This window comes from Neofelis nebulosa, chromosome 15 (genome assembly GCF_028018385.1).
Source record: "Neofelis nebulosa isolate mNeoNeb1 chromosome 15, mNeoNeb1.pri, whole genome shotgun sequence".
Taxonomy (NCBI): Eukaryota; Metazoa; Chordata; class Mammalia; order Carnivora; family Felidae; genus Neofelis; species Neofelis nebulosa.
The window spans coordinates 69,257,351-69,328,448 of record NC_080796.1 but is presented as its reverse complement, the minus strand read 5'-3'; the positions used below and the strand labels follow the sequence as shown (position 1 = coordinate 69,328,448).

The 71,098-nt window shown below is 43.6% G+C and overlaps 2 protein-coding genes and 1 long non-coding RNA gene across 8 annotated transcripts in view; 2 read left to right on the top strand and 1 right to left on the bottom strand.

Moving 5' to 3' along the window:
• Positions 1-15,476, bottom strand: part of SH2D1B (SH2 domain containing 1B) — a 27,932-nt gene extending 12,456 nt beyond the window's left edge. The window contains exon 1 of the mRNA XM_058702440.1: positions 15,191-15,476. Coding sequence (XP_058558423.1) covers positions 15,191-15,354 — 164 coding nt within the window. The 5' untranslated portion in view covers positions 15,355-15,476. The remainder of the gene's footprint in view (positions 1-15,190) is intronic.
• An 88-nt stretch (positions 15,477-15,564) lies between these two features.
• LOC131496638 (uncharacterized) lies at positions 15,565-30,733 on the top strand. 4 transcript variants are annotated; one of them, XR_009254586.1, is made up of 6 exons: positions 15,565-15,588; positions 15,717-15,869; positions 23,231-23,308; positions 23,525-23,618; positions 25,120-27,259; positions 29,780-30,733. It is a non-coding gene; the product is annotated as an uncharacterized LOC131496638 (long non-coding RNA). The 4 variants fall into 4 exon arrangements; XR_009254584.1 differs by lacking the exon at positions 15,565-15,588 and having other exon boundaries at positions 15,595-15,869; positions 29,780-29,893; positions 30,199-30,733; XR_009254585.1 differs by lacking the exon at positions 15,565-15,588 and having other exon boundaries at positions 15,595-15,869; positions 27,115-27,259.
• Positions 30,734-37,597: 6,864 nt separating this feature from the next.
• UHMK1 (U2AF homology motif kinase 1) lies at positions 37,598-54,767 on the top strand. Of its 3 annotated transcripts, none has more exons than XM_058701024.1 (8): positions 37,604-38,075; positions 39,493-39,785; positions 40,549-40,740; positions 42,770-42,864; positions 47,038-47,114; positions 47,265-47,363; positions 49,656-49,744; positions 53,739-54,767. In XM_058701024.1, exons 1-8 carry the CDS (start codon positions 37,808-37,810, stop codon positions 53,883-53,885), a joined length of 1,260 nt encoding a protein of 419 aa, XP_058557007.1. In that variant the 5' UTR covers positions 37,604-37,807; the 3' UTR covers positions 53,886-54,767. The 3 variants fall into 3 exon arrangements, with proteins under 3 accessions (XP_058557008.1, XP_058557007.1, XP_058557009.1); XM_058701026.1 differs by lacking the exon at positions 37,604-38,075 and adding an exon at positions 38,301-38,498; XM_058701025.1 differs by lacking the exon at positions 49,656-49,744 and having other exon boundaries at positions 37,598-38,075.
• Positions 54,768-71,098: the final 16,331 nt, after the last annotated feature.

Genomic DNA, 71,098 nt, shown 5'->3' with positions numbered 1-71,098 from the left:
TTCTAGACACTTTCCTCCATTCACTGACCCCATCAATCCCTTGACCATAGAGCCTCCAATCTATTGGCCCTACCACTTTTCACTGCTGTCACCCTTGGCATGCTGACTGGTCTCACTTTGAATTAATGACCACGGACCTCCAGTGGGCTCTTAGTGCCCCCACCCCAAGCAAGCATTTCCTTCCCTATTCCCTCCATAGTGATTCTACGTTGTCTCCTTTCTTCTTAAACCCTGAACACCTCACGCTTAACTGATGACTTCACAGAGATTCAAGCAATCAGAAGGAAACCGCCAGTCTCTGAATTGCCACAGCTATTAGCCTGTGTGGTTACCTACTCTGCCTTAATTACCATGCCTGAACCTTGCATGTTACTCTGGAACTAATCCCTCTTACTTCCACTGGATGCCATCCATTTTCATCTATTCAAGGACATAGTTCTAGAAATTTCTTCCTCCCTCTCCCTGATGTCATTAATTATTATTCTTTCCACAGCTAGGGTGGCCCTTTTAAAAACTGTGAGTCAGATGTGTTGTTTTAATTATAGAGATTTATTAACTTTTTCCACTTGTTCAAAAGATTTTCCTATACAGATAAATAGCAAAAATATTTGTCATCTATTTGCACCAAGATGATTTTGATTTCAATCGTCAAGTAGCAATTGTCATTGACTCTTATATCTTCTAATATTTAACAAATGCCTTGAATTTTTGTGCAAAAAAAAAAAATGTGAGTCAGGCTATGTCCCTCCTCTGCACAAAAATATGGTCAATTTATTTTAAAATTTTTTTACTTTTAAGTAATCTCTATACCCAACATGGGGCTCAAACTCACAACCCCGAGATCAAGAGTCTCATGCTCTTCCAACCAAGCCAGCCAGGTGCCCCAAATCTGGTCAATGTTGAATAAGAAAAATAAGATTGCTGCGTGTGAAGGGACGGCAGGGCGTGTTTCTGTCTTAACACATCTCCTGTCTTCTTATAGAGCTATAATTAAGACAGCGAGGAACTGATTCGAGGGTAGAAAAGATATTAATGGAATAAAATAGAGAGCCCAGAAACAGATCCACATATGTCTGAAAACTTGGTCTATGATAGGGTTGGCACAACAGAGCAGTGAGGAGGGGACAGGCTAGTTGTTAAATGGTGACGGTGATGTTCTCACGTGTAAACAAGTAAAAGTGGACCCTACTTCACACTTTTTTTTTTTAATGTTTATTTATTTTGGGGAAAGAGAGAGAGAGTCACAGAGCACTAGTGGGGGAGGGGCAGAGAGAGAGGGAGACACAGAATCCGAAGCGGGCTCCAGGCTCCGAGCTGTCAGCACAGAGCCCGACGCGGGGCTCAAACCCACAAACCGTGAGATCATGACCTGAGCTGAGGTTGGGAGCTTGACCTACTAAGCCACCCAGGTACCCCACCTACTTCACATTCTAATTGAAGACCTAACTGTGAAAAAACAAAACAGTGAGCTTAGGAGAAATAAATATGAAGGAACAACTTAGTGACTTGTGAAGGAAGGAGTTTCTTTCCATCACAAAAAGTATAAGCCTTAAGAAAGATTAATGAACTCACTATATTCAAATTAAAATTTCTTGGGGCCCCTGGGTGGTTCAGTTTGTTAAGTGTCCAACTCTTGATTTTAGCTCCAGTCATAATCTCACAATTCATGGGATCGAGCCCCACCTTGGGCTCTGCGCTGACAGCATGGAGCCTGCTTGGGTCTCTCTCTCTCTCTCTCTCTCTCTCTCTCTCTCTCCCCCCCCCCCTCTGCCCCTCCCCCACTCACACACGGTCACATGCAAACACACGCTTTCCCTCAAAAAATTTAGTTAAATCAAAATTCCTAATTATCAAAATATATTAGCAAAGCGAAAAAGTCTGCAAACTGGGAAAAGATATTGCAGCACTAGTATGTAATAAGAACACTGATTTACTGTAAGAAAAAGGCAAACAAAATGGCCAATAAACATGGGAAAAGATGCTTCACTTCACTCTCAATCAGGGAAATACAAATACGAACCACAATTAGATATCATTTCACACCAAACTGGTAAAGACATATGAGTTTACTAATGGAAAATATTGGCTGTGATATGAAGCTATAGAAAGTTTTACATACAACCAATGGGATGTAATTAGATACTAATGTCTTGGAGAACAATTTGGCAAAATCTAGTAAAGCTGAAATGCATACACTCTATAAGCCCCAATGTGTACCTTTCGAGATTGGTAATACTGACACAAAACTGACAATGCCAATATCTTATTATTTACTAAAAAGCAAAGATCATAGAAACTAAATATGTAATACATTTAAACACATTTACAATCTAAGAAAATCATAAATATATGATAAAATATTAGGTCAAAGTGTAAAACTAATGACAAGACATAAAATAAATACCAATTTTCTAATGCAAACCATCATTAGATGAGATTAATTAGCATATAGTGTTCCAAAAATAACAAATCAAACACTCCGTAAACCTCATTAAATTTAAATTAATGATGAAAAGTGTAAAGGAAAATAGCTATTTTTAGTGTAATTTTGAGGCACAAATGGGGAAAGGGAGAGGTGAGGATGAAGGGAGGGGGAGAGAAGAAGACAGGGAGGGGAGTGAATCACTGGGGTCATCACTGGCTTCTGAGGATTTTTTTAATGCAAACACTTCCATCTGTCGGAAGAGCCTTATCTGTTGACACTAGTTGGGGTAAGTTTACGCTTACTCTGACCACTTTCCTTTGAGTTTTTTCACCTTCAAACAATCTCCTCTCTTGCTCTGCAACTTCAAACAAATCTGTTTTGGACATTTTGGATCCTTGTAGGAGCTGACACCTTTTTCCTGAAAGCAGAGTTTGTTCTTCAAGCCCTTCCAAATGTCAGGGGTTAGCTCTCTAAGGTTCCGCACGCTTACTGACTACTCTGAAACAGACTTTATCCCAACACAAAAACAAACCAACAGTCAAAAAGGGGCTCAATTTTCCTTCCAGGGTAGTGGACGCACAGGGTTGTGTTTGTTTCAGGTGTGCAATATGGTGATTCAACACTTCGATCCATTACTCAGTGCTCGTCACGACCAACCGTGTCCTCTGCATCCCTTTCACCTCTCTGCCCCATCCGCTCCCCCATCTCCCCTCCGGTAACCATGTTTCTTCTCTATAGTTAAGAGTCTGTTTTTTGATTTGGGTTTTTTTTTTTCCTTTGTTGGTTTGTTTCCTAAATTCCGCATATGAGTGAAGTCATAGGATATTTGTCTTTCTCTGGCTGACTTATCTCACCTGGCATTATACACTCTACCTCCATCCGTGTTGTGGCAAGATTTCATTCTTTTCTTTTGGCTGAATAAAGTCCCACTGTGTGTGTGTGTGTGTGTGTATGTATATACACAGTATTTTCATATTTTTGGGGGGTAAATACCCAATAATGAAATTATTGGATCACAGAATGGTTCTATTTTACATTTTTTGAGGAACGTCCAGACTGTCTTCCACAGTGGCTGCACCAGTTCACATGCTCACCAATGGTGCACAAGAGTTCCTTTTTCTCCACATCCTCCCCAACCCTTGTTATCTGTGTTTTTGATTTTAGCCATTCTGGCAGGCATGACATCCTCGGCCCTTTTGAAGTACACTATTTTGCAGTAAAGGCTATGTTTTTATTCTCTAGTGATTCTCTTTCAGGAAGGATTTACTTTTTTCAGTCATCAGAAAAAAGTTGTGCTTCGAAGAAACGGACCCAGGGGCGCCTGGGTGGCTTGGTCGGACTTTGATCTCAGCTCAGGTCACGATCTCATGGCTGGTGAGATCTAGCCCCGAGTCGGGCTCTGCGCTGACAGCGTGGAGCCTGCTTGGGATTCTCTCTCCCCCACCTCTCTCTGCCCCTCCCCTGCTCACACATGCGCACTCTCTCTCTGTCTCAAAATGAATAAATAAACTTAAAAAAAAAAAAAAAAGACCTAAAATGAATATAGTATAAAAATTGGTCTCCCGATTTCTCCCCCTGTGCTGGGATGGGAAAGGGGTAGAGGTGCCTACCTGCTGATGTCCACGGGGACCAAAGAGGGGCAATGGCTGTTGGGGTGCACTTGGCAGATTCCTGCCTTACCCCTTCTCAAGTCTCTTAAAGCTACAGTAACTGATATCATAATATCCTCACTAAGCTCATAGCAGCCAAGCAGCCACATGTCATCTTTGCCATCCAAAGCTTTGCTCAAAGACCTGGTGGTGCAAGGCAGCTGAGTTGATGATTCAGGGCACCGAGTGCTTTAGGTGGAGCGCCTTGGGTGGGGTGCTCCATCAGGGGGAAAGGAGGGGAAACTTTGAGAAAAGTTGTCCATTACTGGTCAAATATACCTCTGATCATACTGAATTTCAATTACTCATTTCCTCCCCTGCACCTCACACTTGGCTGTGAGCTCCGAAAGGCCAGACTCCTGTCTGCTTTGCTCACTCCTGCACTTTGCCTGCCCCGTAGTTACGCTCAGTGAATATTTGTTGAGTTGCATTGAATTATATTTTTTTTAATTTTTATGTTTGTTTTTGAGAGAGAGAGAGAGAGAGAAAGCATGAGCGGGGCAGGGGCAGAGAGAGAGGGAGACACAGTATCCGAAGCAGGCTCCAGGCTCTGAGCTGTCAGCACAAACCCACGAACTGCAAGATTGTGACCTGAGCCAAAGTCAGATGCTTAACCGACTGAGCCATCCAGGTGCCCCTGCACTGAATTATCTTAACAAGAAATGTGCCAAGGCTATATGAAGAAATCTTACTAAGAGACACGAGTGGCAATGTTTTTGAATGGAAAGATTAAGTATTGTAAAAAATAACAATTCTTATCAAATTATATATTACTTTTTGAGTGCTTATTTTTGAGAGAGAGAGACAAAGCATGAGCGGGGGAGGGGCAGAGAGAGAGGGAAACACAGAATCTGAAGCAGGCTCCAGGCTCTGAGCCGTCAGCATAGAGCTGAACGCGGGGGTTGAACCGTAAGATCGTGACCTCAGCTGAAGTCAGATGCTCAACCAACTGAGACACCCAGGCGCCCCTCAAATTATATTTTAATTGGCACCCCTAGCTCCAACCTGCCCTGAACTCCACTCACTTATCCAACTACTTAACATCTCCTAAATGTCCACTAGGTGTTTCAAATCCAGTATGCTCAAAACCAGTTTTATACCTGTGCGATTCTATCCCACTACCGAGTCAATATCCTAACTGATGTCCATGAACTATGAGAGTTTCTACTCTGTCTGGTGAGAGCACACGCATTTGCAGACTAATGAGAGTCCCAGAGATTTTTCTATTGGCTTCTTTTGAGTGATTTTTTTTTTTTTTACCTGGCTGTGGGTACCTTCCTCATGTGGATGAGCTATTCACCACTAAGCTGAAGATTTGAGATTTCTGCAGATCTCTGGATGATCGGCAGATCTGCAGATCTTTCTCCATGTGTCTCTCTCCTCTTCTGCATTCTCCCCCATGAGTTCTAGGCACAACAGGCTTCCTGGACTCTACCTCTAGCTCATCAATTGAGGGAGACCATAAGGCCCTACCTGGGTAGACAAGGACATTAATATAGTGATTGAGATTATCTCAGATGCTCAGGAATCTAGAAGAAAGATAGAGCTTGTTATGCAGAAACATGGAACATAGAGACACCCAAATTAAAATACTAGAGGTAAAAACTGCATTATCTAAGATGTAGAATATGCTGAATGGGATTAGCAGCAAATTTCACGTTGCAGAAAAAATTAATTCGTGAACTTGGAGGTAAAGTGACATGACAGAAACTACCAAAAGTGAAATGAAGAAACCATTGAAATACAAATGGGGGAAAAAACAGTACAGAAAATAAACAACAGAGAAAGTTATTCTCTCAAAGGGTAAATAATATTAATGAAGTTTCACGGGCAGCTGGGTGGTTCAGTCAGTTAAGCATCTGACTCTTGATTTCGGCTCAGGTCATGACCTCGGGGTCATGTGATTGAGCCTCACATCGGGCTCCATGCTGAGCGTGGAGCCTACTTGGGATTATCTCTCTCTCTCTCCCTCTCTCTCTGCCTCTTCCCCCTTACCTCCCCAAAATAAATAAACGTTCAAAAAATATATTAAAGTTTCATTTGACATCAGTGAAATGCATAACTTACTTGGTAACACAAAGTAACAGACCTCACTCAAAAAAATAGACTGAATAACCCTGTACCTATTAAAGAATTTGAATTGGTACTTAAAAACTTTCCCACAAAGAAAATTCTAGGCCCAGATGACTTTACTGATACATTCTACTGAACATTTAAGAAAGGAATAATACCAATTGTAAATAAACTCTTCAGAAAATTAAAGAGACTACTCCTAATTTATATTGTGAGGCTAGCATTTCTCTGATATGAAAACCATTTATAGACATGTTTTTAAAGTTAAGGTACAGATTATATTCCCCACGACATAGATTCAGTAATTCTTACCAAAATGTTGGCATATCAAATTAACCAATGTATACAAAAGACTCCACATAGTAATCAAATGGGATTTATGTCAGGATTAATTTCAAGGTTGTTTTAATATTTGAGAATTAATGAATATTGGTTGATTAGCTCCCGGAAGAAACCAAAAGGGATACACTCCTTGGCATCGGTATTGGCAATGATTTTTGTGACACTGAACGCAAAGACAACAAAAGTAAAATAAACAAGTGGGACTACTTTGAACTACAAAGCTCTGCACAGCAAAGGAAACCAACAACAAAGTGAAAAGGCAAACTACTGAATAGGAGAAAATATTTGCAAATTATATGTATGCTAAGGGGCTAATACCCAAAATATATAAAGAACTCATACAATAGCAACAAACAAATAATCTGATTTTAGAAATGGGGAGAACTACATAGGCATTTTTCCAAAGAAGATATACAAATGGCCAACAGGTACGTGAAAAGTGCTCAACATCACTTATCATCAGGGAAATACAAATCAAAACCACGATGAGATACCATCTCACGCCTGTCAGATGGTTATCATCAAAAAGCCAAGAGATAATAAGTGTTGTCACGGATGTGGAGAAAAGGTAAGCTTTGTGTGTTGTTGGTGGAAATGTAAGCTGGTGCAGCTACTATTTAGGAAGCAGTAAGAAGATTCCATGAAAACGTAAAAATGAAACTACCATATGGTCTAGCAATCCCACTTCTGGGTATCCAAACTGAATGAAATCAGTATGTTGAAGAGATATCTGTACTTCCATTTTTAATGAAGCATTATTCACAGTACCAAGATATGGAAACAACCTAAGTGTCCATCAACAGATAAATGGGTAAAGATGTGGTGTATGTGTGTGTGTGTGTGTATATATATATATATATATACATATATACATATATATATATACACACACATACAATGGAATATTTTTCAACCATGAGAAGGAAGGAAATACTGCCATCAGAAACAACATGGATGGGCCTTAAGGGCATTATGCTAAGTGAAATAAGCCAGACAGAGAAAGACAAATATTGTACAGTATCATGTATTTGTAGAATCTTAAAAAAAAAAGAGAGAAATTAACAGACTAAATATGACTCTCAATCAATGCAGAAAAAGCATTTGACAAACTTTGATATACATTTCTAATAAAAACTCTCAACCTTACTAGGAAGAGAAGGACTAAAATCACACTTAATGGTAAAAGACTGAATACTTTTACCCAAAGATCAGGAGATGACAAGGATTTTGGCACTTGTCACTTCTACTCTGCATTGCTGTGGAAGTCCTAGCTAGTGCATAAGGCAAGGAAAGAAACGGAATGGAAAGATTGAAATGGAAGAAGTACACCCATCTTTAATTGCAGATGGCATAGGGAAAATCACATGAGTGCTACAAAGAAGCCACCAGGCTAGTGAGTGAGTTCGACAAGGCGGCAGGATACAAGATCAATATACAGAAGTCAACTATATTTTTATTGACTTGTATTGAACAAGTGGAATGTGAAATTAAAGTAACATCATGTCAAACAACACAAAAAGATGAAATCTTAGGGATGAAATTGACAAGAGATATACAAGACCTATTACAAAAACATTTCTGAGAGAAATTTTTAAAAACTTAAATAAATGGAGATATTAAACTATGTTCATGGGTCAGAAGTATACATGTAAGTTTCCATGTCAGTTCTCCCCTAATTGATGTATAGGTTCATGCAATCTCAACCTAAATCCCATCAGGCTTTTTTTGGTGGTAGCTGAAAAGCTGAGTCTAAAATATGGACAGAGATGCAAGGAACCTAGGACAGCCAAAATAACCTTGAAAAAGTTGGGGACTCACACTACCTGATTTCAAAACTTATTATAAAAAGAAAGTCATCAACACAATATAGAATTTGCATAAAGATAGAAAAAAGATCAATAGATCAACAGATCCAAACTTACGTGGTCAATAGATTTTTTTTTTTTTTTTTTTTTTTTTTACCAAAGACATCAAAGCAATTCATGAGAAGAAAAGATAATCTCTTCAACAAAGGATCTGGAACAGTGAAGTAGCCATGCCTAATGAACTCCAACCCTAACCTTACCCCAGATACAAAAATTAAATCAGTATGGGCTACAGTAAATGCAAAAGCTGACACTATTAAAACCTAGATAAAAACAAAGGAGAAAACCTTTGGGAAATTAGTTAGGCAAGGATTTATTACATACACACCAAAATCGTGATCCTCAAAAGAAAAAACTAATAAAATTTGGCCTCATTAAAATTAAGAATCTCTGTTCTTTGAAATACACTGGTTAAAGAGGATAAAAAGACAAGCCACAAAATGGGAGAAAATATTCACAAACCACTTGTCTCATAAAGAACTTGCGCCAAAATAGGTAAAGAATTATCAAGACTAAGAACATAAATAATAGGAAAATAAAAATTTCATGGGCAAAATATTTGAATGGATACGTCATCAAAAAGATATATGGATGGCAAAAAAGTGTATGGAAAAATACTCAGTATCGTTATTCATTAGCTACACGTACCACAACGAAGTACCACCGCACTTATTAATATGGCTTAAAGTTAGAAAACAGACCAAGCAAAGTGCTTGCGAGAGTTGCAATCGGAACTCACAGAATGCCCGTGGGAATGTAAAATAGTGCATTCACTTTGGAAGACAGTATGGTAGTCTCTTGGAAATATAAACGCACACTGAACATATGACTCAGCAGTTATTTTCCTGGGACAAATGAAACCATATGTCCACAAGACTTGGTCGCAAATATTCATAGCAACTTCAGGTGTAATAGTTCCGAATGAGCTAAACCAATAGGGTAATGGAATACTACTCAGCAATGAAAAGAACGCACTTTGTAACTATACCGATGAATCTCAAAATAATTATTCTGGATGAAAGAAGTCAGACAAGGGGACGCCTGGATGGCTCAGTCCGTTAAGCATCTGACTCTTGATTTTGGCTCAGGTCGTGATCTCACGGCTCATGAGTTCGAGCCCCACGTCCGGCTCTGCGCTGACTGCGTGAAGCCTTCTTGTGGTCCTCTCTCTCCCTCTCTCTCTCTGCTTCCCCCCTGTTTGTGCTCTCTCTCTCTCTCAGAATAAGTAAATAAACTTTAAAAAATTTTTAAAAAAAAAGAAAAGTCAGACAAAAAGGGCTACTACTTTATGATTTGATTTCTATTAAATTCTGGAAAATGTTAATAGTCTCAAATTATATTGGGTCCGCCAGACCAAAATGGAAATAACCTAAATGTCTGATTATGTATAAATTATGATATATCCAATCAACAAAACAGCCAGCAATCACGAAAAGATGGTGTGTGTTGCCTTTCTTTGATGGGGAAAGATGCCAACGATGCACTGAAAAAAAACCAGCGTGCAAACCCTCGTGTATGACGAACGATTTGTGTACATACACGTATTTCCTTATACACGCATATGCATAGAGAGCAGTCTGGAGACATGTGTACTGAAATATCAGAAATGGTAATTTCCATGTGGTGAAACTGAGAACATTTCTGCTTTCTTTTTTATACCTTTCTCCACATTTGGTTTTTCTAAAATAACCAAAAAAGTTTGAATTCTTTTTTTTCCTTTGTGAGCTCTAGAGTCTTTCCAAAGATCTCAGAACCTGGGAGCTAGAAATGACACCCTCTCTGCACCCCCCGCCTCCACCCGGGGCTCTGCCCCTCCTTTCTATTTCTGCTTTCTCCTCAGTGAGGACATGTGGTAAGTCAGGGCCCGGATTCTTCTCATCGGCAGCCGTCCCACGGCTACAGAAAGTCCCTCCTTTCCCCTCAGACCCACAGAGGAAGCCTCGGCTCTCCCCGTCGCCACTCCACTTTGACTCTACTGATTATAAAGGCAGACCCACGCCCAACTTCTCACACTCACAGGGTCACACTACAGAGGCAGTGTTTTTGCATGCTGGTGTTTCCTGAAAGCTCTATCAGGGTACACGATCAAGTAACATTTCCTGTCTAGAGTTACCACATCGCTTTCTGGTCAGTACTAGGTGCTGCTTGGCCAACTCTTCGTGTGACTTCCTTTAGTTCGAAACTTTCCTAAGATATTTTTGTTTAGGTCTGTGAAAGCATGGAAGGTGGCCTATTGCCATATTGCCATTCTAACAGCAAAGAAGGGGCAGCCTCAATGTTGGGAAGCAGAATGGTAAGACTCCACGTATCAGGGTCTGCTGGCAAGACCTCCGGTCCTCGGCTTGGGCACTTTATAACACAATTCCAAGGCGAGTATCTCGAACATATGTCAGGGGCACTGGGGACATGGGTAAGAAGGAACATACTGATGCGTTGGCAAGTTGGGCTTGGACAAGTTATCTAACAAGACACTCCAGTATCTGGGGCACCCGGCTGGCTCAGTAGGTGGAGCATGTGGCTCTTGGTCTCAGAGTCATGAGTTCGAGCCCCACCTTGCGGGTAGAGATTATATATTTAATAAACAAGTTGAAAAAGGAGAGAAGAAGGAAAAGGAGAGGAAGGAGAAGGGGAAAAAGAAGAAGCACTTCCAGTTTCCTCTCCCACAAATTAGGGGTAACGTCACCTACTAGAAATGGCTTTGCAAAGGGCAAGTGAGATAACAAATACAACATGCCTGTCACGATGTTTGGCTCCTAGAAACCACCTTCATGGGGCACCTGAGTAACTCAGTTGGTTGGGCATCAGACTCTTGATTTCAGCTCAGGTCATGATCTCACGGTCATGGGATCTCTCTGTTCCTCCCCTGTTCACGTATGCACATGTTCTCTCTTTCTCTTTCTCAAAAAAAAAAAAAAAAAAAAAGGACCTTCACGGTGGCTCCAAATGCACGGTTACAGGCAAATAGGCTAATTCTTGAGACCATTTTGGCTTTGCTCACGTCGGGCAACCTAAAGTAGCCTCTCTATCCCTCACTGTACTATGACTCTGTTTTGTTTTCATCATTATTGTCTCCTCTCACCGGAATGTACTTTCACAAGGGCAGGACTGATGCCCGTATCATTCATCGCTATTTTCCCGATGCCTAGAACTGTGTCTGGAATACACATTATAAGAGGCACTCAGTATATGCTTGTTGAATGAATGCGTGAAGGTTCTATTCATTCATCCTCCAAATACCTGCTCCACTAAAGCTCTCCACACCTTGATGAGTGAGTCGCTCTTTGCTCTCAGTTCCCACACACCCCAGTGTGAGTCCAGTCATCGGCACACACTTTGTCCGTTTACTTCTTTATTTTCCCCACAAGGCTCTGAGCTGTGTTGAGGGCACCAATCTAGTGCCCAGCATAGCTCCTGGCATCTAAGAGACTCTCAACACCCGTTGGACAACTAGAATTGAACGGGCAGTGCTGATCTGCGTGGTGACAAAATTTCACAGGGATCATGATAAAGGCCATTGAGATGGGGGCCATTTGACCTGAGCCTTAAGCCTGATGCACCTGAGATAGGTCTGCCTTTCAGGGACATGGGCATGGGCAAAAATAAGTACTCTTCTCTCGTCATTTGATTTAGTGTTCTTTTTCCATTTCTTAGTGACTTTCACTTTAGATGAATATGCAGGCTAGCTGGATATTCCACAAAGTAGTCAAAAAGGAATGTTGACTTTTAAAGAGAATCCCAGGATAGACTACTTACCCTGAGGTCTGGGTCAGGGTCTTCCTGTCTGTATGACGTCCCTGGCACCTGCTTTTCCCATTCCTGCTGTTTGCCCTTCCACAGCTAGTTCCTCGCCATCTCCCATCCAGAGACACAACACCCTCAACCGCCATCACCTGTTGGCTTCGGAGCATCTTCCATATCACACTAGAGCTCCAAAAATTCTAGTTTGGGGGAGTTCGAGGAGTTCCAGTCTGGTCATTTCCCTGCATGGAAACCATCTGCGCTTCCCCATTACCTACACAGTCATTCGTTTCAGACCCCATGACATCATCCCAAACCTACTCTACCAAAAGCCGTTTCCAAGCTACTTTTCTCGAACCCTGTCAAACATCCTACCTCTAGGTATGCCTTCCGTTCCGCTTCCCTGTAATCCAATCTTATCCACTCTTTCCAGTCCCAGCTCAAATGCCACCTCCTCTAAAAAGACCCTCTTGTTCATCTTTCCTGCCCTTGAATTTGCATAAAACTGCCTCTTCTTAAATGTATCCTTTGCCCTTTTATAATTTATTTACATGTTTTGGATCTCCTTGAAAAAAATTTGCAAATTCCCTGTTAGAATCTCCCTAGGCTCTAGTACCATGTTTGAATAGATAGTAGGGATTCACTACCTTTTTATACGTTTTCAAAAAAAAAAAAAAAAAAGGGGGGGGTGGGGAGGGGCAGAGAGTGAGAGAATCGCAAACAAGTTCTGCATCGTCAGTGCCCAGCCCGACTTCGGCGGGGCTCAATCCCATGAACCGTGAGATCACGACTTGAGCCGAAATCAAGAGTCTGACGCTTAACCGACTGAGCCACCCAGGTGCTCCTACATGCGTGATTTCAGCTGCAATTTTCCTGTGCTTCACCTGGCCTTTGGTGAAGAAAGTACCTATTTGGCTTTGTATGGTTAGGAGTGTGTAAGTGCACACATGTGTGCATGTGTGTGTATTTAGTTGAGGGATGGATACTGAATTTTACCTAATATTTTTAACCAAATCTGAATGAGTTATGCCGTTCGTAAACTTTGGCTAATTAATATTTCATTAAACTAATAATTTACCCGACCTGGAACCGTCCTTGACGTCTTGGAATGGACCAGACTTGAGCACCGTGTACTTTCTCCTCTAACGTGTTCCTGGCTTCTGTTTTGTTAGTAGTTTACTGAAAAGTGGCATTAATTAAAATTGAAGTTGGTCTGTAGATTTCCTTTGTGCCTGTGTCCTTTTTGAAAAAAAAAAGTTTTGCCTTCATACATAGAAATCAGGAAAAAACAATGCAGAGAAACAACTCAAGCTAAAAATGGGTAAAGAATGTGATTGGTCAGGGCCCCCCGGGTGGCTCAGTCTTCTGAGCGTCCGACTTCGGCTCAGGTCATGATCTCACTGTTCATGAGTTCAAGCCCCGCATAGGGCTTGCTGCTGTCAGGGCAGACCCCGGTTTGGATCCTCTGTCCCCCTCTCTCTCTTTGCCCCTCCCCCATTTGCACTCTCTCTCATAAATAAATAAACATTAAAAAGGAATGTGAGTAGGCAATTCTCAAAAGAAGAATTACCAATGGCTAAGAAATATATGAATACACTCTTGTCATCACTGGTAATTTGAAAACTCAAACTGCTAACCCCTAAGGCTATCTTTCTTTTACCTACATCCCTGGCATCATATAAAAAAGGAAATCTGGGGCGCCTGGGTGGCGCAGTCGGTTAAGCGTCCGACTTCAGCCAGGTCACGATCTCGCGGTCCGTGAGTTCGAGCCCCGCGTCAGGCTCTGGGCTGGTGGCTCGGAGCCTGGAGCCTGTTTCCGATTCTGTGTCTCCCTCTCTCTCTGCCCCTCCCCCGTTCATGCTCTGTCTCTCTCTGTCCCAAAAATAAATAAAAAATGTTGAAAAAAATAAATAAATAAATAAAATAAAATAAAATAAAAAAGGAAATCTATCTCTGCCAATTCTGTTAGTAATGACAGTCCCTTTTGTCTTCATTCTTTTTCTTTTTTAAGATTTTCTTAACGTTTATTTATTTTTGAGAGACAGAGACAGAGCATGAGCAGGGAAGGGGTAGAGAGAGAGGGAGACATAGAATCCGAAGCAGGCTCCAGGCCCCGAGCTGTCAGCACAGAGCCCGACGCAGGGCTTGAACCCACGAACCGTGAGATCATGACCTGAGCCGAAGTCAGACGGTTCACCCAGGCGCCCCCCTGTTGTCCTCATTCTAAGAAGCACTGAAGCACATCCATAGAGACACTTGGGTTTTAATTCCTATAACAGGCAAAAGAAAAATTTCAGTGATCTCTCCAAACAGAACATTTGAAGATAGTTAGGTTCCCACAGATACCTGTTCAGGATTGCCTTCTAAATGGAACTGAACAAGCTTGTTTAGCGGGGGAGCTCTGATACTCTGGCCTGAACTCTTTGGAGATGCCAGATAAATTTCAACACAAGCAAGGCGTTTGAGAAATCCGGTCTCTGTTTCTTCGTCTGGAAGGTGGTGACTGTTTCTGCTGGCCTTGACTGACTCTAAGGATGAAAGGAAAGGATGCATGTGGAGGCCCTTTACCCATCTAACAAACTTTGAAATCGTATTTTAAGTATCACCAGTGGAGCCGGCAGAATATACGTGAAAACTTACGTCTCTCGGATTAAAGTTTCCTGAAGGGCATCTAGCCTTTTCCCAGCGCAAACAAACCGACCTCTACACTGAGCCCTCCTCTTTAGATATGCTGGCACTGATGAGAAAATCCTTTTTCTTTCTTCCTCTTTCTTCCTTTCTCACGTGCACCCCCTTGCCTCTGCAATGCCCCTTTGCCCCCCATACTTCCTGCAGCCCTTCCCTTTGCCCCCACCCCCTCCCCTGCTGCTGCACAGGGGCCCCTGGGGTCGCGTACACGCCGTGGACAGATGGATAGGACACACTCCTTGCGCCCTCTTCAAGCAGAGCCTAGCCTTTTCTCATTCTGCTCATCTGGGCTGCAAGGTCGGAGTGAAATACAATGTCTTTCCCACTGGGCTTCTACTACGCTTGGTGTGAGGTTCCAGATGTGTGTGTGTGTGTGTGTGTGTGTGTGTGTGCAAGATGAGACTACTCACGAGACACAGAGGCACAGCACTCCCGGCACGGACTCGCTGTCCCTTATCAGGAAGTTGCCATCCACCCCATCCTTGAGCAGCAAAGTCTCGCAGTCTTTCTTGGACAGAGGGCCGTGGTAACAAGGCAGATCCATGGGGAGCCCTTTGGTATCCCCGAAATCCATCCCCAAGTCCGGGGACGGCTCTGAGGAGGGAATTAGAGGAGTGGCCTTGAGGGGCCTTTGGAAGCACCTCTCCAGCTGGCTGGTGGCAGTGAGGTGACACTGCCTTGCAGGACCCAGACTGTTTTGAAAGATTCAGGAAATGAAAGGGGTGGGGCTGATGAAGTGACCATGACATTTCAGCCTGTGAGTGGCCCTAGTGTGACTCACAGAAGTGAGAGCAAGTTTGAGCACACGGTAAACTCGGTGATGTTCGTGGGTGGGCTGCAAGGCCGAAGCTGAGCTCCCCAGGACGGGGCTGCGGCCTTGAATATCACCCTAAATCACCTGTTTTCTCCTTCTCCGGCTGCTGGCGTTCCTTCCAGGGAGCACACCGCTACCTTTGGCTGTGACCCTTGCCCATTTCTGGCTGGAGCTGCCCATCACTGTGCTACGCTAAGCTCATAACAGGTGCTCAGAAAGTGTTCAGATGCTGAATGAAGCCAGGTTGGTCCAGATGTAATGGAGCCATTGAAAAGGTAGGACTTCCACAGGTCAAATGGCATGAAAATCAGAAGACATTAGTGGGAATAGAAGGCAACTGAATGCAATGTGGGGAGACAGCCCAGCCCCTGGTTAAGGCTCGCGGCCATTGATGAACAAAGGCCACTGTTAACATCTTCCAGCATTATGCTTTTTGGAAGGAGCTGGTGCAGGTGGGAGAGATATCTGGGTGTGCGAAATCGTTCAGGAATAGTTCTCCAGGTACAAGAAAGGAGTATAGCAGGCTTGGTTTGAATATCTTTGGGTCCTTTGAAGTTCCTGTCCTGGAGGACAGAAGTGATGTGTCCCCATGAAGAAAGACCAAGAAAAGTCTATCCATCCGGAGACACTGAGCCCTCTTTAGTCTGCTGGTATTGATGAGAAAACCCTTTTATTTTCTCTTTCTTGCTTTCTCTGCCTTCCTTCCTTCCTTTTTTCTCTTCTTTCCTTCCTTTTCTTTCTTTCTTTCTTTCTTTCTTTCTTTCTCTGCCTTTCTTCCTTTTTTTCTTCTTTCCTTCCTTTTCTTTCCTTCCTTTTCATTCTTTCCTTCCTTTTTTTCTTCTTTCCTTCCTTTTCATTCTTTCCTTTCTTTTTTTCTTTCTTTCCTTCCTTTTCTTTCTTTCTTTCTTTGCCTTCCTTCCTTTTTTCTTTCCTTCCTTTTCTTTCTTTCCTTCCTTTTCTTTCTTTCCTTCCTTTTCTCTCTTTTTTTCTTTCTCTGCCTTCCTTCCTTTTTTCTTTCCTTCCTTTTCTTTCTTTCCTTCTCTTTCTTTCTCTCTCTTTCTGAGCCTTTTCTGCCTTGATCAGCTGATATTCTTGGGAAGGGGGACTTTGGTCATCTGAGAGTCAGATTTAGCTTTAAGAGTAATTTCTATGGCCTTACCCCCGCCCAGCTTTAAGATATAATTGACATATAACATTGTGTAAATTTAGGGTGTATAATGCATTGATTTGCTATCTTTCTACATTGCAGAATGATTCCCACTGTACCATAAGCAAACACCTTCATCTTGCCACCTAATTACCGTTTGTTTTTTGTGGTGAGAACATTTAAGATCCACTCTCTTAGCAACTTTCAAGTATGTAATACAGTAGAACTATCACCACTATGTACATTAAACTCCCCAGAACTTACTCAACTTATAACTGGAAGTTTGTACCCTCTGAACAACATCTCCCTGTTTCCTCTAAGGCCTTTATGAACAACCAACCTGTCGACATATTATTAATTAATTAATTAATTAATTTCAGACAGAATAAGCCATGTGAGCCAATCTGTAATCCAACATTTTAAATTGGATCACATTTACTTATCTGCCACGATTACTGTGGTACAATGTCAGTTGGTATAAACTATATGTGAATTTCTTTCTGTATATAGGACTCGCCACACATCTCGAGTGTGTATCTATGAAAATAAGGGGCACCTGGGTGGCTCAGTTGGTTAAGCATCCACCTCTTGATTTCAGCTCAGGTCATGATCTTACAGTTCGTGGGTTTGAGTCCTGTGTCCGGCTCTGCACTGAGAGTGTGGAACCTGCTTGGGATTCTCTCTCTCTCCCTCTCTCTCTCCCTCTTTCTCTGCCCCTCCCCAACTTGCTCTGTCTCTGTCTCCCTCAAAATAAATAAATAAACTTTAAAAAAAAAAAAAGAACTATGTGCTCATGAGTCATCCTTACTTCTCTTAATCCCTTCTTAAGCAGACGATTATTTCATCTTGCTGCTATGCTTAAGCAGTCCACCTACTCGTGGAAAACTGTCATACATTAAGCTTCCTTGTAGCAGATTTTTGTTCTTCCTTGGAAATCACACTGCTCTGCTGTTGGTGTGACATTCATCAAGAAACTTGTTATCAGAGAGTTATGCTTTCAAATCCCCATTTTTTTTCTTATGTGGCGTAGGGCCATATGCTATTGAATTTCCTGAGAATTATGACAGGTGAGGAGAGAATTTTTCCTTGGGGAAAGAGGAAACTGGTTACCAAGCTTGATGGGAAGATATTTTTTGACGAAAAGGAAAGGAAATAAGTTAGTGTGTGCTTAAAATCATCATCATCACTGGGGCTTTCTTGCCTTTTTTGTTTGTTTGTTTGTTTGTTTGTTTTCAAAACCCAGTTGCCCTCATGCTCACTCATCATAAGGGAAATACAAATTAAATCCTTACTGAGGTGACACCTCTTGTCTATCATATCGATGAAAACCAAAACTTTGAAAACATGCTGGGGTGAGATATGATAATATCTCCTACATTGCTGATTGGAATAAAACATGGTTACAATGGGGAGCCTGGGTGGCTCAGACAGGTAAGTGTCCAACTTCGGCTCAGGTCATGATCTCATGGTTCACGGGTTCAAGCCCTGCATCGGGCTCTGTGCTGATGGCTCAGAGCCTGGAGCCTGCTTTAGATTCTGTGTCTCCCTCTCTCTCTCCGCCCCTCCCGTGTCTCCTCCTGCTCTCTCCCCTCCTCTCTCAAGAATAAATAAACACACACACAAAATTTTAAGAATGGTTACAACTCCAGCGGAAGAGAATCTGGCAATACCTAGGGAAGTTACATATGCACTTGCCCCCTGGTTGGATCTTCTCACATCCATTTTGTAGTACCTAATGAAATAAATAATTCAGGCAAAGGTAGTCAATGGGTGAGCATTTTAGGCAAAAGTTTGATAATGACATTTACAAGGGAGAAATCAAGCTGTCACCACCTGAACCCCCTGGTCAGTCTTAGCATAACTGAGAGCGGGACACTAGACATTGAATGGCCATGAACTTGAGGCATCAGGAAGCATGCAGCACCACTAGTGACATGTACTTTCAAAAAATGTTGACCTTGCAGTAAATCAAGCCCTTAGAACGAAATTCTATTTATGAGCCCATAATGAAGACGCAGACAGATAAAATCCAGTATGTGGGACATTCGGCAGGAACAACTAACATTGTTTCTTCATAGGTTAATGTCATAAAAATGGAGTCAGGGAGTGGGGTGGGGACAGCTCTAGGTTAAAGGAGGTTGCTGAGGCATACAACCAAGGTAGCATGACGATCTTGTTTAGATCCTGGTTTGAAAAAAAAAAAAAAAACAACACAAAGAAGTTTCCTGCCATTGGGGCAATTTAAATATTGACGGGATGGTAGATGATACCAAGGAAATTGTTGATTTTGTTAGGTGTGGTGATGGCATTGTGCTTATGTGAGTAAACATCCTTAGCTGGGTGATGGTAAGGTTCATTATATTAATGGCTCTGATTCTGCATGTGTTGAAATTTTTTATGATAAAAAGTTTTCCATTCTCATGTTATTCTGATCCACGTCACCTTTGAGAATAGCTGCGCATTACACAACAAAGTCCTTAATTTCTTTTTTTGAATTAACTTAGCGAGATGAGGGGAGAGGAGGGGCAGAGAGAGGGAGGGAGAGAATCCCAAGCAGGCTCCACACTGCCAGCATGGAGCCCAATGCAGGGTTCGAACTCAAGAACCAGGAGATCATGACCTGAGCCACTGAGCCACCCAGGTGCCCCAACATCTTTAATTTCTTACATGGACTCCCCTTCCTTTCATCAATGACAATCAAAGCCTATTGTCAAGTTTTGTGGAACATGACTCCAACCCTCTAGCCACAGGTGATTGGACCAACGGTAGGCTTCTGATCCAAGATGCACTAGTCCAAGACCCTAACCAAGGAATTTGGAGGAAATTAAGAAATGAGAGGGAGGTACAGGAGATGGAGAGTGGGGATAAGAATGGAAACGAGTTCTCTAGGAATAGCTATAAATGGGTACTTTTTTTTTTTTTTTTTTTTTTTTTTTTGCTGTGGACCCAGCAGACAGGAGAAGAGAGAGAATTGGTCCACAAAATGAAGAAAGAAGTAGACTCATGGAGAGAAGCCGAATCAAGAGACAGTCCTACCAAGACAACTTACTGAATGGGACAATATGTTTGCAAACCATATATCTAATAAGGAGTTAATATCCAAATATATAAAGAATTCATACAACTCAATAGCAAAAAACCCAACCAATCCTATTTCAAAATGGGAAAAGGACCTAAATAGGCAATTTTTTTCTTTTTAAAAAAATTTTTTTTAATTTAATTTTTAATTTTTTCAAATTTACATCCAAATTAGTTATCATAGAGTGCAACAATGATTTCAGGAGTAGATTCCTTAGTGTCCCTTACCCATTTAGCCCATCCCCCCCTCCCATAACCCGTCCAGTAACCCTCAGTTTGTGCTCCTGAGTTTTTATGAGTTTCTTCTGTTTGGTCCCCCTCCCTGTTTTTATATTATTTCTGTTTCCTTTCCCTTCTGTTCGTCTGTTTGTATCTTAAATTCCTCATATGAGTGAAGTCATATGATATTTGTCTTTCTCTGACTGACTAATTTCACTTAGCATAATACCCTCCAGTTCCATACATGTAGTTGCAAATGGCAAGATTTTGTTCTTTTTGATCGCCGAGTAATACTCCATTGTATATATATACCACATCTTCTTTATACATTTCCTCCATCGATGGACATTTGGGCTCTTTCCATACTTTGGCTATTGTTGACAGTGCTGCTATAAACATGGGGGTGCATGCGCCCCTTTGAAACAGCACACCTGTATCCCGTTGATAAATGCCTAGTAGTGCAGTTGCTGGGTCATAGGGTAGTTCTGTTTTCAGTTTTTTGAGGAAACTCCATACTGTTTTCCAGAGCAACTGCACCAGCTTACATTCACAAACATTTTTTTTTTCAAAAAATATATACAAATGGCCAACAGGTGCATGAAAAGGTGCTCATCATCACTAAGCATTGGAGAAATGTTAATCAAAACCACAGGGTATCACCTCACACCTGTTAGAAGTGCCAGCATCAAAGAGACAAGAGATAACAGGTCTGGTGAGCCTGTGGAGGAAAAGGAATCCTTGTGCACTATTGGGATATAAATTGCTACAACCACTATGGAAAGCAGTGTGGAGGTTCTCCAGAAAATTAAAAATAGAACTACCATATGATCCAGCAATTCTACTTCAGGATATATATCTGAAGGAGATGAAATCAGTATGTTGAAAAGACATCTGCGTCCCCATGTTCATTGCAGCATTATTTACAGTAGCCAAGACGTGAAAAGAACATCAGCGTCCATCAACAGATGAATGGAGGCAGGTGATGTGGTATATATACACAGTGGAATATTAGTTAGCCATAAAAAAGAAGTAACTCCGGGGCGCCTGGGTGGCTCAGTCGGTTAAGGGTCCGACTTCGGCTCAGGTCATGATCTCGCGGTCCGTGAGTTCGAGCCCCGCGTCGGGCTCTGTGCTGACAGCTCAGAGCCTGGAGCCTGTTTCAGATTCTGTGTCTCCCTCTCTCTGACCCTCCCCCGTTCATGCTCTGTCTCTCTCTGTCTCAAAAATAAATAAACGTTAAAAAAAAATTAAAAAAAAAAAAGAAGTAACTCTTCTAATTTGCAACAACATGGATGGAGCTTGAGGGCGCTATGCTAAGTGAAATGAGTCAGGCAGAGAAAGTCCAATATTGTATGATCTCACTCATATATGGAACCTCAGGGGGAAAAAAACCTCACAGAAAAAGATATCAGATTGGTGGTTACCAAAAGTAAGGGGTGGGCAAATCACATGAAGGGGGTACAAAATTCCAGTTACAAGATAAGTAGGTACTGGGGGTGTGATGTACAACATGGTGACCATCGCTAACATTGCTGTGCAGTACATAGGAGAGTTGTTAGGAGAGTAAATCCTAAAGGTTCTCATCACAAGGAAAAGACATTTTTTTCTTTTCCTCTGTGTGTGTGTGTGTGTGTGTGTGTGTCTATGGGATGATGGATATTAACTAGGCTTGTGGCAGCAATCCTTTTACAACATATGTAAGTCAAGTCCTTATGCTGTCCACCTTAAACTTACACCATGCTGCATGTCAATTATATCTCAACAAAACAGTCATATCTCAAAAAAAAAAAAAAAAAAGAAAGAAAGAAAAAAGAAGAAGAGAAAGACAGTCCTACTTAGGTTCTCTGTGGATTTTTGTTTTCCAGATCCAGTGATTTCTTAGGTCTTGCTACACTCTTGTTTTAGGGCTTTTTGTCATTTTTCTAAAAAGTTTTTACTTAAATTCCAGTTAGTTAACATACCTTTGGCAACCCTCCTGGGACTGTAGGAGCCAGACTGGCTGCTGAGAAGGGCAAAGTAGGGGCGCCTGGGTGGCTCTGTTGGTTGGGCGACCGACTTCGGCTCAGGTCATGATCTCACGGTTCGTGAGTTCGAGCCCCGTGGCGGGCTCTGTGCTGACAGCTCGGAGCCTGAAGCCCGCTTCAGATTCTGTGTCTCCCTCTCTCTCTACCCCTCCCCTGCTCACATCCTGTGTCTGTCTCTCAATAATAAATAAACGTTAAAAAAAAATTTTTTTTTTAAAAAAAAGAAGGGCAAAGTAGACAGAGAGACAATCTGGGTCCTTGACAATGACGTTGAGCCTTTTTACCATCTGACCCAAGAACCTACCTCTCCTCTGGACTTCCAGTCAGGCTGGAGAATAAATTTCCTTCCTGTTTAAGCATTTGAATTGGGACTCATTGTTGCAGCAAAAGGGATCCTAGTAGATACACAGACGTATGGCATTGGGGTTTTTAATTAGTTTAAATACTATCTCCATTGATTTTGGAATTATAATTACTTATTCATCTGTCATTGTAATTCATTAGCCATTGGAATGTAATTGCACCATCTACGAATAGCGTGTAAATGTTCCCACAACCATGTTGAACTCCCACTACTTTTTGATTTCCTCCAACCTTGAACTATCAGCTTCCCTGACGACCCTCTCCACAGATTAGCCCTCATTCTTCCTGATACCATTCTTTAAATAAGTTTTTAAAAGCCATGTTATAACTATTGATTATTGAAAAGAACAGCTAGGTGTTAAATTAGCATGAGTGTACCTACGACTCACTGAGCTATTTAAGAGGTAAACTTCTGAGCTATTTAAGAGGTGAATACAGACGGTACAGTTGACCTCGAACAGCATGGGTTTGAACTGCGCTCTTCCACTCATATATGTGCATATTTTTTCGTTAAAACAGCACGTACTAGGGGTGCCTGGGTGGCTCAGTCGGTTGAGCATCTGACTTCGGCTCAGGTCATGATCTCACGGTCTGTGGGTTCGAGCCCTGCGTCGGGTTCTGAGCTAACAGCTCAGAGCCTGGAGCCTGTTTCAGATTCTGTGTCTCCCCCTCTCTCTGCCCCTCCCCCACTTGTGTTCTCTCTCTTTAAAAAATAATAAGTGAATAAACATTTAAAAAAAAGTAAGTACCATAAATGTATTTTCTCTTTCCTATGATTTACTTAATAACATGTTCTTTTCTCTAGCTTACTTTATTGCAAGAATATCATGTGTAACACGTAGAAGCATACAAAACAAATGTTAATCGGCTGTCTATGTTACAGGTAAGGCTTCAGGTTGATGGTAGGCTATTAGTAATTAAGTTTGGGGGAACCAAAAGTTATATTCGGATTCTGACTGCACGGGGTGGAGGGCGGCGTCAGTACCCCCAACCCTCACATTGTTCAAGGGTTAACTGTATATTCATTTCACTGCTTTAACTATCTTATATGTTTAACTATCTTATATGCTTCACTTTATTTTACAATTGTGATATTTAGGAGCCAACAAAGTGAAAAAGAAATCCCCGAAGAGTGCAAACAAAAATCTCAAAAGGGCCTAAGAGACTCCAATCAAACATAAAAGGTAAACTTGGTGAGTATAAATTTCGGGCGAAGATATGATCAGGAAGTTTGCTCATTGTGCAAGTAAACGTTAGGCAGCTTTATTTTTTTCCATGCAACTTGGTTTAAGTGAACAGGCTTGAGTCTTCTTGGAACACCGTGAAAGAAGCAGGTTGAAACCCTCTTCCTGCAACAAGGCTTGGTTGCTGGGCTAATTTGCAATAAAGAGGATCATCCTCTTCAATGTAAAGGCCAGTGAGTAGGGTGAGAAAAGGTTAGGAAATCTACCTCATTCTCCACAGGAGAAACCTGGGTTTACTTCCTGAGGGAACCGGATGCCTTAAGTCGATTCGTTTTTTATCGCCACTGTAACAAATTACCACCAACGTAGTGCCTGAAAACAACACGAATTCATTATCTCAGTCTCCTTGGGTCAGAAGTCTGGCAGGCTTGACCGGGTCTCCACTCAGCGTCTCACAAGGCCAAAATCAAGACGTCAGCCTGTGTTCCTTCTTGGAGGCTCTGGGAGGAGAGTCCATGTGCCCGCTCATTTAGACTGTTGTGGAGTTCAGCTTCACGCAGTTGTGGGAATGGCAACCCAGTCTCTTACTGGCTGTCTGTTGAGGACTAGTCTCAGATTCTAGAGCCTTCCCCTATATCTTGGCTTGTGACTTCTTTCCTCCATCCTGAAAATCAGCATTGGAGGGTCAAGTCTTTCCCACACTTCAAACCTCTCTTCTGCCTCCCCCCTCTGCTACCGATCTCTAACCACCAACTGTGTTCTTCCACTTTTGTGAGCTCCTGGGATTACATTGGACCCCTGCAAACAATCCAGGATACCCTCCTTCCTTCAAGGTCAACTGATCAGCAGTCAGTTTTCATTCCGTCTGCAAAGTTCTTTTTGTCAAGGAACTTAACATAGACACAGGATCCAGGACTTCGGGGGGTTGTTATTCAGTTTTCACATCAGGGACATGACCGAAGGAAGAACCAGAGTCGAAAGAAGATACCAAGGCAAATGTCTGGGACCACGAGAAGAGAAAACAAAATTTTGGTGGTTAAGTGGTCAGCCCGAGGAAATGGCAGCTATCTGCCTTGCTGCCCGGGCGTGTGGCAGGGTCTTGTCTTCTCTGTCACCTTTTTAGCTGAGTTTGCTGGCCCTCGGTAGAAGCCCAGCCCCTGAGATAGGGAGCAGGGATGCACCCCCTGAGAGATCTCAGCGGGAAGGCGATTATACTTATTGGCCACATCCCGACTGCGAATAATGGCTTCTCGTCTGACATTTCTCAGGGCTCCAGGGTGAGAGGGAGGGTAGCAAGCAACGGTCTTGTACAAGTTTACTTTCTGGGCTTCCAGGAAACATCACTTCACAACCTGAATCCCTCCTGCAGGGCACAGGAGTCTGGAGGAGCTGGCATCTCGTCCCCCCCGAAGGCTCCCGCAGGAGAGTGGCTTAATACCATCGCCTAGTTTCTTGGGTTTCTTTTTCTCTCTTTTAACTTGGTGATGTTTTTATTTATTTTTTGAGACAGAAAGCACGAGCTGGGGAGGGCCAGAGAGAGAGAGAGGGAGCCAGGAACCGAACTGAAGCAGGCTCCTCGCTGACAGCACAGAGCCCGACGCAGGGCTTGACCTCACAGGCCGTGAGATCGTGACCTGAGCCGAAGTCGGATGCTTAGCTGACTGAGCCACCCAGGCGCCCCTAGTGTCTTGGGTTTCCATCTCTCGCCCTCATCAGACCAGAAGAAAAACTGCAAACGTCAGCATGAGTGATACCCATAGACTACAGACCGTCCCCAAGTTGTACCCCGGGCAGCACAGCATTCCAATTGTGCCGAAGGGCCCACAGCACTTCAAAGATCTCTAGAACATTCTCTCATTTCACTCTGAGGGTCTTCAGTACAAGGGGATATAAGGGACATACATCACTGATGAAAAGTTTGGGAAGGTCCCCTCGGGCCTTGGGGACTGAATGACTCTTACTGAAAGTGGCCCCTCGGTTTCACTGCCCTGGCCAGTGGGTCCAAAATCTTGTTTCCTCCCTGTGGTAATCTCTTAGGGCCACCGTGACAAAGTGCCAAAAACTGGGTGGCTGAAAGCAGCAGAAATGAATTTTCTGACAGAAGTTAGAAGTCTGAAACCGAGGTATTGTGAGGCCCATGCCCCCTCGGAACCCATAAGAATCCTTCCACGTTCTTTTAGCCTCTGGTGTTTGCCAGAAATCCTTGTCATTTCTTGGCTTGTGGACACATCGCTCCAAACTCTGCTTCTGTCATCCGAGGTGTTCTCCCTGTGTGTTGTCACATGGGGTTCTATTCCCCCCCCCCCATCTCCTCTCATCTTCTTTAGGGACACCACATTGGCTTAAGGACCCATCTAACTCCACTATGACTTCATGTTAATTAATTACATCTGCCATGACCTTATTTCTTTTCTTTTCTTTTTTATTTTAGAGAGAGAGGGAGCGAGAAAGTGAGTGAGAGCGGGGGAGAGGGGCAGAGGGAATTCCAAGCAGGCTCCACGCTCAGCCCGATGTGGGGCTTGATCCCATGACCCTGGGATCACGACCTGAGCCGGAATCAAGAGTCGTGCTCAACGGCTCAACCGACAGAGCCGCCCAGGTGCTCCTGCCATGAACTTATTTGTATATAAGGAAGGCCACACCCTGAGGTTCCAGGCAGGACATTTTACTCCCCTCCGCCTCTCCTTTCATCGCCTTCTTCCTCTTCTAAACCACTGGCTGGCTTAAGAAATGAGTTCCACCTAAATGCAAACTGCAGAAGTGAACCCCAAGGCCCTCAGAGAAACTCCAGAAAAGACAAGGGATTCGTCTCAGGGACCAAAACTCACCTATGGGTGGACCTTGGCTGATGGTTCAGTAACTTCAAATGACCTGTTTCTTTTTCCATTTAGTGTCTCAGGGGCTGGGATTAGAAGAGTCTCCAGAACTGTCTGGGATCGTTGCTGTGGTTCTTCTCCCTTCATTTCTACGTCATCTTCCTCTAGGATGGCCTAGAGAGGCCCCTGTTTGCTCTTTTCAGTTTCTAGACACTATTGCTTCCAATAGGATGGCTAAGAGGGCCTCCATTTATACTGGAATCCAGTGTCTTTGAGAAAAGGGCCCTATCTTAGAGGGCTCCTTGAAGGGAGGAGAAGAGATCATACATGCAGATGGATGCCAGTGGGCCTGGGGGGGTGGTCTGTGTCCCAGGAAGAGCCTGTCTTTACCGACTCTTCAGCCTCTGCAACCTGGACCAGACCTGCACCTGCACAGCCTTGAACCCTACGGGCGATATCTCCTGCCATCCCTGCCCAGCAGCCTCGGGCAGGCGACAGCCCTTCTAGCACCTCCAGGACCCCCGAGAAATGCTCTGAGAGGTGTGGGGAGAGCTGAGAAAGCGGTACACGCACATACACAACACAGCACACACACATACCCACCATGCACACACACGTACCCCCACATACACACATAGCACACACACCCCACAGGGGCTCCGATCTCTGCCAGTCTCCTCTTTTCTCAGGTTTCCAGGCAGTTGCAGGTTCTTACCGCCCGATGATGTGGATTCTCCTGGGAAAAGTGTGTTGATTCCTTGCGATCCCGGGTACCTAAGGAATCTGGTGCATCCAAGTCTGGTACGAAGCGTGCTCACGGACAACTGAGGTTCGGTAAGGCTCACAGAGCAGCAGACGATTGCTGCTGAAAACCACTACAGTCCTCACAGTTCCCAGGGGAGGGGTCATGCCCTCCGTGGCAGGCAGAGCAGGGGGACGCGGGGGAAAATACGGTGCAGGTTGCTGGTGCCGGAGAAAGACGAGGAGCCGCAGGCCAGAGTCTTTATTGTGGTTTCCCTGGGACGGGATAGACAAGGAAGGGACAGCGGGTGTAAGAGGGGCTGGTTTGAATCGTTTCAGCATCTCCGGACCAGAGGGGTTTTGCCTGGCTCTCCTCTCTGACACCTGGCTCCGGGGTGATTAGTGAAATAAAGGAAGGGATTAAGGGTACTGGTTCTGGATTGACCGGTTTGCATTTGAAAAGAGGGGCGGGCTGTTTACTACCTCTAGCAATTGGCTAGTCCTGGGAGGGACAGTCCTCCAAGGTCAGCAAGGCCCTCAATGTCAAAATTTCAGAATACAGGGGTGCCCGGGTGGCTCAGTCGGTTGAGCGTCTGACTTCGGCTCAGGTCATGATCTCACAGTTCGTGGTTCAAGCCCCGCATCGGGCTCTGTGCTGACAGCTCAGAGCCTGGAGCCTGCTTCGGATTCTGTGTCTCCTGTTCTCTCGGCCCCTCTCCCGCTCATGCTCTGTCTCTCTCTCAAAAATAAATAAACATTAAAAAAGTTTTTTTTAAATATTAGGGTACAGAAAATAAAAAGACATGCTTAATGCAGCTGTTCAGCAAATCTGTTTGATTTACTGGAGACAATGAGTGGTCAGCACGGTTACTTCTAAGAGGTTTTCTGCACAGGAGGCCATTGCCTAAATTAGTTAATCTACCCAAATGCACTACTATTGATAGAAATCTAAGGGGTTTCTCCCAAGTGTAAAATGTTATTTTGCTCGGGGACTTCAGGGCCAATGCAGCTGTCTGATTGGCTAACATAGGAGTCACTCCAGTAGCTAACCCAGCTTGCGGTGGACCCCTCCCCAGCACTTGAAATTTAGGTAGAATTACCTCAATTCCCCAAGATCATGCCCTGAGGAAAGTTCTGTAAAGTTTCTGTAAATTCCTAGGGACATACTTTTTCATGACCCCCTCTGCCTGCAAGCCCCCAACCACCACCACTGGCCCCCATCCCACCTGGGGTTCCCGTCCTTCCCCAGCACTGCCCCACGTGACCCCAGAAAGCAACATTGCAACAGTTTTGCCAATGCCCTTCCCTGCCCAAATCAACGCTCACTCATAAGAAAGCAGCAGTGAACAAAGTCGAATTTACTGAAGACTTCGCAGAGGAGGTGAAGGAGGAGAGGTCTACATCGAACACTCCACAGCAAGTAACAGAAATCCATTTATTTATTTATTTATTTTTTTTTTTAACATTTTTTTATTTATTTTTGGGTCAGAGAGAGACAGAGCATGAACGGGGGAGGGGCAGAGAGAGAGGGAGACACAGAATCGGAAACAGGCTCCAGGCTCCGAGCCATCAGCCCAGAGCCCGACGCGGGGCTCGAACTCACGGACCGCGAGATCGTGACCTGGCTGAAGTCGGACGCTTAACCGACTGCGCCACCCAGGCGCCCCTAAAATCCATTTAAATGTTCAGATTCCCCAGAGTGCCTTTTCACCCAACCCATCCCCCAGGCACTCTCTCAGCCCCCTTCCTTGTACCCAATGATATGCAAATCAATCAATCAATCAATCAAACAAGCAAACAGAACAGGAGATAAAGGAGATAAGAAAACTCCGAAAAGGCTACGTTGTTGAGTTGCACATGAAATGTAGTGAGATTATATTTAATAATATTTTGAATAGTGGTTTGAGGCCCGTGTTAGGTGTTGAGCTCTGCGCTGGCATCGCAGAGCCTGTTTGGGATTCTCTCCCTCTCTCTCTCCCTCTCTCTTGCCCCTCCCCGATCGTGCTTTCTCTCTCTCTCAAAATAAACAAATAAACTTAAATATATATATATATGTATATTTTTTCTTTAATCTTGAGAGAGAGAGAACAAGAGGAGCAAGTAGGGAGGGGCAGAGAGAGAGAGGGAGAGAGAGAATCCCAAGCAGGCTCCATACCACCAGCACAGAGCCCCATGTGGGGGCCCTATCCCATGGACTGTGAGATCATGACCTGAGCTGAAATCAGGAGCCAGACGCTTACCCGACTGAGCCACCCAGGCGCCCCCCCAAAATAATAGTTTGAGCCACCCAGGCGCCCCCCCAAAATAATAGTTTGAACAGTGCGAATTAAAGAGTATGGCATGAATGATTAAATATTCTCTAAAACTTCAATCAGTGTAAATCTCTCTAAATTGGAAAGATTCATCAACAGTTGGACAATTACAACACCAATGAACATGAATCACAAACCATGTTCATGCTAGTGCTACGTTGGGAGGTTCTATTAGCCAGCATATTAAAGATATCAGCCACCACTTGCCATACTTTGTCACCCTGTCTTGGTCCCCTAGGGCTGCTCTAACAAAAATGCCATGGACGGGGTGGCTTAAACAATAAAAAGTTATTTCTCACAGATCCGGAGACAGGACGTCTGAGATCCAGGTGCTGAACCTTCGGTGTCTGGTGAAAGTCCACTTCCTGACTCATAGATGGCAGTCTTCTCGATGTGCCCTCGCAAGACAAAAGGGGTGAGAGCCGTCTGGGGTCTCTTCTCTAAGGTGCAGTCATTATACTCCTGACCTCCTCGTGACCTAACCAACCTCCCAAAGACCCCAACCCCTGACACCATCGCGTTATCAGTTAGGGTTTCAACATGTGAACTGGGGGCGAATGCAAACTTCAGTCCATTACAAAACTGTCACGTTTTGAATCTGAGCTGCAATGTGGCTGCTTTGACAACAAAATACAGTAGAAGTAACACGGTATGACTTTCAAAGCTAGGTCCTAAGAAGCCTTGCGGCTTCCACCTAGATCTCTTGGAATATTTGTGCAGGAGGTAACCAGCCACTGTGAAACCGTTCGGCTGTCCCGAGACTGTCAGACCGTGAGGCAGCCCATCTGTGTCACTTGGAGACAGATGCTCCTAGCTCCAGCTGTTCCCAACATACGAGGTGTCAGACTCACCTGCTCTCTCATTGCAACCATAGGAGGGACCCCCAGGCAAGAACTACTCGTCAACCCTCAGAACCAGGAGAAGTAAGAGTACGCTGCTGTTTCAAGCCCCTACCTCTTAAAGTGTTAGGTTACGAAGCAATAAATAATTGAAATATGATGTGAAGCTCTATGGTACACGGTGCACGGATGTCGCATCCACTGTTTGCCCAAGTACTATCCTCCTCCTTTTCCTTTCTAATAGAAACCTGATTTGGGGCGCCTGGGTGGCTCAGTCAGTTGAGCGTCCAACTTCAGCTCAGGTCACGATCTCGCGGTCCGTGAGTTCGAGCCCCGCGTCAGGCTCTGGGCTGATGGCTCAGAGCCTGGAGCCTGCTTCCGATTCTGTGTCTCCCTCTCTCTCTGCCCCTCCCCCATTCATGGCTCTGTCTCTCTCTGTCTCAAAAATAAATAAATGTTAAAAAAAATTAAAAAAAAAAAAGAAACCTGATTTTATTCCCGTAAGCATTATGCAAGTTCCAGGGGATGAATCATACCTGCTCTACATCAAGGACAGTAGTATTTTTCCTTCACCGGTGATTGGTTCATAAGTTAGTTTGGGCCGTTTAGTTAAAAATATTTTATTCCCCGATAAAAGAGGAGAGAATTGTGCAAGAGCGGTCTCTGACTACCCTGGCCACATCCCTGCTGCCTGCTTCTGAATGCTCTCAGGGAAAGAGGTGCCCGGAGAGGGAGCAGACTTCTGCACTGAGGAAAGAACAAGCCCAAGGGCAAAAACTGACCCACTGAAAATGCCCCGGGGAAAACGGAAAGAGCCCAGGAGCTTGCCACTGTAGTTGAGTAACTGAATCAGTGTCAGCAACCATCTTTACAAAACTATTCATAATAAAATACCATATATTTTTTTCTTCCTTAATCCATAATCATTCAGAGTTCCTGTTTCTTGATCTGACATCATTCTTTATGATGCATGCTTATTCCTATGATTTTATGTCAGCATTTACTAATGCATAGTTTAAAATATTTTTAAGATCTTCTAACACTTCAGTAATTTGCACTAGAGTGAAGGGATCCTGAAACACTAGCCACTGTGGGGAAGAAATGAGTAAAGATGAAATAATACGGGCATGCCCACTCGATGTGACAAAAATACTGTTAACTTGGAAGAAAGGACTCTACTAAATTCTGGAGAGAATGATGATAACAGACAAAGCAGCCTTAATACAAAATCACATGGTGAGAGTTGTGGATTTATGTCCCCTAAATGTGTATATTCCCACTTTACTTTTACTTCTGTGGGAAAATGAGTTTCAACTCATAGGACTTTTAAATTATGCAAGTCTTACCACAAATCTGTTGCATACAGATGATACCTTCAAAATCAAGATTAGCTCAGCTATGCGTTAAAAGCTCAAAAAGAGACTATAAAGAGTGCTTGATGTATGCAAAAATATTCAGAGAGGAATAATCTATTCTATCGCTATGAAATAAGGCAAGATCTGTGATATTCATTAGGAATATTAAATCTCGACTCAAGAGGCAAAAAGAAGTAAAAAGTTATCACAAATATGTCAGGAGGGAAGGAAACGAATCAAAGGGTTTTGTGTTTTAAGCAATAAGGGAAGTCAGGCTGCAGACAATTGTCACCGCTGTTTCTCGTGAGAACTGGCGGGTGGTGGGTGGAGTGAAAGGCAGCCATCTTCCACTGCACAACAGTCGGGTTTCTTTGCCTAACTCCTATCAATACTTTATATATTTTTTTATTTTATTTTATTATTTTTTTTTTTAATTTTTTTTCAACGTTTTTAATTTATTTTTGGGACAGAGAGAGACAGAGCATGAACGGGGGAGGGGCAGAGAGAGAGGGAGACACAGAATCGGAAGCAGGCTCCAGGCTCTGAGCCATCGGCCCAGAGCCTGACGCGGGGCTCGAACTCACGGACCGCGAGATCGTGACCTGGCTGAAGTCGGACGCTTAACCGACTGCGCCACCCAGGCGCCCCAATACTTTATATTATTACACAGCTCCAGAGTGACCCAAACAGACAGTAAAGCCCCTCAACCTGCTAATCTCTCTCTGCATCCATCCCTCCCCCCAAAGAATTAATACAATATAAAAATCTATTGAAAGAGCACAGGGGCGCCCGGTTGGCTTAGTCGGTGAAGCGACCGGCTTTGGCTCAGGTCATGATCTCGCAGTTCATGAGTTCGAGCCCCACGTCGGGCTCTGTGCTGACAGCTCGGAGCCTGGAGCCCCTTCGGATTCTGTGTCTCCCTCTCTCTCTCCACTTCCCCCATTCACGCTCTGTCTCTCTCTCTCCTTCAAAAATAAATAAACATAAAAAAAAAAAAAAAACGATAGAGTGCTGGGGCACCTGGGTGGCTCAGTCAGTTACATGTCTGACTCTTGATGTGGGCTCATGTCATGATCTCATGGTTTGTGGGATCATAGCCCCATATCAGGCTCTGCGCTGACAGCCCAGACCCTGCTTGGGATTCTCTCTTTTCTTGCCTCTCTGCCCCTCCCCTGCTCTCTCTCTCTCAAAATAAATAAAGTTAAAAAAACTTTCTCTTAAAGATACAGTATTAAAATATATAGTACTCATATTATATTAGGAGATACTAACATAGTCAGGATTAGGACCTTAACATCATACCTGTACCGATGAAGCAGAAAGGATTTAATGGAAACTTGCTCAGGCTATAAGAACCAGAATGATAATTCGTAAGCAGAATCTTAAATTTTTAGGGGAAAACTGCTTGAAATAATAACATTGCAGCTCTTAGTGCAAATTACTAATTAAGGCGGTTAGTCTGTGACACCAAGTAAAACAGTGACAGATGATGACTTGAAAGAATCTGAGTTTATACATCTCTTTTGTGAACTTTCACGATTTCAAGATCAGGAATAAAAACACAACACTTTGGGGACGCCTGGGTGGCTCAGTTGGTTAAGTGTCTGGCTCTTGACTTCAGCTCAAATCGTGATCTCACGGTGAGCTCGAGCCCCAAGTCGGGCTCTGGGCTGACAGTGTGTGGAACCTGCTTGGGTTCTCTCTCTGCCCCTCCCCCACTCGTGCTCATGCTCTCTCTCTCAAATAAGTAAACTTAAAAATAAAAAACACAACACGTTTGAATCTAGAGACAATCCTTTTTTTTTTTTTTTAAGTTTATTTATTGACTGTGAGATGGGTAGGGCAGAGAGAGAGAGAGAGGGACAGAGAATCCCAAGCAGGCTGTGCACTCTCAGCTCAGCTCAGAGCCCGATGCGGGACTTGATCTCACATGACGTGAGATCATGACCTGAGCCAAGATCAAGAGTCAGATGCTTCAGCGACTGACCCACTCAGGCATCCGAGACAATTCTTAATTGCATGGAATGGTTGTGCAGTTTCTGGATTATCAATGATTTTCCTTGGTTTTGCTGGTTATCTCTTCTGTTTATGAACACTCCTGCCAGAAGGTGGAGAATAGAGCAGAGAGGTTGTAAAGTCCATATTCTGCAGAAGGCATTGTCTGTAAATGTGGCTTTTGTGGGATTCCTCGGTGCTGGGAGAGAAAGGGAAGGAAGGAAGAGAATGAAATGAATGGCCTGATCTGCCTAGTCCTCTCTTCTTCGGCCTCCTCTTTCCCAATCACCTTCGTTTCCCCATCTGCCTTTCCACTTCATCCTGCCGTGTCCTTCAGTCCTTTAGGGAAGAGTCACGGTCCAGGATTGAGGATGAGAAAAGCTGTGGGCTTCCTTGCCTAGGAGAAGGCTCCAGGGCCAGGGTCCTGCAGGGGGTGGCCGTGGGCCCGGGTCCTCCCTTCAGATGTTACAGACGCTTCTGCTTGATCTGCTCGACAGCAAAGTAGCAAACCAGGAGGCTGGAGGTACAAAGAAAAAAGACTGGTTCCGTGGGGGAAAGCAAATATTAACGAACAGTTCATCGCCCTGGTATGCCAGGAAAGACTTCGCCCCACAGCACAGTCCTACACTTGACCCGTCCCTTGAATACAGAAAGGGACAGACTGGTGTTCCAGAAGGGTCTTAGGGCTTCCCTCGGAGCCAAGGCTCCGGATGGAAACTGCACCCCCACTGTCACCCAGCCCTCCAGTGTCTGTCACGTGAGAATCCCTTGTGCAGGAAGTTCTCACCTCAATCAGCACGGAGCGGGATGAGATGAAATAAAGTCCCAGATAAAGCCTCTGCCCAGGAGCAGACCGAACTTTTCCTTGGGAATCTTATTTGTTCTTTCGCAACCCCAACGACAGGCCGTTTACTCTCGTGGGTTCGAGCCCCATGTCAGGCTCTGTGCTGACAGCGTGGAGCCTGGAAACTGCTTCTGATTCTGTGTCTACCTTTCTCTCTGCCCCTCCCCTGCTCGTGCTCTGTCTGTCTGCCTCTCTCAAAATAAACCTTAAATTTTTTTTAAAATTAAAATTAAATTAAATTAAATAAAAAATATTTCCTAAGTGCCTACTATGTGCCAGACACTGTTGTAGGCACTGGAAATACAGCTGTGAACACACACCAAGCTGTCCTCATCAAACTTACATTTTAGGCAGAGAAATCTACTAATAAGAATGAAAGAAAGGAAGGAAGGAAGGAAGGAAGAAAATATATACTGTGCTGAATAAAAATGCTATAGGTAAATAGGAAAGCAATGTAAGGATAACAGGGAAATCCAGGGCTATAAGGAATTGCCGATTTGTGTTAGAGTGGCTGGATTGTGAGGAGTGATTGATTATGTACTTGGGATCTGCGGGGAGGTAAAGGCAAGGGAAGTTTCCACAAGGGCTTTCATATGCTAAAGAAGGCTCTGAGGATCATTCAGGCCTCTGCTATTGTCAAGCCAAGGTTGTTTTTCCCTCTAGCAAGGGGTTGACATTAGACACTTTCGAGTTCCAGGAAGAATGTCCTACTTTGCAGGCCTCAAGTATTTGTCAATGGGCTTCAGATTAGAAGGAAATTTAATTTTATCTACCATTTCCTCCTGCTTCTGTTTCCCACATCAGTGGAGAGCAGAGAGTAGAAACATGATTTCTGGTATCTTTTTTTTTATAAAGGGACTAATCCCATTATGAGAGTTCTACTCTAATGGTCTTATTACCTCCCCAACCCTCATCTCCAAATATGCTCGCATTAGGGATTAGAGTTGAGTTTCTTTTTTTTTTTTTTTAATTTTTTTTAACTTTTATTTATTTATTTTTTTGAGACAGAGAGAGACAGAGCATGAACGGGGGAGGGTCAGAGAGAGAGAGGGAGACACAGAATCCGAAACAGGCTCCAGGCTCTGAGCTGTCGGCACAGAGCCCGACGCGGGGCTCGAACTCACGGACCGCGAGATCATGACCTGAGCCGAAGTCGGCCGCTCAACCGACTGAGCCACCCAGGTGCCCCTAGAGTTGAGTTTCAACATAAGAATTCTTTTGGGGGGGGGGGGAGGTCACACAAATATTCAATCTATACATAGCACATTGCAAAGAGATACTGTTAAGAGAAGAAAGAATGGGTTGGAGAGGGGCAGTGGATTCTCTTAGTTACAGGCTAGAATTCCAAGTGATTCTCTGGTGTTTTCCAACCTCATGGAAAGAAGAGAATCTAAGCAGAAAGACAACAGGAGTGAGGGAAACTAACGGGGAAAAAGGAAATCTACCAGGTGGATCCTGCAAGAAAATTTACCGGAGAGAAAATAAAAATATTTAGTAAAAGTATGAAAAAGATATACTCTAATGAGAACCACAGAACTGCATCAACATATTTCTTGCTCATAAAATTAAAAAGACAAAATTTTAATAATAATGCCTTACACTGATACGGGTATTGCGAGTGATGTACTCTTTGCTAATTAGAGCATAAATGTATGCAACTGGTCTACAAAAAAATTCTGTAATAAGATTAAGTTTTGCAGATATTAACTATTTATTCCTTTCTAGTTTATAGTGTTTTATTACTACATACAAAATTACTCCAAAACTTAGCAACTTAAAACAGCAGTAAATAGGGGGGGTACCACGTTTGAATGTGGCTCAATCATACAATTCAGTTCCTTTACCTTGTATGTCAGCAAAGGAGCGATGAGAAGACATCACAGTGTAAGAGAATTTATTTTGAGAGAGAGAGGGCGCGTGAGCGGGGGGTGGGGGGAGACAGAGAGAGAGAGACAGAGAGAGAGAGAGAGAGATTGAGAGACAGAGAATCCCAAGTGGGCTCCCAGTGCAGAGCCTGATGCAGGGCTGAACCCACAGTGAGATGATGACCCCAGCCGAAATCAAGAGTCCAATGCTTAACAGACTGAGCCACCCAGGTACCCCTCTCTTCCCTTTATACGAGCAGATAAACAGCTGTGCTCATTGCCTTAGAAGAAGCCTGTGAGGTGTTTGTTTGTTTGTTTGTTTGTTTTTTGTATTTCAAGAGCCCAAGATTAGTATGGACTTTACACATAGAGAAAAATGCTTGTTAGAAATTTCAGGAGAATGCAGAGTTCTCCCTACTCCAGACCCCAAAAGGGCCGTGTAGACAGAAATAAGGCCCATCTCAGCAGCAAGCAGACAAGGTGATGACCCAGGTTACCAAAGAGCAGATGGGTCCTCAGCCTCTCCACTTTGCACCACATAAGCCACCCGACCCGCCTGGGAACTTAGACAACACCTGAGCAAAAGGAGATGGGGGTAAATTGTCTGAAACTCAATTCTGCCACCCCATCTGAATGGAGCTTGAAATAGGGAAAGTTGAACGACAGAAAAATAGGGAAGGCTACATTTATTGCACACCTCAGTTTGTGGATCGATACTCCTGATATTTGCTAAATGTTACTTAGTAGACGTTTATTAAATGAGCAAGAGAATGAATACATAAAACGTAAAAATTTGTACAAGGTCCAGCCTCGCCCAGGGCAGATGCATTTTGATGAGGCAGTCACAGGCAAGGTGGACTAAGGGGCACGGAGGCTGGGCTTCCAGAACTGTGCCTGCTCCGATCACACGCAAGGGGGTGGGGGCCGTGACAAACCCCTTCCTGCAGTAACCGGGCTGTTTCCCTTGGGCTGCCGTCTAGGAGAAACGTAGGCTGGGCTTTATTCTCCTTAGGGTCCCAGTGGTGAGAGGGGCGCCTCTGCGAGAAAAAGGACCAGTCTCAGTTTCAGGAAACGTTCGTGAAGGCACTTAGCGTCGGCCTGAGAAGCAGGGAGCACCCCGCAGAGTTTAGCAGCTCAGGCTCCAGACTTTTCCCCGAAACCTAATTCCTCCGCTCAGCTCTTAGACCCGCCCCTTCTGGGCCCGCCTCCTCGGGCCTGCACGATTGGCTCTTCCTCCATTTCCGGCTTCTGGAGCCCGGCGCTCTCGGCTTCCGGTGTCATGGCGGCTTGAGGTCTCGGCAGTCGGCGAGGCGGCTGCAGGCCCCTCCCTGCGGAGCCGCTGGTCCGGCAGGCGGGGATGTGACCGCGGGCCCTGCCGGCCTGCCCCGGGCGTCGCCTCAGCTCGCGTGCCAGCGCCCTCCGTCCGCACCGATGGCGGGGTCCGGCTGCGCGTGGGGCGCGGAGCCGCCGCGGTTTCTGGAAGCCTTCGGGCGGCTGTGGCAGGTACAGAGCCGCCTGGGGAGCGGCTCCTCGGCCTCGGTGTATCGGGTGCGCTGCTGCGGCACTCCCGGCTCGCCCCCCGGCGCCCTCAAGCAGTTCTTACCGCCGGGAACCACCGGCGCTGCGGCCTCGGCCGCCGAGTATGGTTTCCGCAAAGAGAGGGCGGCGCTGGAGCAATTGCAGGGTCACAGGAACATCGGTAATTGCCGCCGCCTCCCTTCCCTTCTTGCCCAGGTCCCAGCCCGGTGGTACACCCCCTCTCTCAGCCTGGCGTTCCGTCTTCTGTCCTTAAGGCGGGAGGCGTGGGCCTGGCCCTCTCGTCCCCCGATCCTGGCCCTTTTCCCATCCCCCTTCACTCTGTCTGCAGGAGGGTGGAGTTGGTGGTCTGCTTAGCCCAGTGTCACGTAATAGATGCTCAGTTAAGTTCTGCTTTGCTTCGGGTCTCATCAGAAAATGCTGCACTTAATAGCATAGAGTTATCTTTCCTAGTGAAAGGAGGCCCATCTTTGCTAGATGTCTCCTGTCTTGTATGGAAATTTTTGAATCTTCGCATACCAGTGCAAGATGAGAAATACTCCTAGGGCTTGTGATAAATGCTGTTAACTCATACAGATGTTACCTGGTACGTATTTAGCATGGATTTGGGAGAAATGACTCAGTATTAACATAGGATCCTTTATGGAAGTATGAGAATTAGGAACACGTTATACTTTTACCCTGGTAAGTCTATGTTGCACGATTTAGGTATTCAAAATATAAGACAGGTAAGATAGGTAATGATTACTGATGATCGATCTGTGAAAACAGCCTTGGCTGTCCTTACGTTAACAGAGTGTATATAGTTAGTTAGAGCTTTGGCTAATAAATAAATGTCTTACTTCCCGGCAAGCATAATCGATATGTAATTTGAAGAGTGACCTTTTTCATGTTACCATTTTGGAGAAGAATTTCTTCACCACTAGTGTTGCCCCCCCCCCCTTTTTTTTTTAAAGCTTGCTAGATGATGTATATAACCCTGGTATTTGAGAGGGAAATTTTTTTGTAGTTTTTGCAAGCTTAAGGACTTGTTGCGTCTTTGCAAGATTAGGTTAAGTTGTCATCTTGAAAATCTTTTAAATCTCTTTTAAATGTTATTTGTTTATCCTGTTTTTAATATTTAGATTACAGAGTACTATATTGCGGTCAAATGCTTTATCCTTCACCTGTACCCCCCAGAGTGCTGTTTTGGATCAAGAACCAATCTGCAATTTTGTTTTCACATGGTGTCACATCTGTCTTAAGAGTCCATAATATTTGGATTTTACTTTTAATCACTTTTGCTTGGTACCCTGAGTGCATATTCACCCATCACTGAATGCTTAGTGATACAGTTTGAATTAGTGTGCCGTCTTTCATATCTTTGAACAGTAATGAGCTGTTGAAGATTTTCTCATTTTAAAATAATCCGGTTGCCAAAAAAAATCTTATTTTGGGGAAAAAGAAATTACAGTGGAAGCTCGATTGCTCATCAGAGTTCTCCTTATCTAGGGTATCCCAAATTTGTTCTGCAGTTATCTGTGTTGCGACTTATTCTGAGTCTCGTTTTGAAAGCATTATAATTTGTTTCTTTTTTTTAGTGACTTTGTATGGAGTTTTTACAATCCATTTCTCTCCGAATGTGCCATCACGCTGTCTGTTGCTTGAACTCCTGGATGTCAGTGTTTCGGAATTGCTTTTATATTCCAGTCATCAGGGTTGTTCTATGTGGATGATACAGCATTGTGCCAGGGATGTTCTGGAGGCCCTTGCTTTTCTTCACCATGAGGGTTATGTCCATGCAGACCTCAAACCACGGAACATATTGTGGAGTGCAGAGAATGAATGTTTTAAACTCATTGACTTTGGACTTAGCTTCAAAGAAGGCAATCAGGTAAGAAATACTTTAATAATAGGAGTGCTTTGGTAGACACTTAGAGTATTTCTTTTTTCTTTTTTTTTAAATTTTATTTAAGTTTATTTATTTTGAGAGAGTGGGGGGAGGGAGGGAGGAAGGGGTAAAGAGAGGGGGTGGGGAGAGAGAGAGAATCGCAAGCAGGCTCTGCACTGTCAGTGCAGAGCCCCACACGGGGCTCGAATCCATGCCACTGTGAGATCGTGACCTGAGCCGAAACCAAGAGTCAGAAGCTTAACCAACTGAGCCAACCAGGCGCCCTGACTCTTAGAGATATTTCTAAAATACTGAAGCGGCTTGGGGTCACGCAAATAAAAAGAATTTCGTTGCCACCATGTGAAAAAAAGGACGTGTATTTGGGTTAGGTGGGGTAATGAACAGGTCATTACTATTACCGGCGTCCCCAGTGTTGGGGCTCATGGCAGAACGCATGTGACAGTTCTGGCAGACCCTCCGTTCTCCACGGTTTGTCAGCTCTTTGCAGAGTGTCCTTATTTATCAGCAGTGCCCAACAGGCAAGAGATCATCTAAAGAAATGAGCAGCTGTGTGGAAAGCGTGCAGTTTGCCTGTGAGAACTGCTCGGTTAATGAACCAAATAACTGGGGTCGGCAAGGACTACAGATTTGTTGGCATTCGGTTTGGCAGTGGTTTATTACACGTTTAGAGAAGTAAATACGTGGTCGAGATGGCAGGAAAGTGAACAGTCTTTTATTGGTCGCGATACTTATTCTTCTTCTTCAGGATGTGAAGTATATTCAGACAGACGGGTACCGGGCTCCAGAAGCAGAGCTGCAGAATTGCTTGGCCCAGGCCGGCCTGCAGAGTGACACGGAGTGCACCTCAGCCGTGGATCTCTGGAGCCTAGGAATCATTTTACTGGAAATGTTCTCAGGAATGAAACTGAAACATACAGTCAGATCTCAGGAATGGAAGGTAAACTGCACCAGTGCTTTCGTCTGGGATCCTTAATTCCAACTTAAAGGCACGCAGTTTATAATGAGTCTCACCGGGGCCTCTCTTTGCTTCATCTCTCACGTACTCCTCTTCCTGTGTTTTCGGTACCTTAAGTGCTACTGTTTATTCTCCTAGACACAGATGTGCTCGTGAGGATTGCACGGCTGCTGACCTTAGCCTGGGGCCCGGTGCCTAGACTACCAGGAACGTGCTCGATAAAATGAATACATGCATTTTTCCAAAAAGGCAGAAGGGATTTTTGTTTAGTAATTTAGTTATATTACGTCCTAAACTATTACTAAGGCAGCAGTGCATTATAAGTGAAATGATGTTTACGTAAAGGTTTATAGTTAATGCCTCATAGTATTTTAATGCACAGCCTCGCTGAATTTCCTCGCAATTCTGTGTGGATCATCAGAGAGCATATTGGTCATTCTTTTACAAATGACAAACTGGAGGCACAGACATATAAGCCACTTGGGGCAGATCGTACGCCTGGATGTTCAGACCTGGGCCCCATACTCTTCTTCCTAGGCAGAGTTTAGTGTCCTGAACGTGCTCAGTTCCACAGTGTTTTAGATTTACTTATGTTCCATATATGAACTGTGCTGGTAAAGTGAGTGCTGCTTAGAGCATTGTTGTTGTGGGAACATGAGTTCTAAATTCCAAATCCTTGACATAAGAATGAACTTTATGTATGTTCGTAACTTAGGAATTCACTGTGTTTTCAAAGGTACTGTGGGGCTGCAGTGTTGTGAGGGTATCATTCCCCTTTAGGCTAGAGGTTGCTAAATAATACCAGGTTTAGGAATCATTGGTTCTGATATTCTGCAACAAGTGTTTTTTGAGTACCTTGTAATATATAGTTGGTGAATGGCTCTTGTACCACATAGGGTTTATTTCTTCTCAACCCCTAGTCTTCTATTTCTGGAAGTATCCCTGGAAGGAATGCTTTCATGGTCTTGCAGGTGTACCTAATGCTTACTTTTGGCAAAAAATGCTGCCATGCAAGCAAAACCAGAGTCATTGTTGCACGTTGGTACTTTCAGACAGTCAAGAGGCTCAGCAGTCTTTGTTCGGTGCTATCCCAGATACAGATCAATTCCTTGTGTTAGTTTTGACTGTCTTTGAGACCGCTAGGCTGTATCTGCTTGGTCCAGAGCTGATCAGAACTAGGTCCCATTCAGGCATTTTGTATGCAAGTTGGAGGCATGATGTGCGTTAATAAAATCCCGTGTTCACCCTTCCTAAATAAAAACAGTATTTTGTATTTTAATCACCTTCTGTGGAGGCAAAATTGCCAAATGAGTATGAGTCTGGGCTCTGAAGTCAGACTATTCGTATCTTGCCTCCGCTGCTTTCTAAGTTATTTAGGGTAACTGAACCACCGTGTACTTTCTGTAAATCGAGGATAATAATAGTATTTTTCTCACAGAAGTGTTGAGGTTAAAAAATAAATGATACCACTTCTTAGCATAGCATGTTGCCTGTAGTAAGTATTCAGAAAATTTTAGCGATAAGGGTGTTATCAGGCCTTTTTACTTGTGTCTACACTTCCACCTTCTGAGAACTCATAACGTTCCCCAGGATTTAAACTATGAATATGGCAGATCCAGATTTTAAATACTACGTTGCTTTCTTTTCGTAGTTTATTTGTATCTGAAAACCAGTTAAAGACTCTTCACTAAGGCACTCCAGCCCAACTGTCACACATTCATTGTCACTTTGTATTTAACTATGTTCTTATGTGGTTGCTTTGGCATTTGTTCCTGTTTGTTCATCTATTAAATATTCATAGAGAGTGCCGGGTACTATGCTGGGTGCTGAGAATAGAGAAAAAAAAGTTCCTCCTCTAGAAGCTCAGAGTTACGCACATTCAGGTGGTAAGCTCTCAGAAGTGTTTTCTGTTGCGTTTTACCTACCAAATAGTACAGTGCTGTGTGCCTGGTACTCCGTAAATACAGACTGAGCAGAATAACTAAAGGAAGACTTCTCTCTCTTTTTTTAGGCAAACAGTTCTGCTATTATCGATCACATATTTGCCAGTAAAGCCGTGGTGAATGCCGCAATTCCAGCCTATCACCTAAGAGACCTTATCAAAAGGTACGATATGTGTACTTTAAAGTTCTTAAATGTGTACGTGTACTACATGAATGTGGGTTTTTTTTGTTTGTTTGCTTGTTTGCTTCTACTGACAGGATTTACATTATTTCTGGTGATCGCGTAGAGGCTCTTTTCGGCAGCCGTACGTCAGTCCTCTTGTAGCTCTGGCAGTCCTGTATACTTGATGGAAATTAGGTTTTTGTTTGTTTCTTCTAGGGTCTTTTTGAAAGTAGGTTTTAAAATTTTTTTTTTTTTTAATGTTTATTTATTTTTGAGACAGAGAGAGACAGAGCATGAATGGGGGAGGGTCAAAGAGAGAGAGGGAGACGCAGAATCTGAAACAGGCTCCAGGCTCTGAGCCGTCAGCCCAGAGCCTGGCGCGGGGCTCGAACTCACGGACCGCGAGATCATGACCTGAGCTGAAGTCGGACGCTCAACTGACTGAGCCACCCAGGCGCCCCCCGAAAGTAGGTTTTTAAAGAGAGTGTTTATTAACTAAAGACTGAGTTTGCTTTTGGACAACCAAAAAGCGTTTAAAATAAGGTAGCTATGCATTATACTTTAAATAATTACCGTGGAAAACTGTGGGGACAGAAATAATGGTTTTGTTTCCTGAGTAGGTCCAAAACATTAGATATTTTAAAATAAGACATCATGTGTATTATCAGGTAGTTGGTTTTTCACGTTTCTCTCATTATGGGCCAGAAGTGAACAAGATAATTACTGTGTTGCAAAAGAGTAGATCTTTTGATCAAGTCAGTATTCTTTCTTTGGAATATTAACCCTACCACCTTCCAAGTAGGTTTTGGGTTTTTGGTGGTTTGTTTTTTTTTTTTTTTTTTTAAACAGCTTCTTATTTTGAAATAATTACAGATTCAAAGGAAGTTGCAAAAATGTTACAAAGAGGTCTGTGTACTCTTCACCCAGTTTCCCCCAGTGGTAACATCTTACGTAACTGTAGTGCAATGTCAAAACCAGGAAATTAACATTACAGTCCACAGAATTTACCCAGATAAGGACTTACAATTTTACTTGCACTTATTTGTGTGTGTGTGTGTGTGTGTGTGTGTGTGTGTGTTTTACAAATTGGTTTTAAATAGCTGTTACTATCTGATTGGTATTAGGTTTACAAGTTGCATTTTTCATAGAAAAGGTGGCATTGTGAGACTGTGTAATACGTTGTAACTTGGAAGTCAGATCAGATCATGTAAGTTCTGGTATTGACTTTGGGATTTTTTTTCCCCTTGATTGTACAAGCAAATACTAAATTTGGAAGCTACAGAGAATTGTGATCAGCAAAATAAAAATTATAAACCTACTTTCTAGTGTTAGCACTTGGTATATTTCTTTTCGGTATTTTTCCACATATTTTGCTATGTACGCATGCAAATTATTTGAACCTTTTTTATTGTAGAATAAAACACAGATATTGAAAACAAATGTGTAACTTAATGAATCCTTAGGAATACTGTTGTATCTATCATTGAGGTCAAGAACTAGAACTTTGCTAGCTACCCCAGAAATCCTCTGTCCCCATTCTAATCTTAAACCCTTCTTCCTCCTTGAAAGCAGCCACTACCCTGACTATTATGGCAATTACGTCCTTGTTTTCATTATAGTATGCATCTTTAAACACTATGGTTTAGTGCTGCTCTTCTAAAAAAAAATCCTTTTTAAGTTTCTTTTAATCTGAAAGGTCCTTTTCCATTTCCTACCCCACTTTCTCCTTATTTACTTGTTGTTCCCTTATTTATTGGGTTGTTGGCTTGCTATAGCTGTCCACAGTCTGCATTTTGCTGACAGTGTTACCCTGGTATAGTTTAATGAATATCTGTTTATTTCTTGTAAATTGGTAGTTGTATCTAGAGGGTTGATTTTGGTGTGTGGGGGGGAGCAAGACTACAGATAGTATTGTGTTTTTTCATTAAGGAGGCGCATAACGTAGCTATTAGAAACTACTACCATTCAATGCTCAGATCCATTACTTTCTTAGGGTTTGTAGAACGTTGATGTTCTTACTCTGTCCTTCGTGCTTCATTTGGTTAACCAAAGACAAAGTAAACGCTTGATTCTCTATTCACTGGTTTTCATAATGCGTTGATTCTCTGTCATCCTCCAAAGGAATCATTCCCTTTTGAAAGTTCAAAGTATCATTATTTGGTAACTGCAACCCATTGCAGTTCTTATTCTAATTGAAGCTAAAATTGCCCATCTTTGATGAATGTCAGCATGTGTAAGTTGGATTTTGCAGACATTATTATCTTTTTTTTTTTTTTTCAATTTTTTAGAAATGTTTATATTTGAGAGATAGAGAGTGCATGAGCAGGGGAAGGGCAGAGAGAGACGGAGACAGAATCTGATGCAGGCTCACGGCTCTGAGCTGTCAGCACAGAGCCTGATGTGGGGCTCGAACTCATAAGCCGTGAAATCATGACCTAAGCCAAAGTTGGAAACTTAACCAACTGAGCCACTGAGGTGTCCCTGACCTTATTATCTTTTATAGCTTCCTTGCTATCTGGTGTAACAAGATGTTCCCAGTTCATCTTATACTTTTCCTGCCCCAGACCTGGAAATAGCCATTTCTCCGAGAAGCCTGATTTCTTTTAGTAGGAAGTAGTATTTTAAAACCACTGAGTTTTGGGAATACTCATTGCTAGGGGTGCCTGGGAGATTCGGTTGGTTAAGCGTCCAACTTCTGCTTAGGTCATGATCTCGCAGTTCGTGAGTTCGAGTCCCGCGTCTGGCTCTCTGCTGTCAGTGTAGAGCCCGCTTTGCGCTTGGTCTTAGCCAAAAGGCCAAGAAACGATGCACAACCGGCTTTGGATCTTCTGTCCTCCTCTCTCTCTGCCCCTCCCCTGCTGGTTCGTTCTCTCTCTCTCTCTCTCTCTCTCTCTCTCAAAATAAGTAAATAAACATTAAAAGAAATTATGTGGGGATACTCATTGCTACTGGGATGGTCATTGTTTCTAGGCCTTTTAAGTGGACAGAGTTCATATGAATATTCCCCATTCAAATTCAAGACCACAGAGTTTTTTTTTTTTTTTTTTTTTTAATTTTTTTTTTTTTTTTTTTTCAACGTTTTTTATTTATTTTTGGGACAGAGAGAGACATAGCATGAACGGGGGAGGGGCAGAGAGAGAGGGAGACACAGAATCGGAAACAGGCTCCAGGCTCTGAGCCATCAGCCCAGAGCCTGACGCGGGGCTCGAACTCACGGACCGCGAGATCGTGACCTGGCTGAAGTCGGACGCTTAACCGACTGCGCCACCCAGGCGCCCCAAGACCACAGAGTTTTTATGTAACTTTTATTTCACATCTCTTTCTCGTTCTATGTCAGGAATTCTGGTTCTTAAGGACAAGGGGAATGTTAGAATATTTTATAATTGCTCATTTGTTTTATTCCACCTTATATTAAAACAGTCTCAGGATAATAATACTCTAGGAAGATTACTAAAAATGGTTATTTTTGGGGCGCCTGGGTGGCGCAGTCGGTTAAGCGTCCGACTTCAGCCAGGTCACGATCTCGCAGTCCGTGAGTTCGAGCCCCGCGTCAGGCTCTGGGCTGATGGCTCGGAGCCTGGAGCATGTTTCCGATTCTGTGTCTGCCTCTCTCTCTGCCCCTCCCCCGTTCATGCTCTGTCTCTCTCTGTCCCAAAAATAAATAAAAAAAAAAAACGTTGAAAAAAAAAATTAAAAAAAAAAAAAAAAAAAAGGTTATTTTTGCATATGCTTTTCCCATTCTTCCCCCATTTGAAAAATAGTTGTATCTGGGGGTGACTGGGTGGCTCAGTTGGTTAAGCGTCTGATTCTTGATTTTGGCTCAGGTCATGATCTCACGGTTCGTGAGTTCGAGCCCTGTGTCAGGGTCTGCGCCAAGGGGCAGGGTCTGCTAGGGGATTCTCTGTTTCCCTCTCTACTTCTCCCTCACTTGCGGGTGTGCGCTCTCAAAAAATAATAAAAAATCGAAATATAGTATTGTGTCCTAGGTATGTATCATGAGTTATTGAACCACTTACTTGCAAATAGCATTCGTGTATTTTGTAGATGAATGCTCCAGTAAGCCATGCTGACTTAGCTAATGTTGCGTGAACATTAGACATTTGAATTGTCTTCAGCGGTTCCGTTTTCATAAGACTTGACGATAGTCACAAAGATCCCTGTCTGTGTGTTTAGCATGCTTCACGACGACCCGGGCAGAAGAATCCCTGCTGAGATGGCTCTGTGCAGCCCCTTCTTTAGCATTCCTTTCGGTAAGCTGCCTGCGTCTTTGTTTCTTCCTTGGGCATTTGACGGTCAGACACCAGAACTCACTTACATTCTGTTCCCATGCTCCTTTGCCTAGTGTTCATCCATTCATTTGGGGGAGTTTACACTTAACCATGTTGTATGAACCTCAACAGCCCCTCATATTGAAGATCTGGTGATGCTTCCAACTCCAGTGCTAAGGCTACTGAATGTGCTGGATGATGATTATCTCGAGAATGAAGAGGAGTATGAAGGTAACTGCTTCCTAAATTACATTTTAATTTTTTTCGTATCTTTTTTAACAACTTATAAAGCGTATTTATTTGTTTATTTTGAGAGAGAGAGAGCACGCACAAACGGGGGAGGAGCAGAGAGAGAGAATCCCCAGCAGGCTCTGCGCTCACAGCGCAGAGCCTGATGCAGGGCTTGAACCCACGAACCATGAGATATAACCAGAGCCGAAATCAAGGGTCAGATGCCCAGCCGCCTGAGCCCTCCAGGCACCCCTGCAAGAGACGTTTATGTCAACAAATGCTTACAGTTGTGATAAATCGGAAAGTAGGGTAGTGTACAGAGGCAGAGAGGAGAGGTACTTAACCCAGGTTGAGTGACCCGTGAGGGTGTCTCTGTGGAGGTGATGGCTGAGCCTTGTTAGTAACTGGACTTGCTTGGCTAAGAGTTGAGGGATTGATGAGGAAATGGCATAAAGTGAGAGACGAGAGAAAACGTGGCATGTTCTGAGAATAACAAACTGTTTGGTGTGGTTGTATCTTAGGATGCTTATTGGGGAGCGGTCAATCAAGGCTGAAGAAATAGCCGGGAATACAGATCTGTAACAAACTCATTTACTGTGTTAAAGAATTTGGATTTTATCCCAGAGACCGTAACACTGGAATATGACACAAGAGAACCTATACCTCAGGGATAGAACAGTCCCTGGCTTATGAAATAAGTACTCAATAAATATTTGTGCTTGGTTGAATACAATAAAGAGCCATGAAAAAGTTAAAATAGGGGAGTGATACAGTCAGACTTCTGTTTTAGAAAGAGTGTTCTGGAAGCACAGCGGTGAATGGGCTCAAGCAGGACCCAATTTAAAAATACCAGTTGTTTCATAGTAAACATTTTCTTTGTGGAAAATTAAAACCGTTACAGATAAAGCTAACTTGATCACACTGTGCCTTTAAGGGTAAATTATTTTATGTCCCTGGGCTATATGTCATTATTTGACGAATGACACAAGCGTAATTTGTTTGAATCCGTAATAGTTGTGAGAATCTGCAGCCTCAGCTTTTCAGGATGCCTGTTAATCAGAAAGAATAGTCTTGCCTTCAACATTGTTTTAATCAGGTCATGATGTACCAGGGGCTCTAAATAATCTCTTGGTAATACCACTTACGTCCTTCGTGCCGATCTACTTACTGTCTTCAGCACCTACTTCCGTCTCCTAATTTTGTTTGTAAAACTCAGGCTTGGGCTTTCTTGAATATATCTTGGGCATATTATGCCTCCTCTTTTCTTTGTATTTTGTTGTATAACACTTCATTCCTGCACATAAATACATCGAGTGTTTACACGTTGCTATTAGATCTTAGTGTTTAAGAATCTCATGAACTAAGTGTCACAGACAACATAGTAGCATTAAATACCTTTGTTAGCTCTGATTAGTAAGGTCGTCCTCAGGTAACGCTCACTAGTGTTAGATAAATTTGCTTAGCTAGAAATCCTATGTATGGGGACAACTGTCTTGGAATCTGGGTGGGAGTGGGACAGGACGTTGGATTTAAACCTTCCCGTTTAGACCAAAATAAATTCCAAATCGGGATTAAGATCGAGATTCCAAATCAAGAGAATAAAGGGAAAAATTATTTAACTTAATAGCTCTTAACACAGCTCTTACAAGGCGGCCCAGTAAATATGGGTAAAGGATATAGTTGGATACTATAGTAAAGGGTATGGGAGTCGGTCTCCTATATTTCATTCTCATCTGCTGAAATGCTCATTAAAACCACACAGTGAGGGCACCTGGGCGGCTCAGTCAGTAAGCTTCTGATTTCGACTCAGGTCCGTGATCTCACGGTTTGTGAGTTTGAGCCCCGCATCGGGCTCCATGCTGCCGGTGTGGAGCCTGCTTGGGATTCTCTGTCTCTCTTTCTCTCTGCCTCTCTGTCTGCTCCTTCCCTGTTTGTTCACTCTCTCTCTCAAAATGAACTTCAAAAAAAAGGCAAGATTGGAATTTTTTACTTCGAAAAGAAGCATATATGATCATATTTGCTTGTATAAGTTTAATAATATTTAGGGAAGGGTACAGAAGAAACTGATAATTTTTGTTGTCTTCAGGAAGGGGAAGAAAAAAGCAATTGGAAAAGTGGGACGTATTAAATGCTTTGAGTTTATATTATCCTTAAGCTTAATTTTAGAAGGTGTAGAAAATGACCTCATTACTTAGATACGGATTCCTGAATTCTTTGATGATTTAAAGTTTTTAAATAATGAGTGCTTAGTAATTCAGCAATGTGGTTACTGTAATGTGTTTTCATAATCAGATGTTGTAGAAGATGTAAAAGAGGAGTGTCAAAAATATGGACCAGTGGTCTCTCTCCTTGTTCCAAAGGAAAATCCTGGCAGGGGACAAGTAAGTGGACGTTTTCATAATTTCAGAATTACTCAGAGATTACTAAAATTCTGAACAAATGTTGTTTAGTTCTGTCGAAAGATGCACCCAGAAACGTTGCTAGAAATTATGAGTTTTGCATTATGGATGTTCTTATTTTCTTATACTTTTTGCTTTTTTCCAAAGGTTCTGCACTAGGTGTGCATTTTTTTTTTTTTAATCAGTTACGACTTTTTTCTTCAAAAGTATCAAATCTAGTTTTGAGCCATTGTGAGCACCAGTGACACAAGCTGTACCATAGGCTAATTTAGGTCACGGTCAGCTACAGAAATACCGTGGCCTACTTTGTTCCGATTAGGTAGGGTGAGGAAACCATTTAGGTTAGGGTCTCATTATAATGGAATTATTGGTGCCAATTTAAAGAAGGAAAGTTCACCGCCCGAGAATGCTGAAACCTGAGTTCCAGTCTCCGTGTGACCAGCTTGGTGACGATGATCCTTAGTTTTTTCATCTATGCAATGTACAGGCTAAAACTACGATTCAGAAATTTTTGACTAAGATTATTAGAGAAGTCTTTTGAAGATCTTTCTTCTACCTGTAGTATTTCTGCTTTTCTGGAACAGAGGATTATCCTATTCAGGGTTTCTCAGCCTCGACGCCATTGACGCATGAGCTGCATAGTCCTTCGTGGGGCGAGCTGTCACGTGCACTATAGGTATTTAGCAGCGTCCCAACCCTCCACCCAACAGATGCCTTCCTCCCACCCCCCTTTGCAGCTGTGGCAATCAGAAGTGTCTCTCAGCACTGCCACATGTCCCCTGCTGGGTGAAGTCACCTCTGGTTGTGGATTTTTTTTTTAATTTCTTTTTTAATGTTTTTACTTATCTTTGAGAGAGAGAGACCGAGTGCGAGCACGGGAGGGGCAGAGAGAGAGAGAGGGAGAAACAGAATCCGAAGGAGGCTCCAGGCTCTGAGCTGTCAGCACAGAGCCCGACGTGGGGCTCGAACTCATGAACTGCGAGATCATGACCTGAGCCTAAGTCGGATGCTTAACCAACTGAGCCACCCAGGCGCTCCTGGATTATTATTTTTATCTTTTGGTTCAATATTATATGAAAATTCTTGGCAACTGAAAAAAGAAATGAAAGACATTTCGCTCTGATCTTCGTGAAAAATCATTACCAAGGTAGTAGTAACAACATTATCTCTTTCAGGGTCAGTAGCATACTGAATGCATCATTGCTGTTTGTGTAGTCAAGGAGTATTTATTGAGCACGTATTATTATGTTCTAGGCCCAGGGATACAATAGTGACACAACCAGACACAAGGATATGTATCAATAAGTGCTGTGGAGAAAAGGTCTAAGGAGAAGAGGTTTAAGGAGTGCTGTGTGTGTGTGTGTGTGTGTGTGTGTGTGTGTGTGTGTCGGGGGGTGCAGTTTTCTGTTGGGTGGTAGGGAGGGGCAAGCTGAAGTTACATGTGAGTTGAAAGACAAAGGGGATGAGGAAAAGAGTTCCAGATAGAGGGAACGGCAAGTTTCAAGGCCCTGAACTTGCCTGGCAGGTTTGAGGAGGTTGGTGTAGCTCTAGCAGAGTGAGAAAGAGGGGGCATTACAGCACCTCTGCCTTAACGGAGGGGCGGATCAGGGGCAGTGAGCCTCGTGGGACTCCAGACACCTTTAGACCAGCGGGGAAGGTCTTTGGAGATTTTGAATTAAGGGCTAACATGATCTGACTTGACATGAACCTCAGCGGTCAGTATGAGATGGAAGGCACAGAAGAGAGAAACAGGAGGAATGTTTTTGGGTAAGAAGTATCCAGCCTTCAGATGATATGGAAAAACAGATCTTCGTCAGCGAGAGGAAATATGCTGTGTTAACAAGCTCTCACTGACATTTAGAGGAGAATGAAAACAGCCGATAGACTCGTGGAATCTCGGGTGGAACTTCTGTAGGTTATTGATACGTCTGTTACCTGGTTGGCAAAGTCAGTCTTCATTCAAATAATCGATTCAAACTAACAATACTGTTTGTTTTTTTAAAGAATGTTGTAAAAGTCACTAAAATCTAAACTATGGAATGCGTCTTGTAATTAGAAAAAGTAGTCAAGATTAAATTGATATAATTATTTAATTTCATAGTAAATTATAAAAATGTTTTTCCTCTTTAGTTTGAAATGTTGCAATGTATAAAACTGGAGGTCGGTTATCTGTGAAGCCAGGAGCATCACAGAGAGCATGGCTCTCCTTCTGGAAGTGCACGTCTGCTCACTGAACGCTGGTGTGTGGACTTGGAAGTTACTGAGAATCAGGTTGAAAAAAGTCAGGAAGAGCTGCATTGTCATTGGACGTCATCTTTTAACTTTCTTTTGTGTTCAATGAAAAGGCCTATGTCGCTAGAGCTAACTGGTACTCGGGTGCCTGGGTGGCTCAGTCCATTAAGTGTCTGACTCTTGGTTTCGGCTCAGGTTATGATCTCATGGCTTCATGAGTTCGAGCCCCACAGTGGACTCTGTGCCAACAGCATGGAGCCTGCTTGGGTGTCTGTCTGTCTGTCTGTCTCTCACAAGTAAAATAAACATAAAAATGGGGGGAGGGGTAGTGAGCAGTCACAGGCTGGGCATAGTGCTTTGTTTACCCATGGAGGAAGATTCAGTTCAAAAGTACTATATTTGGAATTGTCTCTTTTCATGCCCTGGAGGTTTCTATACCCTTCCGAAGCAACTTTGTCAAGTGGAAAGGGGAAATGGAAAAGGAGAATCTGCCTTGAACTTCTTGGTGGATCCAATTTTAGGAGCAGGTATAAGAGAATGCTGAGACTCTGGAAATTGATTTCCTTCAGATGGCCTATTTTTGGTTTCCCTTTGAGAGTCTGAGTGTCTAGGATGCTCGCACCCCGGTTTGAAGACTGTTGACTTAACAAATGAGCGAGAGGAGGATGAGGCTGTTCTTTTTCTGGTTCACAAATTCATGGGTAATTGAGGACATGTCACTTCAAATTATTTCGTCTCCCAGTAACTTTTACTTTGGATCATCAAAAAGAACATAAGTTATTAGGCTGTATCCTCTACCTGTCTCAGGAAATCTGAGGCTCTGGAAAAGGAAATTATCTAGTTTTAAACTCTTCCCTATTGTAGTCACGGTTCCTACGAGTCTCGTAGGTATCGTGACCAGGTTTTCCTCCCGCCGCTTCTGAATGCGTAGGTTGTCTTTGAGATGCTGCGGGAGCACACCTGGTCTCCGGGCTGTTCGGCCCTCTCTTTGGCCTCTGAACATGGCAAACGGATGTACACTTTTCACCCAACTTGTCTTCTGTGGATTTTTCTGAATGGAACTGAGTTAGGGAAATATTCTAAACCGTGCTTAAAAATGTGGTCTGTGGACCAGCAGCATTGGCATCACCTGGGAGTCTGTTTACTTAAAGTTTATTTTATGTATTTATTTTTAAGGTATTTTTTTAAGTGTTTTGAGAGAGAGAGTGAGAGTGAGCAAGTGGAGGAAGGGCGGAGAGAAAGGGAGACAGAAACCAAAGCAGGCTCCAGCCTCTGAGCTCTCAGCACAGAGCCCGATGTGGGGCTCAAATTCACGGGACATGAGATCACGACCTGTCGGATGCTTAACCAACTGAGCCACCCAGGCGCCCCTTTATTTATTTATTTTGAGAGAGAGTGCGTGGGGGAGGGGCAGAGAGAGGGGGAGAGAGAGAGAATCCCAAGCAGGCTCTGCACTGTCAGTACAGAGCCCAGTGTGGGGCTTGAATTCACAAACCATGAGATCATGACCTGAACTGAAATCAAGAGTTGGATGCTTAACCCACTGAGCCACGCGGGCGCCCCTGGGAGTCTGTTGTAGAGACTCAGGCCCACCTTAGAGCTCCAGAAACCACGTCTGCGTTGTAACAAGGTGTGATCCCTATGTGTGCCCTAAATGATCCGCGCGTGTTCCCTAGAGTTGAAGAAGCCCTGTTGTAAAGCAGTCTTGATGGGAATGAAGCCACTTTTCTGTGTCCTCTTACAGGTCTTTGTGGAGTATGCCAATGCCGGTGATTCCAAAGCTGCTCAGAAATTGCTGACTGGAAGGATGTTTGATGGGAAGTTTGTTGTGGCCACATTCTACCCGCTGAGTGCCTACAAGAGGGGATATCTGTACCAAACTTTGCTTTAATCAGTAACCTGAGGACTCTTTCCTGTTTCTCCTCCATTTCCTGGGTTATTGTATTCTACATCTGAATGCAGAAGTACCCCCTTACCATTTTAAGGGAATACTTTGTACATTTATTTAATCCTACTAACGTGCTCAAGCAATGACTGCCTTGCAAACATTTGGCACTGAGTAGGACAAGACCTCTCAGCTATACATTGAGGGGTTTTAGAGCATCCATATGGGCAACCTTTTGTTTTGTGCAGTAGGCCAAGTGCTGCTCTTCAGTATGTAACCTAAAAAGATACTAATTATTCCACATGATCGTGAAGCAAGGATGAATAATATCATGTCATAGTGAATATTAACAAGTTTGTTAGAGTCGGTGACATCACTTCCAGATTATTCCTTTATGTTGTCAGGTGGTTCTTCCTTATCACTGATACTCATAGCTGGCACTGGATGTTCCCAGTAATTGTTAAGTGATTGTCCAGCAGCAATTACCTACTGTGTTCTTAACACTGAGTTACGAATTTTTTTAAAGGAGTACTGTAGTACTGAATATTCCTTTAAAGAAACTGCAGTGAGCCTATCTACTTTTTTTTTTTTTTTTTTAATTAAGGCTTTTAAAATAGAAAGCTGATGCTTGATCTTGCACAATTTTTATGTCTAGTTTGTATGTTTGAGTGAGTGTGCAGGAATGAAAGACTAGAGGAGATTTGAGTCGGCGTGCTTTCTAGTGTGAGTCTTGTGAGCTCATACAGTCTGTACCTGTCTCTTTCCTAGCTGTTTCATGTCTGTAAGACTTAGGACATATGTTTTTTGAGAGTTGGTCTCATAGAATGTAAATGAGAAAATAGTTCATTCCTGAGAGGCTCAGAACAAATGAGTCTAGACTGGGTTAAACTGAAACTCTTAAATTGGTTGGAACGAAGCAAAAGTTTTGCTGCGCGTATCTTGCCCCATCCTCCGGGCTCCTTTAGAACCTGTATTAGCTCATCTTTTCTGTACTGAATCTCCTGTGATCATTGTAAGATTTCTCAAGATCGAGTTCTGTTTACTATGATGGAAATTGAAGTGGGTCAAAAAGAAAGAATTAGAGGGGCGCCTGGGTGGCGCAGTCGGTTAAGCGTCCGACTTCAGCCAGGTCACGATCTCGCGGTCCGTGAGTTCGAGCCCCGCGTCGGGCTCTGGGCTGATGGCTCGGAGCCTGGAGCCTGTTTCCGATTCTGTGTCTCCCTCTCTCTCTGCCCCTCCCCCGTTCATGCTCTGTCTCTCTCTCTGTCCCAAAAATAAATAAAAAACGTTGAAAAAAAAAGAAAGAATTAGATGTTCAGTGAAGGGAAAGGGAAAGAAAAAAACTAGGCAAAGAGAAAGGGGATAATCCGGGATTCTTGTTTTCCTTCCTCTCTTTCTCTGCCATCGCCCTCCCTCTACTACTTTTCCTTTTCACCCATTCTTTGCCTGCCTTCGTGGTCGAAGAAAAGCCAGAGGGGTGGCGTCCCAGACCGTCTGGCTTCTGACTGCAGGGAAGTTAGGAAAGGTGTAGCTCTCATAAGACGGAGGGAGAAAGGAAGAAAAACTCATCAAGAATTCATGAAAGGATTTACAGCAATCCATTGTGCCCCTGAGCACAGGATGCTAGTGCGCACGCTTTCGTGGACATGGGTTGATTACGTGGTTTTAGGAGTTGTAATCATGGATTCCTCCCACGTTATGGTAGGTTGACTTTAAAGGTTTAAAACTTGGGAAACCTTTTAAAAGCACTGATTATACAAAAAAAAACAAGGATACAGGCTATGAATTTTTTTCTTGTTTCCTTATCTAAATGAAATTAAAAATGTTTTTTCCTAAGGAAAAAGCCTTTAATATCTTTCCCTGCTGGAAGCCGCTTCGTACAGTCTGTGTGTGTTAACGAGAGCCCAGCTAAGAATTTACATTTTAGAGGACGGATTCTTTTACCCTATTCAAACACTTGCTATTTGACATTTGAGTTATTTACAGTTATCATAATTATTCAGGACTCTCCCTTAATGTTTATTATGAAGCCGAATTTGGTATAAAGAGGCGGATTTATGAATTGCCTGAAGGCCTTGTGGCATCGTCTCCAAGGGAAGATTAAATTGTAAGTGCCCTTAGAAGGAAGATGTGTGGTTTTTCATTCTGGCCGTCTCAGAAATTGATTAGCTGGTTTGTTTTCAAATGCAAGTTCGAGAGAGTATAACCAGTACTCTGGAAACGTAAACTTTCCTAAAACATAAATGTTTATGTGGGTAGCAGCTTCCGTGGTGATTAAAAACGCCAGGTCCTTCTGTGCATACCGATGAACGTGGAATACAAGTGAATCTTTTAAGAGCAGGCATCCCAGGTCGGCACCTGTACCTTTCTCCTCCGCCTCCACCCCCACAAAGAAGAAACCCTCACAAATGAACTGCAGGGAGGCTTCTAAGCTTAGTGACGCCACGTGCTGCTAGCGTCGTGATGCTGAATGTCATGGCATTCTTCGTCGTCTTATTGCCGATATATTCATACCTATATGTAGTGTTTGACACTGTAGAATTTTATTACGGAAGATCCTAACTAGATTTTCAGGGGGCCAAGGGACTAATTGATGAGCCTGAGTACCGTGCATTGAATTAAATATTTTATATTAAAGCCACCAAATTGAAAAAAGATGCCTCCTGTGATGTAAATTGTGATTTTATAGCTTTTAGCCCATTACTACCAAAGATCACGTTTGCAGATTCTCCCTCCCTCCCCCGATACTGTAAGAAGTTTAATCTTACTGTCTTTCTCAAACCTGAACCAAATATTATCAAAAGATGTGATTTTTATGATTCTTTTAGGGTGAAATATATACACACATTTTGATTCCTCAAAGTTATTAAAAACCTAGGAATTTTCTTTTTGAGAGGTAGGGTAAAGAGGTGCGGCTTTTTGTCACTTAAACCTTACTCTTTCGGACAAATTTTATCTCAGGTAGTTTTTCTTTCCCTAAGTTAGTGTCTCTGCTTCCTTCCCTCTTGCCTTGCTGGTTCCTCATTATTCTGTGGTGTCGTCACGATACACTCTTGGCCCAGAAAAGACATAGAAACTGATTATTCTGGAGGAAATCTTTGGTCCTTTGGAAACATTTGGGGGAGGTGGCCAGCTAGCCACTTTGAAAACTTGAATGCTCTCTTTCTAGGAAAGCAGGTGGACTCAGACACACCTCGTTAAAAGATAATTGGCTGCATTTTAAAGTTGCCCTCTTGCAGTAAGAGATTGCCCTTATTACCACTGGATTTCTCCCCTTTTTTGTGGCCATCCGTGTAGCAACTCTGTAGAGACATTCCCTCTCTGTTCCGCCTTGAGCCCAAACTGGCTGCTTTTAGAACAAAAACCGTAAAATACAGTTTTGCTCCTCCTTTCCCTTGTTTTCACTGAGACAAGTATTGCCTTCCTTTTGGTACTCCAGCTGCTAAAGCGTGCGGAGATACGTTAAATTAACCTTTAAAGGAAAAAAATATCCTTGAATTCTTAACTTGCCTTCTAGATTCATGTTCCTTCTACTGATATTTTAACCTCTGAGCAGATTTGTGATAGGGAGTGCTGGCTGCCAGAAACCGTGCTGCCAGGTGGAGGAAGTCGAAGAGAGACTATGGCCATAAGGTTTGTTTCGGTTCTATCACGCTGGGCTTACCCCCTGCTCAGGGCATCAGTTACCCTTCTGGAATAACCGAAACAGTCCTGGCACTCTGGTGCTGCCTCCTGGCTCCTTTGGGTGTGTTCATCAGATGCAGGGAACTCCCATTTTGTCATCATTTTCTTCTCAGGTCTTGTGTTCTGACTTTATTAGGCGTATCTTACATCATTTCTGCCGTCCGTTTTCCTCCGCAGCATGACATTTCAGTTGGTGTAATTTATTATGAAAATCAGCACCAGAGGAACTGATGGTAATTGCAATAACATAGTTACTGGGTGAGGGCGTGGGAGAGACACTCTCACTGTGTGTTTCCCCTAGAGTTTTATGCAAGGGTCCATGCTAGGTGGCTTTATTCAGATTAGGGTACAGATGGAATCCTATCACGACTAAATTTTAGTCTGGTGGGTGTGTAGACAGTCAAAGAATTAAGCAAGTGCCTTGTGTTTCCTGGAAAATATTAAAACTCATTTGGGTGAAAGCTCCCAGATGATGCTAATTTCTTGCACCTCTGCCTTTTCCTTGGAAGAACTTTTGGATGGAGTCACATAGTATAAAAGTCCAGAATGTCCTTGATTTACCTTTTTATGTATGTGTGAAACTATTCATATTTGATTTTTCCCCCCAATATTGCATATGATGGACAGCCAGAGTTAGCTGGCAGAATCTAATTCTTCCTGGGACCTCGTTCCATTTTTAACGCTAGGTTCCTTCTTCAAATCTTACTGCTCTAGCTCTCTGATAGAATTTATTTCCTGGCAGGTATGGTCACACGCCGACCAGCTTTTGGTCATGATTAGCTCAAAGGGATTTCCATTTCTTCTTCAGGTGCTCAGTAAGGCACCTTTACTTGAGATGGTACTCCTTCCAAGTGAGTGTTACTAGTAAGCTTTCACCATGAGTGGGAAGATGTTGAGTCTCTATAACGTGGAACTCTTCTGAACCTCTTGTGGTGTATTTGGATAAGTTACATTTTCTTAGTTACAGGGGAACATGCATATTTCCATTTTTAGAGTATCCAGAAATTTGAAGAATTTGTTTGGTTTAAGGTTAGCTGCTTCTCTGCCTGATCCTGCAGGACGTTGTGTTTTGTTCCCTTAGCCACCTCTCCCACCTCAGTGTTTTTCACTGTTGTTTTTAATTGTAGGATGATCAGTAGATTGACACAGTGGCATGTAATCAACAGGTACTGTGGATATTTAAGAAGGAGGTAAACAGTTGTAACTATTTTTGCTGCAATTTTATAGGAGAAATGGGCTATAAAAGAAATATCTATAAACCAGAGAGCATTTAGGAAATTGTATATTTTATAGGTGGTAATTAAGGTGATCTTCAGGATATAAGATAGAGAGTTTATGCAACTTTTGTTTTCCTGATGTAAAGTTTTTATTCATCTTCCTATATACAGCTCAGCACTTTCCGTTGTCCCTTATATTGCTTATGAGGATTAATGTTTTAAATTCGCTCTGCTTGTGCTTTTCAGAGAGTTGTCGTAATCATGCGGTTATGTTTATATCCCCATAAATGCTGGGATTCATGGGAAACTGATCAGATGACTGCCCGGGTGTTATTTCCTATTCAACAGAGTAACTTCCACAGTACCCTAAAGGAAACCGGTGTGTGTTTTATGACCTAGGTTCCCAGTACTTTCATTTAGAGGCAAAGAGAAGCATTCTATCTTACTTGCCTTACCCGACCATTAATCCTTGTTGTGCAGAAGAGAGCTTATTTTGTTAGACTCTTGACTGTCAGCAAGAGAATTATATCTAGTCACTGTCTCCCAGTTTGCAGCTGCCTTCCCTTCCAGGCTCCCCTCTTACTGGTACTCACAAAGTCAGGACTGTGTTAAAAGCAGACGTGGTGAGGTGTTGTAAATCATGCGTACGGACGCAGAATCTCTTCGGTTATTGGAATTCTGTATCGCTGTGTGATTTTGTTAGCGTGGGTTGTCAGAAATCTGCCAAATTTAAGAGTCAAGAAGAGAAAGAAAAGGAATAAAAGAGGCGAGGGGAGGAAAATGGCTTCCTTACTGGTATTAGTAATCTCCCATATAGCTTATGATCTAAAAGTGATCATTTATTTTGGAAAATCCAGGTGTGGTGCTTGTAGCATAGAATGGAACATTGCCTTTCCTACACATTCCTCATCGTTGTCTCCCCAGAAAATTCTTTTTAGAGTTTATCAACCCAGATTAAATATCCATATTCAGTTTGGCTTAATTTTTAAAAACCAGTATTTAAACTCCAGTTTTTGTGTGTTTGATATACATCGACAGTCATGCGGATCAAGGATCGGAAAGAAACCGGGGATTAAGCATCTCTGCATTTCCCTTTGCACATTGGGTACGGGGGGTATTAGTATGCAACAGCCGCAACGTTCTAGCACCTTATGGAAGTAAGTGATGATTATTTATTATAATTAAAAAACAAAGTTAAGCTGCATCTCTGTAGAATACTTAACTCTGCAGAGTGAAGCTGTTCTGTCTTTTCCAGCAGGATTGACTCTTTCACTCTTAAGTCTTTATCGAGAAAATCTTAAATGGTTTAACATTCCTTTATATCCTCTTACCAGTGTCAAATGTGGGGCAGAAGGGATATTTTTTCCCAAAAAAGGGCTCCGTCTTTGTTACCCCTTGGTCACTCTTCGAAATCCAATCACGATCAATAGATTTTAACAGTTGATGGCTTCCCCTATCGGCACTGGAGTGGTCGGTTGTGAAGGTTATCATCTGCTGCTCTTTTCCCTCAGAAATCTGCACTTGCCGTGTTTTGGATAAGAAGGTTTGGTGGGACAGAATGTGAAAGATCACTCAAACCAAAGCCAGTTAAAAGGAGTATCCTCTCCTGTTGGTTTACCTCCACCTCGGACCGACAAGGATATTACAGCACACGGTGAACAGTCTGTAACACTTCTACCAGGTTTTCAGTGGCATATCGGTCTTGGCATTTCTTGGCACTGTGGTTCCCTGTCCTTGGTGATGTCTTATTATTTGTGAGTTTTTGTTGGTTGGGTTTTGTTTTTGGTTTGTTTTTTTTTTTCTTTTAATAACTAAACGGGACTATAAATGTAGATGTGTATCAGTACCAAGAAGTCCTTTTCTGAAATCCCTAAATTCCTGATTCCTACTCAAGTCTTTTAAACTTGTTTTTTCTTGCTGAGTAGCAAAGAACTTTTATTTTTCACTTTCCTATATACCTAAAAAGTATGGACACTGCGTTTCAATGGACCGTGTTGCGTACAGTTTTTTGCCGAAAACTTTTTCTGTAAACACAATTGCCTTGTTCAGTTTTGTTGTAAACTGACTTACCGTAAGATGCACTGTTGATATGCTTTCTGATGTGTGTTTGATAAGGGTGATAAAATAAAGCTTAAAAATAAAGGAGTTGTGTTTTCATTTCAACTATTCCTGCATTTAGTGGAAATAGTCCAGTTTAGATAATAGGTAAATACGCTTATTTGGGGGTTTCATTTTTACTAGGAGCTACCATTGAGAAATTTCCATGTAGCCTCAACCATTTCTGAAGAAGATGGTTTTTCACTTACAGAAGTAGCGTGACGGTGCTGAAATGTAACTTTTCATTTTGGAATACATGTTCTTGATACCGTAGAAACAGGCTTCTCTCCTGGAAGGAACCAGAATTCTTAGTTGGAAGATTGGTGTTCTAATCTTGTTCTTTTCTCAAGTCGGATGGCTTTAATCGAGTGACAAGTGACTTAATTTCTGACAGTAGCAGTATTTTCTTGCCATTATTTTTATACTGGAATTAAATGAAATAGTAGGTTCAACAGTAATCCCGTCCGTCATCAGTTAGGAGCGTCTCCTAGACGATGGTGCTGTTTTAGGTAGTTTATAGATGGAGCCCCAGGCCCCCCCGAGGTTACGCAAAATCGCCCAGTTTCTCGTAAGATTTAGGAGCGGCGGTCACACCCTGGTCTGTCTGCGAGCATCGCAGTTCGGGTGAAGGGTGCTATCGAGAGGCACACCCTACTAGAAGTTTAAGAGCTCAGACGGACCAGAGAAAATGAACGTTTAAATCCGCAACTGCACCCTTGACCCGTGGAACGAGTCACCTGGGAGGGCTTGTTGGATTACGGATTGCCGGACCCCAGCCCTAGATGACCTAGATGACCGTAGTTCTCGGGGGGCCCGAGAATGTGTGTTTCTAACAAATCCCCAGGTGACGCGTTGGCTGCTGCTGCTGGTGTGGAGACCACGGCCTCGGTTGTAGGACTGGAGTCAAGTAGGCCAGACCCCAGCACTGCCTGGAACTCGTTCTCAATCCCCCTTCTCCCTGATGGCTGCGGCAATGGTAGTAACTGAGCACTTAACTTCCTGCCAGGGTCTGTACTAAATGGTTTTAGCGTGTTGCCACCCCCACCCCTCGCCCCGCCTTGGTCGTCGCAACAATCCCGTGAGGAGGGCACCCAGTGTTCCTTCCATTTTGCGGTTGGGGAACCGTTTAGATTCTCTTGCTTCCTGGGGTTGGTCGTACCTCCCCCCGTCGGATCACCTTCCAGTCAACCTGGCGACCCCTCTCAGATCCGTCTTTCCCTTCCTCTCCTACCACTCAGGCTAGTTCTTGATCTGTTCTCCTTGCCGTGGCTTCTTACAGGCTCCCCAGGTCCCGTCTCGTGTCCTCCAGTCCCTCCTTCGTAGAGCTGACCGTCTTCACGATGAAGAAAGCCTGATCGTGCCACTCCCGTTCGCCCTCAGAGTCACCCCTGATTCCCCTTAGGTTGGCACATGAGACTTCGCAATCGGGCTGCACCTATAAATCCTGCGTCTCCCGTCTCTGTCCCTACTTCTACTCTACGCTTCGTCTCTACCGGGTGACCCGTACTTCTGCAAACCCCATGCCCTTTGCCGTACATAGAGCCTCTTAGTAAAATGCCATTCGGTTCTGTGTCCCTGCCGGTGATCTGTGTGATGAAATCAGGTTAATCTTTTAAAACTGCTCAGTTGTCACTGTTTACATTCCCATCTGCTTAAACTTCCGTATCTGGGGCTCCTGGGTGGCTCAGTCGGTTGAGCGTCCGACTTCAGCTCAGGTCACGGATCTCACGGCTCAGGGGTTCGAGCCCCTCCTCGCGCTCTGTGCTGACAGCTCAGAGCCTGCTTTGGATCCTCTGTCTCCCTCTCTCTGTCCCTCCCCCACACTCACTCCATCTGTGTCTCTCTCTCAAAAATAAACATTAAAAAACATTGCGTTTCTGAACAATCGAAATCCTCGAGTCCCTTCTTAATATGAGTATAGTGAATTTGCTAAGCAACTTTCCAATTGAAACACATGCAGTGTTGAGGCACCTGGGTGTCTCAGTCGGTTGGGCGTCTGACTTTGGCTCAGGTCATGATCTCGCAGTTCGTGGGTTCAAACCCCACATCTGGCTCTGTGCTGACAGTGTGGAGCCTGGAGCCCGCTTCAGATTCATATCTTCCTGTCTCTCTGCCCCTCCCCCACTCGCACTCTCACTTTCTCGCTCCCTCTCTCAAAAATAAACAAACATCACACAAAAAAATTAAAAACATGCGGTGTTTTATTGTAATTTCTAGTTTTCTGTTATGTTTTAATATCTTCATTTACATATGAAATAAAAGTAATACTCAGATCAGTTCAAAGGAAAGTAAGTGATGAAGGCTGCACATTTAAATACCAGCTAAATCAGATGTCTCCCAGAGTTACGAAGATCGGGCCACCGGCTCTGGGACACGGACCTCTAAACAAACCTGTTCAATTGAACTTGTAAAGCAGGGGGAGCGTAGTGATTTTTCCTGTTGGAAAATACCAGACCAGAAGCAAAAGATAGCTACTTTACAATTAGAACATCTACATTTTTAAGACCATGATCCTTTAAAGAGAGATCAGTGACACATTGAGGAAAATAAATAAAGTTGAGATTTTGAATTTTTTTTTTAAAGTTTATTTATTTTTGACAGAGACAGTGCAAGCGTGAGCTGGGGAGGGGCAGAGAGAGTGGGAGACACAGATTCTGAAGCAGGTTCCAGGCTCCGAGCTGTCAGCACGGAGCCCGATGCGGGGCTCGAACTCACGAACTGTGAGATCACGACCTGGGCCAAAGTCGGACGCCCAACTGACTGAGCCACCCAGGCGCCCCGATAAAGTTGAGATTTTGTAATAACCTGTCGAAGGTGAAGCTTTAAGAATTGCGGGGGATTGGTTGATTGAGAAAGAGATAGAAAGTATGAGCAGAGGAGGGGCAGAGAGAGAGAGAGAGGGAGGGAGAGAGAATCTTAAGTAGGCTTCTCTATCTGTGTGGAGCCTGATGTGGGGCTTGAACTCACGAACCCATGAGATCATGACCTGAACCAAGATCAAAGCCGGATGCTTAGCCCACTGAGGCACCCCCGCACCCCACCAGAGCAGACTTGAACAGAAGCCTATTTAAACGGAGAGTTGGAAGGATAGTACCAATGGACTCCAAATACCCTTCACCTAGATTCCCCTATTGTTAACGTTTTGCCACATTTGTTCTATCTCTTGCTCTTTCCCCTTTATGTCCATAGGTAAATGTAACCCTTTTTTCCCTGAACTATTTGAAGGTTGCCGGTATCCCGACATTTGACCCCCAAGTCAAACAGTTCAGTATGCCTCTCCTGCCGGTAGACGTTGCCCTCTGTGAACCGTGATACCTTATCACAGCCTCAGAATTTAGCATCGATACAGAAATACCCAGTGCCCACTTTGTATTCCTTTTCCCCCCATTGTCTCCATCTTTTATAACCTTTTTCCCCTACCTGGGACCCAGGCAAGACTCTTTTGTATGTAACGTCTATTTAAAATTTGTGGGATGTTAGTGTTCTGTAGAATACTTTGGGAAAACCTAGTTTGAATTGTATAACTACAGGTCCCTATTGTTGCCATTTAATAAGTGCTAGCTCTTCTTCAAAAAGGTGTTTTCTTAGGGGAGACAATATTGACTGTATATGTTGTCATTTGCATCTCCCAGTTACGATTGCAGACGAAAGCAGATTTATTGTTTTTAAGGTTTTTTTTTAATGTTTATTTTTGACAGAGAGAGAGAGACAGAACGTGAGCGGGGGAGGGGCAGAGAGAGAGGGAGACACACCAGGCTCCGAGCTGTCAGCACACAGCCCGATGCGGGGCTCAAACCCACGAACCTTGAGATCGCGACCTGAGCCGAAGTCGGATGCTTAACTGACTGAGCCACCCAGGCGCCCCAGAAGAAAGCAGATTTATGGTTACTAAGTACCTGAACATGCCTGACAAAATAGTAAATATACAAAAAGTTAACCAACTCTTTTCATGATGATGCACTGAAAATTTAATACGTTCGTTCATTGCTAACCATGTACAGACAGACCCATGATAGAAATTTTAAAAATGCTGTTTCTAATTACATTTTTTCTTACAAGTTCCATGCTCAAAGAAAATTTGGAAAAAACGGTATTTTCCTTCCTGTCTTTTTTTTTTTTTGTAAGATTAAATTTTTAAGTTTATTTATTTATTTTGAAAGAGAGAGTAGGGGCAGAGAGAGAGAATTCCAAGCAGGGGCTCAAACCTACGAACTGTGAGATCGTGACCTGAGCCGAAACTAAGAGTCAGACGCTTAACCGGCTGAGCCACCCTGGTGTCCCCTTCCTGTCTTTTCACTGTGTCACTAAGTATGGATCTTGGGGCAGAGGAATGGTATATGTCTCAGGGCCCAAACTTCTAAAAAGATATTTTAATTGGGATGTGTGACCTTAAGAGGAAAAGGAAGGAGAAAGTAGGATCCAACGAACCATCATAATTGACAAATGTCCTAGTGATCATTAATAACAAAATGAACTTTCTGGTACACAGAGTTCCATGACAAATAATACTTACCACATGTTTGGAAACCATCCCAGACAAAACCCCAGGACCGCTGCTGATTTATGAGGTGCGGGAAAGTTTTTGACTCCATGAGGCATTCTGGTCCCCATTTGTTGTCTTACATCCTGCATCTCTGCCTTCTGGGAAGTCGGTGGTGGGGTCATCAAAGTGACCCACTCGGGGTTGGTTGTTCCCGAAAGGAAAGGAGGGCATGAGCATAGCTGTTGCTCGCCTGGAATAATCTGAGTCTGTCACATCGAATGTGGAGGTTTCTGTCTAATGATGTCTGTCATTACTCATTATTTCTAGTATTATTAGATTAATCATAATGTGTATGGACCTTGATCATACTCAGTAATTCTAAGAGCTAGGGAAAATTCTGTTTTTAGCCACAATAGCCAAAGGGCCATTTCTTACTCCGTCAGGAATAACAAGTCTTTAACTTTCCTCTACAATCGTTGTAGTGTCTAGATAGCTTCTATTTTTTTTATCTCTTTCCTCATGCTCTTTCTTATGATCTAGGTGACCATAGTCCTTCTCATTCAGCTTCAACTTTTATGCCAAGCACAGGCAAAAGATTATTTCATCCCATGACTGACATGTCAAACATCTTACCGGATGATTCCATTCGAATGACTTGTGGACCCCTAAAATCTCGATAGGACCCAACCCCAAATGCTGTCTTTATGCCTGTGGGGCAAAGAACCATAGTTGTTGCAGACTACTAGCAGAGTTGAATATATCAAAACCCAAAGCATTTATATAAGGCCACAGTTGAGTTTACGGAGGACAAAGGTCACAGTGCAGCCAGGTCTCACGCAGGGGTAGGAACCAGAAACGGGGAAGGTGCCGGGGCGCTCTCTGATTCGTTTCTTCCTCTCTGCTCTTTTGGGGGTGTGCCTGCGTTATTCTCCTCCTCCCCCTCCTCTTCCTGCTAATTCTATTACTATACTGCTCTCTTCCCTCTGCTTCTCCATCCACTGATGGAGGGCGGTTGCCCACCCACAGGTAAAATTCCAGCCGCAGTTAAAAACTCTGGCTTTCTGTAAGTCCAGTCGCAAGTTACCAGAAGACAGTATTTAATTGGCACAGGGTTTTTAAGTGTCCATTCTAGATCAATAAGCTATGACCGGATATTGAACTACACTCTGCAAAGACTATTGTGGACTCTTCCTTTGGAGAGGGGACAGTGTTCACAGAAGAGACAGTTGCCCCTTAGCTAGGGAGATAACTAAGTCAAAACTTACGTCGACTGTACTCTCTCCTGGTAATAGCCCATTCACCTAGCGCCCTGCATCAGAAACGTAGGCGACCTCTGTGTCTCCCTCGCTGTCAGCATGCAGTCAGCTCAGTGCTGCCCAGGAAACACCTTAAATATCTTTTAAAAATGTTTGTTAAGTTTATTTACTTATTTTGAGAAAGAGTGAGAGTGGGGCAGGGGCAGATAGAGAGGAAGACAGAATCCCACGCAGGCTCCGTGTTGTCAGCCCAGAGCCTGACCTGGGACTCGATCCCACCAACCGTGAAATTGTGACCTGAGCTGAAATGAAGAGTCTCACGCTTAGCCGGATGAGCCACCCAACGCCCCTAACACCTTAAATATCTCTTAAGTTTTGTCGTTGAACTTCGTACCCATTGTCAGCAGCGTGTTTGGGACCCTCGCTGTCTCTTGTTTAAACTATGACAGAGCACTTCCTGCCTTCAAGCTCCGCTGTGCCAACAGAGTTAACAATTCTGTTCCGATCGGATTCCTCCGTGTCTTGAAGCTCTTCAGTGCCTCCCCAAATGTAGGCAGTGATTCCCAAACTTTCTGAATCAAAAGATTATCTGGGGTGCTGATTAAAATCACACATTCCCGGTTACTCCTTCTGGAATTGTAAATTTGTGGTAGGGCCTGGTCATCTGTGGTTTTGTTCCTTCTTGTTTTTTTATATACAGAGAGACCCCATACGTGAGCAGCGTAAGGGCAGAGAGAGAGGGAAAAAGAGAGAGAATCTTAAGCAGGCTCCGTGCCCAGTGCAGAGCTCGATGAGGGACTTGATCTCATGACTGTGAGATCATGATGTGAGCCAAAATCAAGATGCTTAACCGACTGAGCCACCTGGGTGCCCTTTGGTTGTGTGTGTGTGTGTGTGTGTGTGTGTGTGTGTGTGTGTTTATTTTTGAGAAAGAGAGAGCATGAGCAGGGGAGGGGCAGAAAGAGAGAGAGAGAAAGAATCCCAAGCAGCCTCTGCACTGTCAGCGTGGAGCCTGATGCAGGGCTCGAACTCAAGAACCTCGAGATCGTGACCTGAGCCAAAACTGTAAGGGTTAAATTATAGTGTAGGGCTTAACGCTTAGCTTGAAAAATAACAACTTTGTTCTGACACTGAAGGTCAAAAGATAACAGCCTTGCTTTTACTCTTGTAAATCATACTTCATACTCTTGTGAATCAGGCTTTACCAATGAAGGAAACAAAAGCTCAGAAAAAGAGCATCAGAGACAAGGTCAAGGAGATCCACTGGTTGCAACTTAGCGGCAGAAAGTCTAAAATAATCACCTCATCCGGCAACTGTTTCTAACTCATCTGGGAACTGTTTCTCTGTTCTGTTCCCAGGTTATGATGAAACAATGTGATGGGCTTTAAAAACTCTGTACCCCGGCTGTTTGGGGCCTCACTCTTATCAAGAGTGTTGGTCCCGATCGGTCGGCCTTGCCTCTCATTGTAATAAACTTTGTTGTGACTGTCACTGGTGCCCGTAGCATTCTGTTTCATGAGTCGTGTGGATGCAACAAAACCAAGAGTCGGACGCTTAACCGACTGAGCCACCCGGGTGCCCCCGTCGTCTATGTTTTTAACATACATGCCAGTTGCTTCCCATGGTTACCAACCTCTTGTCCGTATGCCCTGCCCACTCCTCCCCAGCTCTGCCCTGGGCGGGAGGCCGTGTGTTCCAGGATCCGCGAATAGTGCTCCCTGTTTCTGTGCGTCACTGCTTGGCCAACAACCGCTCGCCCTTTCAGAATCAGCCCGCCTACCTCGATCTTTGTAACCTGGTGGTTGCAAACCCGGCCCGGTCAACCACTCCTTCGTTCATGCCCCGTCCACTCTTGCGCTCTGACTCCATTAGAATTTCTTCACACTAGGGGCGCCTGGGTGGCTCAGTCGGTTAAGCGTCCGACTTCAGCTCAGGTCACGATCTCAGGGTCCGTGAGTTCGAGCCCCGCATCAGGCTCTGTGCTGACAGCTCAGAGCCTGGATCCTGTTTCAGATTCTGTGTCTCCCTCTCTCTCTGCCCCTCCCCTGTTCATGCTCTGTCTCTCTCTGTCTCAAAAATAAATAAATTTTTTTATTTTTATTTTATTAAAATTAAAAAAAAATTAAAAAAAAAAAAAGAATTTCTTCACACTAGGGGCGCCTGGGTGGCTCAGTCGGTTAAGCGTCCGACTTCAGCTCAGGTCACGATCTCAGGGTCCGTGAGTTCGAGCCCCGCGTCAGGCTCTGTGCTGACAGCTCAGAGCCTGGATCCTGTTTCAGATTCTGTGTCTCCCTCTCTCTCTGCCCCTCCCCTGTTCATGCTCTGTCTCTCTCTGTCTCAAAAATAAATAAATTTTTTTATTTTTATTTTATTAAAATTAAAAAAAAATTAAAAAAAAAAAAAGAATTTCTTCACACTAAATAACGTTTCTCTGTTTCTTCCCTTTCCTAGTGTGACCCCTCTCCCCCACCCCGACAGGTGCGGGGCACCTGCTGCTAAGCTTACCCCATGGTTGACATCTGCAGGACCGAGAGTTAGGCATGCCCCTCCCGGGTTGACCGGTCAGTTCACTGCTGTTCTTCCGGAAATGAGCAGGGGGTGTGAGGAGCAGCAAGATGAGATTAAAGGAGCGTCTTCCACACAGAGCATCGGGAGTGGGGACGAAGCGTTCCCCCTCAACACTTGGAATCAGAGGCGGCTCCCGGCTCGTGGTGAGACAGTGTCTCAGGGCGCCTGGGTGGCTCAGCCCGTTGGGCGACTGACTCTTGGTTTCGGCTCAGGTCATGATCTCACAGTTTGGGAGTTCGAGCCCTGCACTGGGCTCCGTGCCAGCGGTGCTGAGCCTGCTTGGGATCCTCTCTCTCCCTCTCTCTCTGCCCCTCCCCTGCTCGCACTCTCTGTCTCTCTCAGAATAAATAAGTAAACTTAAAAAAAAGTGAAAAAACAAAACACTGTCTTATCATTGCTGTGTACCCCTCAAGGACAGGATCTGACTTTCAGATTATAGTCAAGAAAGAGAATTTAGACGTTGGTGCTTTGATGATGGGTAACATGGAGCTATAGTCCCTGACCTAGGCTGTTCCAACGTGGTGTTTTAAGGGTCACTTCTGTGGCTTTGGCAAATTGTAATTCTGCCCCTCGCAATGGCTTCCATCCATTATTCGGGTATCTGTTCATGCACATGACACGACTATCTTCGTCTTCCTCTCCAAAGGAGAGGGCAGGGAAGTCAGCTACGTGGCTAATCCTTAGGCAATAAGGAAGGTCTGGCAAGGGCTGGTCGCCTGCACCACATTGGTTAGCATCACAAGTGGACATAGATGGTCAAGGATGAAGGAAGGAACGGAAGGTTCTTTTCAATTTTAATGCCTGTTCTTTTCAATGCTATTCCCCCCCCCCCCCCCACCACCACCACCAATATCTTTTTGGACAGGGCATTAGGGCCATTTGCTGACTTACAAAGACCAAGTTACTAGGGTGAAAGACAGAAATGATCAGATGCCAAACGTATGTATGTGTGTGTGTGTGTGTGTGTGTGTGTGTGTGAGTGAAACAGACAGACTGACAGAACTGAGGAAGTGACTAGGAAGTGAAGACAGTAAGGCACATTCGAGTGCTAAAGGGACCCTATGACTCATCTGTCATTTTGAAGGAGAGACCCCATCGCAGCTGCTTAAAGACGGCAAGCCTTGGTCTCCTCGTTTGTAAGAGGTAATAATTGCATTTGTGCCCCGACACTGTGCTGACCGAATGTGCCAGTTCACATGAGACACCGGAGCAAGGTGGGTTTTCTTCCCTCTTTGCCTCGTTCTCCTCATCCCCGAGTTACTCTGATCCTTTCTGGCTGCAAGTTAACCTTTTTAGAACTTTTTCCCTACAGTGCTAGCTCTATTTGTTTGACCATTTTGGTTTGATTACACAGGTCACGCTGACCACATTTGATAGAAGGAAAATCCCAAAGGGCAGGGAATTTTAGCAAATCCATACTTTTTATTATTATTTTTAATGTTTATTTATTTGTGAGATAGAGAGAGAGAAAGCAGAGGAGGGGCAGTGAGAGAGAGAGAGAGGGAGAGAGAGAGAATCCCAAGCAGGCTCCAAGAGGGCATCGAGAAGCCCCACAGGGGGCTCGATCCCACCAACTGTGAGATCATGTCTGAGCCGAAATCACGATTCACTTAGTAGACTGAGCCATCCAGGTGCCCCCATACTTTTCATTTCTAACAACATTACATTAAAAAAAACCCATTTCTATTTGCAACTGTGGAAAATGTGTCAGCTACAATGGATCTGGAAACAAGGTTGTAAAATCTGTGTGCTTCATTCTGACTGTTATGGCTGTTTTAAATCTTTTCATTAAACTTTCAAGCCTGTCAAACAATAATTAAAATATAAATTACATATCGTTGACTCTTTCAGGTTGTTGGCAAAAATAAATATGGCACCCGTCAACATTTTATTAAGTAGGAAAATGAGTATAT

Coding starts and splice junctions, on each gene's coding strand:
- UHMK1 (XM_058701024.1), top strand. CDS start 37,808: ATGGCGGGGTCCGGCTGCGCGTGGGGCGCGGAGCCGCCGCGGTTTCTG. Junction 42,865..47,037: donor CTAAGAGACCTTATCAAAAG/GTACGATATGTG, acceptor CTGTGTGTTTAG/CATGCTTCACGACGACCCGG. Junction 47,364..49,655: donor GAATGAAGAGGAGTATGAAG/GTAACTGCTTCC, acceptor TTTCATAATCAG/ATGTTGTAGAAGATGTAAAA.